Raw genomic sequence first — 72,089 nt, 5'->3', positions numbered from 1 at the left:
CAAAGCACTTAAATGTCTATTTCATGGCAGGGATCTGACCCTACTGATAACCTATTGTCTGGAGAATTAAGTGGATATTCCATATTGACTTTTCACAAAAAGATATCATCAGTTGCTCCCTTTCGAGAACCAAAGTAGAGTCAGTGCTAACCATAAGTTTTGGAGGGCACTGCAAGATAAACGCAAAGGACAGGGCTACTTTCTATGTAGGAAACTGAAAGAGAATGTTTGAGGAGAAACACCATATCACTGGTAAATGTCCCCCATATTCATCTTTACACTCTACAAAGAAAGGCTGTTTGTGGCAGGAGATAACACATCTAAATTGCTATATCCCGAAACACACAGAATAGAGGAAAAAGTGACTAGAAAGTATGAAGAAGCTGAGATTGACATTTGAGTGGACAATTATTTTGTTTCAGTTTTCCAATAGGTTATTTACCCAAACACTAAATGAACTCAAGCTGTGTGTGGCTGTATCAATAATAATCAAAGAAGAAGAGGTTATGAAAATTAAGACGGAGTGAGAAGGTATGGGAGGAGCTGAAGGAAAGAAAGAGGGGTGACAATAATGTAAATTTATTACTCATCTATAAAATTTTTCCACTCATTAACCACCTTGCCTTCTCAGCTGTTCTGTGATCTTCATATTGAAGAAAACAAATGCCTCTTATACCTCTTATCATCTAGTTGCAAGTGAACAATGAAGGCTGTGAGACACTGGGTTGCTTTCCTAAATTATTTAAAAGTATGTTTCTTAGTTTTACTCTTAAAAACAAAGTTCACATCCCCCTTCTTATTGCCAACTGAGATGCAGACACCAATGTGCTGTCCAGAATGAACTTTCTAATTGTTATACAGTTTAACAGCCTCCTGTGCTTCCTTTGTACAAAAAGTGACAAACACATAACCCCCAATAAGGCCAGTGAGGGGATCCACCATTAAAAGAAGATCTCATACAGGTTCATCTTTCTAAAACAATGGAACCGGTTCATCTTCAAGCAGATCTCTTGGAATCCTCTCCACAAATACCTCAGTGCCAACAGAAGGCTGCTGACTTGAATAAACTGAGTCTGAAGGTGGCCCCCCATGTTGGGAAAGAGATGATGTCCTGGGTTTTGGCAGCAATGTTAGGAAAGAGATGAACAGAGTGTGTGTGTGTGGATATGCTCCATGGAGACGCACCAAGGCTTGGGAGCAAGAGGAATGCCCCTGGGGGAACCCATGTTCGTAATTCCTTCCACATGAGGGACAAGCCACTTCATGGTATAGTACAGAATAGAGTTTAGTCAGGGCATGGGGAGGGGAGTTAAGGGTGTAGTAGAGGCAGAGAGAGAAAAGAAAAGAAGAGGGTAGAGAACCAGAGGTTGGCCATGAACACATGGGGAGAGAGGGGGAAGGGAATGGGAGAGGAGGGCCAAGGGAAGGAGAACAAGAGTGAGCAAGAGGCCAAGAGAGAGAGAGGAGGGAGCAAGTAGCCCCTTTTACAGTGTCAGGTAACTGGGGCTGAGCATACCTGGCTGTTGCCAGGTAACTGTGGGGGTGGGAATTTACAGAATCCCAACACCCCATACTTCCTTTTTCTTGTAGTCACATCAAGTGTGTAGTTTGTTCTTTACAAGAGTGACTTAATCTTTGCCTCATCTGGTCCTTTACTAGAGTCTACTACATTGACCTCTGTTTCTCTCTGTGCTTAAATATCTTCATGACTTCACATATGAAGGGTACCTCTGTTTGGAACATGAGAAAGAGCATTGTCATTAAAACGTTGAAGCACGGTCAATGAACTATCTTCACTGAACTCTTTTTAAACCTTTGGCAGCGCTTTCATCTAAATAGCTCTGTGCAACTAGCCCAGCAACATAAAATTCATCTAGTTTTCCAACAATTTTTCTTTTTTGTGATAAAGAACATCAAAAAGTGTCTGAAAATTTTATGGATAGATAAATGCAGAAGTTGTACCTATGGGCTCTTCAGTATCATTTTAATTAACATGTTTTGAAGCCTTGTTTTCAGGATTTCTGCAGCTCTTTGTCTAGTAGTCTTGTTGTTTGTGTTGGGTGGAAGGGAACGCATGCTCACTGCTCTCTGTGTTCAGGACAAATGGGAGTGTTGTAAAAGGGGAGCTGAAGTTCACACTGTTGGTAGCAAACTCCTCATGTAATCTCTTATCTGTAATCTCCCAAAAAATCAACGTTAAAAATCAGATCACATACTTCCCCCATATAATGGCACAGGATATACATTGCTATAGTGACAACTTTTGACATTTTGGCTTCTTTAAAATACCCAGATATATTATAAGGATATGTTTTCACTTTAATTTAAGGTGTGGAATATGGGGCTGCTTCAGACTGTCCACAAGAGCTAACTATATGTGACCTGTGCTCTAGCAGGTGTGTGATTTTGTCAGCAACATATAGTTTCTGTGACTGTGTGATGTTTGGATTTCTGGGGACACTTCAGAGGACATATAAATGCTAGGATCCTTAGAGTCAGGGTAGATTGTTGCTGCTGGTTACTGTTGGTCTTGGCATGTAGTCATGCTCAAAGAAAGAAGAGGAAATTAGATATCCTGATGGTGAAAGATCAAATGTGCCACCCAGGAACTTTGGTGCTCCTAGTGAGATATAAGTAGTCTCAGGATAACATTAGCCACTTTCTGACCTCAGATTTTATTCAGGGATCTTTTTTACTTCCTCTCTATTAGCTTTTACCTCTTACTTATGTTAGGGGCTTGTAAAGGTGGAGCATAGTGGAAGAAGGAAGTAGCAAAAGTCCAGCACAAGTGACACCAAAATTTGGGGTTAGCTAGGCAGGATGGGAGTTTAATTTCAAATGCCACAGAGAAAATAGCAAGGGACAACATGAGAGATACTGTTTTTCATGACACCTGCAAAAATTTATTGTGGCTGCTACTGCTGGGATATTCCCTGCTTTGCTCCCAGAAGGGATTTTTCTGGTTTTTTTTTCCTTCTTTTTATATTCTGTTTTTTGAAAAGGTTGGAAAAATGCTGCGCAATTAGAAAATTGTGGGTAGAAATGGAAGGATCTAAGAAAGAAATAAACAAACAAATGGCTGAAATGAGAAAACAAAAGGGTTTACTCTGCTCTCTGTTTTCTGAAAAGTTTGCAGAGTTGGCTGTGCAACTGGAAAACTTTCAGGTGGAAGTGGAAGTGTTGGGAAGATGAGGAGCACAGGGAAGGGGAGAACAAAAAGGTTCAGTCCTCCTGACTAGAGCAAGAGCAGGAGCTTCATGTAGGAGGAAATGGAGAAGCAAATAGTGCTGGAGGGAAGTTAGGTCAGAGGAGGGCTGAAAAGGTGGGAGGTGTTTTCAGGAAGAGGGTTAATCTCAAACCAACCATACTGCCAGAGTGGGAGGAGGGGTGGCCTAGGGTTATGACAGCACCACTATCAGATTTCCTAATATTTTCCTGCTAATTGTGGGGAACAAGGTTACGATGAGATAGGATGGTGTCCTATAGAAATGATAGATCTAAGATATTTTAAAGAGATCATATCATATGGGATGCACTCACCTTATGTGAAACAAATTCTAATTGGGCAACTACAAATAGACTTCTCCCCTAGGAATGGAAGGGATTGATGGCAGCTGTACTAGAGGTCAATCCACAGTGGCAGTGGTTAACATGGTAGAGGAAAGAAGCCATGAATATTGCACAGTGAAAGGGAGGGAGGGGAATGAACATAGTAAAAGATCAGTTGCTGGGTGAAGGGAGATATTCTGAAACACAAGAACAGGTCCAATTTGATGATGTTCCTGTAGAACCGTGTTTCTTCGTGGCTTTAAGAGCTTGGGACCAAGTTTAGGAGCCTGGAAAAAAGGTCTCCCTCATTTTCAAAGGTTATTCAAGGCTCTGGAGAAGTCTTCACAGATTTTTTTTCTACAAAGACTAGTCTCAGCTGTGAACAAAGCCATACCAGACCATTATATAAGACAGATATTGGTAGAGACCTCGGACATATGAAAATGTGAATACTAAATGTAAAATGGTTATTAGACCATTAAAAGCATGGTCAGGACCTATGGACGAATGACTGCAAGACACTTCTTTCCCTATGGTTGGTTCCACTCACTGTTAGTAGCTTTCCTCACAGGTATCCTGCTGAAATGGCTCTGGCATCACTGATATCTTAAGGTCTCCATGGAAACCCATGATTCACCCTCATAGATTCACACAGTGGCCTTTTAAGGCCTACAATTAGGAATACCCCTGCCACACACTTGCCTCAAAAGTTTTCCTTCCTTAATTTCAAAGGAAAATTCTATAATGCCTTTTTTTTCTCCCCTTAATTCTAAAGCCAGGACCACATGGCTGAAGCTGCCAAGTTCTGCTGCTTGCTGGGGCAGAGCATAGTCCCTCTTTTAATGACATCTTCATCACCTTTCTGCTTTTAATGGCTTCCTTCACTGCCTAAGCTTGGTTGTCTTAGAACTTGCTCTATAAACCGTGGTTATCTTCAACTCAGAGATCTGTCTCCTGAGGACTGAAATTAATGGTGTGTATCACCAGTCTGAACCTAAGCTTTTCTTTAATTCCTTTTTACAGATGGAAGCTCAGCTGCATGTGATCTTTTCTTTGAGGTCACCCCTCCCTTAATTCTGTTTAATATTGTTGATCTATTTATCTCTTTGAATACAACATTTAGCTTCCACTTCCCTGTGGCCCTTTACTCCTTGGACCATATATTTTTTATTTTACTTGCTCAGCCTGCTCTCACCACTGTTCTTCATAATGTGAACAATAGGAGAGAGTCTAGGCTGTTCTGAGATTTCTTTTGCTAATGCAATTAATCTAAATCTCTTCAAATTAGCCTCTTGCAGACCCTTTGGTCAAGAGCAAAAAGCAGCCACATTCTTCATGAAAATATCACAAGAATGATCTCTAGGCAACATACTAAAATTCTTCCCCTCTGAAACCCATTGAATGTACCTCTCTCTGCCCCATTAAAATCATTCTCAACACCACTGCTTTTCTTCTTTCTTTCTTTTATTCCTTTCTTTCTTTCTTTCTTCCTTTCTTCCTTCCTTTCTTTCTTTCTTATACTAGTATGGCTCATTAATCCCCTCTTAAAGCATTTTACTGCTTTCCTAACCTAAACTTGCCAAATCTATGTTCCTCAAACAAAAACATGGTTAGGCCTATCAGCAATATCCCAGTCTGCAGTACCAACTTCTGTCTCAGTACGGGTTTCCTTGCTGTGAAGAGTCACTATGACCATAACAACTCTTAAAAAATAATTAGTTGGGGCTGGGGCAATTTCTTAGCCGTAGGGAGTGGCAGTAGTAGCAGTTGTGGCCTAGTTGGTGGAAGTGTATCACTATGGATGCAGGCTTTAAAGTTATGAATGCTCAGGCTATACTTAGTGAGATATACACTTCTGATCTCTGTGGATCAAGATATAAAACTCTTGGCTCCTCCAGTACCACATCTGTCTACATGCTATGATAATTCCCACCATGATGATAATGGACTAAATATATGATGATAATGGATAAACCGTAAGGCAACCCAAATTAAAAGTTTTCTTTATAAGAGTTGCATTGGTCATGGTGTCTCTTCACAGCAATGAAGCCCTAAGTAAGACAGCAGCTGTGATTACTTGAACACCACCTACACAAGACTAGTAATATCAATACACTGTCTTTGAAGGATTAGGGGATCATAAGGTCCTATCTCTCTGTAAGGATATATAGGCAGCTAATGGCTGCTGTGGGGTGGGGCGCAATATTCTGTTTTTAAAAAGTCTGTTTATTTTTGGTATACATATTATATACATGTTATGTGTGACATGTATATTATGTCAATATGTATATATGTGTGAGGTGTATACATCTGTGTACAGTGCTCATGTGGAGCCCACTGGTCTACAGGTATCATCCTCAATTGCTCTTTACTCTCTTTGCTCTTTTATTTTTATTTTAAAGGTGGGGTGTCTTTCACTAAAACAAGAGTTTGATAGTTCCATGGGATTGACTGGCCAGGAACTCTGGGAATCTTCTTTTCTCTTCTCTCACCTCCACATCCCTGCTCCAGTGCCCAGCTGAGTTATCACAGTAGTGACATACAATGTGACATTGCAACAGGAGCAATACTGTGACCCTACTTTCTCCCTACGCACTGAATTACCTACATTTACTGTCAGTTGTCTGCTAGTGCTCCTAACAGATTCCACTCAGAGTCACAGAGAAAGCTGGGAAAAGCTGGGATCTAGACAGACAAATGAAATATTCCAGCAAAGACATACTTTATGAGAAATATCATGTCATGAGTAATTGGCAAAGTTTTTTTTTAAGTCAATTCCTTCTTTACAAAGCTAATACCCTGAACATCAACAATGTTGCTCAAGTCATAATTCAGGAAACAGCTATGGTAGAGGTTGAAGCCAGACTTCTTACTCCAGAATTAGGCCCTTTAATTGAGGTTCACTAATTTACCTTAGTTACTATTCATTAACTCCCTTTCTTTTTAAAAACTTAAGCTAGAAGCATTTTTCTGGTTTTGTTTATGACACCCCCTCAAAGTCACACCTTTCTCAGGGCTGGGCAGCCCTGCAGTATATGTGAAGAGCATATGCAAGCCAACTGTGCAGCTCTAGACCACAGGAGGAAATTGCAATACTGAGTAAAGTAACAAGATGTGACTGCCAGAGTGCACACAGCCGGACAGCTCTGCTCTGCTTGTCACTTGTTCGGAGCAGGAGTCTGATGACTGGTTAGTAGTCTGCCATTTATGGATCCAGTTATTAAAACTTTACGCACTAAATTAACTCTTCCAAAATCCACACTGACTTAGCTCAGTCTTTTGCTCTTCTTACCATTGATTTCATTCCCCTTTTCATGTCTTTCTTCTCCTGATGTTGCACCGAGACTGGCCTCAGATCAGTCCTTCTCCCACTTTCTCTCTTATTGGATTCCTAAATGGATTCATTAAAGAATCGGAATGTGGTGTATAGTGCAGTGAATGTCATCAGTTGACTTGTGCCTTTGGTAGGAATTAAATCATTCCCTTAGAAAAATGACAATTTTGTCCTCATATAGCTTTGCATTCATTTCTAAATACCTAGAGGTACACACAGTTATTTCTATTTAATGCTAATAATGGATTTCTTTTCTATTGTCTCCAGCCTGTTGTTATCACTGAGAGTTAACTTTCATGACTGTTTCTAAAAACAAAAAAGTTCTTTTATTGATTTTCTTTTAAATCATTATAATCATGTATTATTTGGCTTCTTGCCTCTTCTGTTATTTTTAATTACAGTTTTGGCATATCTCTTTTGACCCGATATAGTATATTTTTAGACTTATAGATGCAGTGCCTAATGTATGGTTGTGCATGTGTGTGTGTGTGTGTGTGTGTGTGTGTGTGTGTGTGTGTGTGTGTGTGCGTGTGTGCATGCATGCATGTGTGCATGTGTGTATGTGTGTTATGTGTATGTGGGGGATCTAGAGAGCTCCTTTGGAAGTCTGTTATGAATTTCAGGCTATAATTTTGTCTGATATGGTAACAAGAGAGCATTATAAATTATGGTGCTTACTTATGAAGAGGTATAGAGTTATGAGGTTTCTTGTGAGCTGCAGAAGAAATACAGTGGGAGTCATAGGTAAAGCAGAGGACTGAGGGGCTTTAGGAATAAATGCTCCCACAGATGACTTCACTGAGCCATTGTCTTTGATAAAGACACACTGCTACTTTTAGAATTAATTGAGTATTATGACTTTTCGACCTATTATACATACTATTTTGTCTTACAAAACTGAAATGTTTTCTGGGGTTTTTTCCTTGGGGTTTAAAGCTTCTCATAGATTTCATTTCTTCTTTTTGTAATTATTGATTTTCAAGATACTTTCAATTTCATCTTGGCTGGATTTAGTATTACCCAAGAGACTGAGGTTTCTGTGAGGGCTTTCCTATATTAATTGATAGGGAAGACTCATCCTGAATGATTACAGGTGCCCCCACAGCATGGGCTAAATAAAAGAGACATGCACAAGAAATTAACATAGGGGCATTTCCCTTCCTCTGCTTCCTGACCCACTGTGGCCTGTTACCCTTGGTGGTGGGATTGTGCCATGAAGAATCATCACATCATACAGAGCAGGAAGAAGCAGGAGGCAGAACATGGCTCTGCTTATACCTTCCAAAGGCCTGTACCTACTGGGCTGTTTCTTTTAAATAGGCTTTTGTGTCTAAAAGCCCTTAGATTCTAAAATAGTCCTACCAGCTGGGGAATAAAGCATCCAGAACCTGAGCTCATTGAGGACGTTTTAGATTTTGGACACAGCATTCCCTTATCCTGTCATGCATTACTTTGCAAATAGGACACAGCCAGATAGTTATGGTGAGCATCTGTTTTTACTGTAGAAATATTCACCAGTGGTCCTTTAGGCATTTGTGTTTCTTATATTTTAAATTAATTTTTTTACTTAGTCACTTTACATCTTGCTCACTGTCCCCCTCTTAGTCTCTCCCTCCTACAATTTTTCCCCTCTCCTCCCTTCTCTGAGCTTTGGGGGGGGGTGTTGGGTATTCCCCTACCCTGGCACTCCAAGTCTCTGCACAGCTAAATGCTTCCTCTTCCACTGAGGCCAGACAAGGCAGCTCAGCTAGAAGAACATATCCCAGGAACAGGCAGCAGCTTTTGGGACAGCCCCCATTCCAGTCATTCAGGAACTCACATGAAGACCAAGCTGCACATCTGCACATCTGCACATCTGCCCAACTGCACATCTGCACATCTGCACATCTGTACATCTTCACATCTGCCCAACTGCACATCTGTACATCTGCACATCTGCACATCTGCCCATCTGCACATCTGCACATCTGCACATCTCCACCCCATGTACATCCTTTGTTTGGTGGGTCAGACTCTGTAGTGTTCTTATTTTTAAATGACACCTATTTTTTTTTTGTGAAAATGAAGCATGTTTTTTACATGAACATCAAGCAATAGATAAAAAGTCAAGTGCCTTAATTTTTATTGGCCACATACATTGTTGGTATTTGCTGAATGCTTTTCCTTGAATAAACATGTAGATATAAATCATGCAGAGGAGAGGGGATGGGAGGAGGAACTGGGAAAGGGGGATCACATTTGAAATGTAAGTACATAAACTATCCAATAAATAACAAGGAAAAATGCTTTCACTGGACCTGGAGAGAGAGCTCAGTGGTTAAGAGAACTAGTTGCTTTTTCAGAGGACCAGAGATCTACTCACAGCACTTAATGTACATAATGGCCCACAACTGTTTGTAACTCCAGTTCCAGGGGATCTAACATCCTTTTCTGGTCTTTATAGGTACTGTCCATATGTGCAATGCAAAAACATACATGCAGGCAAAAAATAACCCACCAATACATATAAAGTAAAAGTGTTTCCTAAAAATTTGATTTTTAGATAAAAATATCACTTTTGCTATTTCTATGTTTTAAAGGAGAACAAGAAACTAAAGCCATTTCTGATTTTGAGATGAAAAGTCTTTTAATCACATGCAACGCTGAGTGGACAGCAGTAAGATTGAAGACTTTGAATTATAATTAACTATCGGGTAAGCTCGTCAGCTCTAACAAATGTTCCACAATAGTGGTTCTATTGGTCTCCTGGTTGTTTTCTCTGTGAAAGCAAGAATTCAATGAAGAGACACACATAGTTATACAGAAACGTATTTAGCAAAGCATAAGGAGCACTCCAAAGGAGGTTAGAATGAGCTAGCCCAAAAAAGGGGAGCCTAGAAGCGTCCTGAATTTCATGCTCCGAGTTTTAAAGAAGTGTCATTAATATTTATGACATGAGAGGCATATTCATTGGATGTGCTGTACCAGAACCATGATGTACTAGATGAATTGACCTTTCAGATATTTCTTACCATAGTCCTCTAGGAAAACTACAGAGGGTGAGGTGTCAAAACCACAATATACAAGACATAACAATGCAGCAGAAGTCTTTTGAATATTCAGATACTTTATTAGTGCACACATGTGGGAAAGTGTCCTTAGTTTATGAATCAATGGAAATAATCTGTCTGTATTTTCAAGGAAGTTTATTTTGGCTGCCAAGAGACACAGATAGCAAATATAGGTGTAATTTTTTTATTACCACTTATTTAGCTTCTTGAGACAGCTTAAGGTCTCATGACTGATCTTGTACCTCAGTGACTGTCAGATGAGGAATTTGCTACCTTGTGTTATGATATTCTGTCATTAAGCTGAGGCTGAGATTTTATCATAGGTTGCCAGGTTGTATATAAAGGACTGAGGCTTGAGATGTCTTATATGATCTGCTTCTCCTAGCTCCAGAAATCCCATCTGCCTTCCCATGAATAGTTGGAAATGTGGATGATGGGAGAATGGGATGATGTGTAGAGGGCAGAAGTGTTACAAATGCTTTGTGCTTTCCAGGTAATTTTACTATGAGCTTAAAACTGAAATATAATTTCTCTCTCTCCATATCTCTCTAGTGGACTTCATTTTAGAAGAAATTTTTTGGCATACCATAGTATGTAAGATATTCAACAAATATAAAACACCCATTTTAATGTGTCTGAAATACTTCCCTCCATATTCTCTTAAAATTTATTTTTAAAAATTAATTATATATATGCATGTGCACTTGTGTGGGTGTATGTGCACATGAATGTAATTACATACAAAGGCCAAAAGAGGGCTCCAGATCACCTGGAGCTGATGCTCCAGGTTATGGGATGTTGTGAGCTGCTGGATAGGTGCTGGGAACTGAACTCAGGTCTTCTGCATGAACAGTGCATGCTGATAACTGCTGACCCATCTCTCTAGCTCCTATAATTAAAAAAAAAAAAACACAGCTTTATTACATTGGAAAGTGCTAAAGGAATTCTTTAAAACACAAAAATAAGTTTGTGAACTGTATTCAAAAACTGTCATTTTTGTCATTACCAAGGTCCATTTGTAAAACTATGTTTTTACCTTCACATGTTAAAAGATAAGAAGCTATTTTATTACTTTATGTGTGTACATTTTGCCTGAATGTATGCATGGGCACCATATGTGTGTATCTGCAGAAACCAGAATAGGTTTTCCGATCCCTTGGTCCTGGAGTTGCAGAGGGCTGAAAGATGGGATGGATGCATGCTGGGAATCAAACTCAGGTCCTCTGTGAAAGAAATACATATTTATAAATGTAGAGCCACCATTTTTTATTTGTTAGTTAGTTTGTTTATTTTAGATCTGTATACTTTGTTATAGATCTTCAGATAGGATAAAGTAAATCTCACCACTGTTCACTTAGGTTCAAAGTGTCTGTTTCTTTTGAGATGTTATTTATTAAAATTAAGATCAGACAAAGCAGAGTCACCAGGACTAGTGCTCATTCTGAGTGACAGAAAGAAAATAGGCCCAACCCTCAAAAACAAACCAAATTCTGACTATTATCAAATCCATTTTGAGATGTTAATAGGTTAAAAATTATTTTTTGTCAAATGTCAGAAGGACATAGCATGTGCAAGCCTTAGAGCAAATTTGCATGTGGATCAGATGAGAAATGAAGAAAGAGCTCAAGAGATCTCAAAGTATGAAATGATCACATGCTTTTATGTGTGGTCTTTTTGCTCATGCAGTTAATGCTATTACACCAAATGGTTTATTTTGTGCTGAAAATATCTGTGATAATATCAGCCCAAACAGGAAATTCATGTGGGTAAGTATTTAAATGTTGAATGAGGCCCTATAGAGAAGCAGGTGAGGAAGGGCTAAAGGGTTGTCCAGAGCAGTGGGGGATGGTGATGCTGGTTGGCTGTGAAGGAGGGCAGAGACCAGAAAACGTGACATGTTCAGAAGAAGAAGAATAAGTAGAAGGAGGAGTAGGAGGAAGAGGAGAAGGAGAGGAAGAAAAGAAACAAGAGGAAGAAGGAGAGGGTAAAGGTACTTGTGAAAGGCTGTCGTCTTGAAAGTGTACAGGATTTCTGTGGAAGATAGTTTATCAATCTTCAATATAAATAGCAGAGTTTAGGTTTTGAGATCAACAGGACATCAAGGGTTGGGGGGTGGGGAATGCAAACCATTGTCAGAAACTGTGGTATAGAAATGGCCCCAAACCATTTCAAAGCAAATCCACGGAGTCATATCAGCAAAAATGGTAGAGTCATAAGCTCTGGAGCGCTGCTTTTCTACACAGGCAATAACTAAGTCACCCCTAGTGTACATTTTCAGTATGAACAATGAAAGAAGAGCTGCTGAACTTCGGGAAGAGAAGGGTTGGGAATCTTAACTCACTTGCCTGCCCCCTGCTTCCTAGCTGGTTAGTGACCACTGAACTGGAAGCAAGCTCAACAGCCCTCTCCTTGAAGAACTGTCTTTCATGCTTTAGCTTTCAGAGAAATGCAAATCCTAACCATTTAAAGGCTCCATCTCACCCCAGCCAGAATTGCTGTGACCAAGTAAACAAATTACAAACACTGAATGTGGGAACGAGGAAACTTCATTCCTGTCTGGTGAGAGTGTAAACTGATGTACTTACTATGGAAATTAATACGGAAGTAGAGCTGCCCTATGACTCAGCCATACCACTCCAAGGCACATGCCCAAAGGACTCAGTACCCTAACACAGATAAATTTGCACAGCCATGTTTATTGCTGCATTAGTCACAGTAGCAAGCAGTGCAAAGGGTCTAGATTCTATTAACAGATTAAGGTAATAATAATGTGGTGTTTGTTATACACAATGCAATTTTATTCAAGTACAAAGACAAAAGAAATTTGCTCAAGTATGGATGTGGAAAGTGGTATATTACATGACATAACTCAGACAAGTATCATGCTATACCTTATATACAGATCCTAACTTGTGCTGTGTATATGCATTTAAACAAGAGACTGTGCAGAGATAGAGAACCAACCTACTCCATCTTGAAACTGGCCTCCATCTTAAAAGAAAAAAACCTGATATCTTGTCCCCAAGCTACCCAAGCAGCAGGAAAAAAACCTACAAATTGTCCTTAGCCAGTTACTCCCTAGCTACTTCCTGACATTAGTTAGTGATAGATTAGTTGGATTGTTTCAGATGTACTTTTAGACCATTTACAGTTTTGCTTCAGAACACTAGATGCTTGCCAGGATGGAGTCCCTACCTCCTGCCCCTTACTTGCTTCCATTTTCTATAAAACCTTGTCCTGATGATAGTTTGGGACTACTTCACTAAACTATCCTGGGGGTCAGCAGTGAGTTAGCCTAAACTATTAAGTTTGTAATAGACCCTGGTGAGGTTACATTGAAACGGCTCCTTGGTGCTCTTTTTGGGTTCATGGTTGCTTCCTGGAATAAGGGGACACCAAGAGCAGGGAACAGGAAGTACTGAGAATGTCTGTAGGGTGTCACATGTGCCATGGGAGTGGAAAGAGGACTACATCCTGGGGATGGGAAGGGGAAAGGGAGGTTGAGCAAGAGGTATGTGGGGAGGAAAACAAGACACAGTTTTGTTTGAAAACTGCCATGAGTAAATATAATTCTTTGTATTCTAATACAAATAAATGATTGTATTTTTTAATTTGTCCAGTGGTTTTCAGAGACCTGGTTTTGTTACCTCTAAGACAGAACCACCTCAGGGCTGAAACAGCCTCCTGAGTAGACTTGTAGAAAGTCACTTACAGTAAAACCCAATAAAGAAAAAGCTAACTTTCATCTTCCTGGGTCTGGGAGGTTTAACCATGGTGACCAGTGTGAAGACAAAAGAAAATGCCGAGAATGGAGCAAAGCTTTCAACATCCTAAGAGTCCCGTGCTCACTGCTCCAGGCCTTAACAGACCAGCATAAACTTAAGGAAAGTGAATTGAACTCAAGACCTTTATCTCTTTATCAGGAGAGCCAGCAAATAGATGCACCATTAAGAAGGTAAAGGAAGCAGCAGGAAGTGTATGTTAAACTGGTGCACATGTAAATCGGTTATTAGTGACAATGACAACATGAGGAGAAAAGATGAACTCATGCAGGAGCTGAAGCTTTCAAGAATATCAAAAACAATATGACATTAACTCAAACTAGCTGGTTATAAATTCATACTATTAAAATTTATTTTCTAATTAAAATACACATATGTATGTTTCCTGCATATAAATTATGTATATATCATGTACTTACTGGGGCCCGCAGAGGCCAGGAGAAAGCGTCAGATTCCCTGTAAGTGGAGTTACAGGTGACTGTGATCAGCTGTGTGGGTGCTGTGAACTGGAACTGGGCCCTCTACAACCATAGCAAGTGTTCTTAACAGCAGAGTCATTTCTCTAGCCCTCTAAATTTAGTTATAACTACAATCTTCAGCATAGCCAAAAACCTCAAAAGTGAAAAGAGAGAGGGAAAGGTATAGGGAGAGGGAGAGAGAGAGGGAGAGGGAGAGGGAGAGGGAGAGGGAGAGGGAGAGAGTGAGGGAGAGGGAGAGGGAGAGGGAGAGGGAGAGAGTGAGGGAGAGGGAGAGGGATAGGGAGAGGGATAGGGAGAGGGAGAGGGAGAGGGAGAGGGAGAGGGAGAGGGAGAGGGAGAGGGAGAGGGAGAGGGAGAGGGAGAGAGAGAGGGAGAGGGAGAGGGAGAGGGAGAGGGAGAGGGAGAGAGAGAATTGCAGTAAAAAATTTCAAATGAAAACTAATTAAAAGGAGTTGAGATGTATGTAACTGATGCATAAAACAGAGAGAACACAAATGGAAAACCTCTAAGAATTAGTTTATCCTCCCCTAAAGTTATGCTATTAGTGCAAGTCAGAGGTTAACAGAATTTGGGGGTGGGGCACTAAATGGGATCTAATTATGTGCTGTGTATAAAAGAATAACTGTAGATCAAACACATTGCTTGCAAATGAAAGAATGGGAATATATATTTATGCAAATAATAACCTTCTCAAAAGAAATAAGTAACCATGGTCTGTACCAGACAAAATAAAGTTTAGGTTAAAAAAAGTTATGAAGAGACAAAAAAGGATGTTTCATAGTGATAAAAGGTGAATATCTAAGCAACAAGTTATGATCTTATAACTATGAACATATATACATACATATATGTGTTATCCAGTTATTTTAGCCATTACTAAAAATATAGTCTCAAAACATCCAACTAGTATTATTTCCTTTCAGTCCTACTGACGTTCTCTTCATGCACTGGAGTTCTGTTGTTATGTACATATATATCAACTAAGCAAAGGTTATGATCTCACAGAGACTGAAGCAGCAAGCATAAAACCCTCATAGATCGGCAACAGGTCGTTTGTGCAGAGCTTGGAGTTTAGTATTTTACGGGACTCCGGAGTACGTGAGCGGTGGTGGTCTCTCATTACTGTGCCTTCTGTTAGGACTCTCTTTTTCTTCTGTTGATTTGTCCTGTCCAGCCTCAGGGTGATGGTTTTCGTCTCATCTTGTTATATTTTATGTTTTGTTATCGCCTGAGAAGCCTGTTGTTTTCTAAGTTGAGGCAAAAAATGAGTGGATCCGGATGAGAGCGGAGGTGGGGAAGAACTTGGGGGGATAGAGCGAAGAGAAACTATAATCAGAATATATCTTATGTGGAGATATGGAGGTTTGGCCTATTGTTACGTGTTGAAATGCTAAATACTGTCTCTGGTTGCCTCGTGTCAGGGAAGTGATGCTATATAATCTTGCCCCTTCCAAATTATCCCTAATTGGTCAATGAAGATACCTACAGCCTATAGCTGGGCAGAGGAGAGGTAGGCGGGGCTTCAGTTCGCTGGGGTTGGTTTCTGAGCAAAGATTATGAGGGGGAGAGAAGGGAGGTGAAAGAGAGAAGTCAGCACTGGGTAAGTGAATCACAGAACAAGGCCTCGAGGGCTGGCCAAGTGGATAAGAGTGATCCAGGCAGAACATGGCCAGTTATATCTCGGGGTTATAAACAGGGAAGTAGACAAGATAGCATAGAGGGTTGGTATCTGCCCAGGGCTTGAACGCTATTATAAATATAAAGGTTTTAGTGTCTTTTAGGTGGGAACTGAATGCTTTAAGGTGGGGTAGAAACCCCCGGATAATTTTACTACAACAGGAAAAGAATATCTCAAGAACCTCTCTTCCTCTTTTACTGCCTTCCTCCCTTCCTCCCTCCCTCCCTCCCTCCTTCCCTCCCTCCCTCCCTCCCTCCTCCCCTCTCTCCCTCCATCCTTACCTCACTCCTTCCCTCTCCCCGTCCCTCCCTTTCTCTCTCCCTTCCTCTCTTCCTCTCTCATCTATATATCATCTATCATCTGTTTATTTATTTATTTATGTATTATTTATCTTTAGTTCTTCAAAACAGGGTTTCTCTGTGTAGCTCTAGTTATCATGGAACTCCCTCTGTAGCCTGGGCTTAAGAGATTCATCTGATTCTTTCTCCTGAGTCCTGGAATCCAAGGCATATGCCACCACCACCCTGCAAAGAGTCTATTTTTAATGAAAATGGGGAAAAAAGAACATCCTACAGATAACCATGCCTTGTGAGCCACGCCATGTGGGGTTATTTAAACTATACAGTCTCCGTGCCTGTCTGGCTTCGATCACACCAGCTGTTCTCCACAGTTCTGGCTTGCTGTTCCCTGTTGGTGGGTGCAAGGCTGTGTGCTCCTGCGATGCAGGTTTCACTTTCTCTGAGCTGCAAGGGAAGTTTTGCCTTTCGGCTCTCCCACTGTTTCTCTGCTGTGGTTTGTCATTGCTAGAGTCTCTATAGCTTTTAAATACAGGAACAAAGAAGCTGGTCCTTGACGATTTTCTAGTTTCTGGACACTGTTGTTTCTTAACGTGCAGAAGCCCACGGCTGTCTTAGCTTTTGCCTTCCCATGCACAGTTTTCTATATGCACGGAAGAAAATGCCCATTCTTATTATCATATGGTACCTGTGACACTGGACAAAAGCCCAACGTGTCCCAACACTGTATAGTTTCATTTCAACTAACTTCAGAGGAAATGGCTTTATTTTTAAAAAGGCCACATTCTCCGGTATTGGGACAGTATTTTAAAATAAAAGGAGATGGCAGGCAAGTTAACCCACGACAGGAAGTATTTATTTAAAGCCTCACACTATCCTTTCATTTCTAGATATGTATCCAAGAAAATGGGTGCACGTAGATACCAAGATGTATGTGAAAATCAGTAATTATCATAGAAGCTTATATATGTTAGTCACCAAATAGAGTAAGTAATTCAAATTAACAGAGAAACTGATGAATAAGTTACCATATATTTTTTGGTCAGTCCAAACCAGCATACAGGGACGAACTCAGTAAAGCATTTCATTTATGTGAAGCTCATTAACTAAGAAAATGAACAAATGTTGAGAGATGTTAGGGCCATGATTGCTTCTTGAGAATCAACACCAGGGAAGGCATGTGTGGGGCTCTGAGTCACAAATGTCAGCACCTTGGCTTGGAAATTTTGGAAAAGCTTGTCCAAGTTCATGTAGCTGTGCAGATTCATCAGCTGCACACACAAGGTTTGCTCATTTTCTAGTACATAATTTATCCTTTAAAAAGTTCTGCTTTAAAAGGGAAATACTTCCATAAACCACTACATCTTAATGTTTTAACCCCGAGAGAACGAATGAGTTCTGTGTTGGCTTCTTTATCGTTCAGCAAACGTCTGTTTTCTCCCGTGCAGGCTTAGTCATCCAACTGGAGGCAAACTGAAGATGAAGATAAAGATATAGAAATGAGGAAGAAAAGTCATAATTAAATCGGTGAACTGAGAGGAAACAAAGTTGACCACGCTGGGATCACTGAGTCCACCCGGGGGTTAGTTACGATTTGAGTTTAACTAGAGTCCACTCCAGATGCGTGCTTTGGGGAAGACTCCGGCTTTGATCTTGTTGATCTTCATCACTATTTTGAAGCCTGGTAAGTCTGACATTCTGAGGCTCTGAGGAAATACAGTTTTCTTTGGGGTTAACTTTGGACTAGGATAATCCTCCTGCCTCAGCCTCTCTTGATTTTGCAGTTCCAGGCATACACCTTTGTTGCAGGATAATAGGACCACTTTAACACTCTACCATTTACTTTTATGTTGCTTATTTTTGATAAACAGATGTTCTTTTTCATTTTTAAAATTTTATTTACTTAGAAGCATTCAGAATGTCAACAAAACAGCCACTTTTTTTTTTTTGCAATTACAGAATTGGTATTCAGTTATAGAACAATTATCTTTGTATAAGCTGCATCAGAAACATCGGAAGATGAAAAAAAAAAAAAACCCAAAATAAAACCAAAGGAAAAAAGAAAACAAAAAACAAGACAAAACCTAACCAAACTCCTGTCCCTATATATAACTAATTTGTTTTGTGCACCAACAAGAACCTGCTTTGAATTTCCATGCCAATTTACAACCCCACACTGTCCCAGGCAAGGTTTGTGGCTATTGAAAATACCACCAGGACAGGGCTATCTAAGGACACATTCGGTAGTGTGCCAACTATACAAAAAGACACAGTACAGGGTAAAAACAAATCATACACAGCCTTAGCTCTGGCCCACCAGAGTCATAGTTCCTAAGCAGACTGATCAACGTGAAAGCAAACTGACTTTTCCTCCAATACAAATATACCAGCTATGTCCTTCTACTTCAAGAGGTGTAAAGTATGTCTGACTTCAAGTGCACCATTAACAACCATTTTCAGCAATTAAGAAAGCTCGAGAGACCTTTACATGAAATTAATTTAACCTCCTCCCTCTCTTTTGTTATAGAAACTATATATGTATAGTGTGTGTACCTATGTGTGCGCGCGCGTGTGTGTGTGTGTGTGTGTGTGTATGTGTGTGTGTGTGTGCACCCCTGAAACAGCATTTGTATGTGGGGTCAGAAGATGTTTTTCTATGTGGCTCCCACAGTTCAATATCTGTCCCTCCAGCTTGACCACATATGCCTAGGCTGCATGTCCTGTTGAGCCATCTCACTGGCCTGCTAACCTTCTTAAATGTAGAGATTTTTTTTTTGTGATTTAGCACATGAGCTTTGATAAATGCACCTAGGATACTTTAACAAAATACTTATTATGTACATTGAAACTGTTTGGTCATTATAATTAATACCAGTATTAATATATTCTGTCTGTACTGCTTTTTAAAAAGTTTTAAATTGAATATATTTTATTTACATTTCAAATGGTATCCTCTTTCTTGGTTTTCCCTCCATAAACCACCAAATACCATCCCCTTCCCTGGCTTCTATGAGGGTGCTCCCCCACCCACCCACTCTTCTACCCACCCTGACACTCCCTTACACTGGGGCATAAGCCTTGGCAGGACCAAGAGCTTTTCCTCCAATTGATGCCAAACAAGGCCATTCTCTGCTACATATGCAGCTGGAGCCATGGGTCTGCCCGGCCATACTCTTTAGTGGTTTAGTCCCTGGGAGCTCTGGTTGATATTGTTATTATGGGATTACAAACCCCTTCAGCTCCTTCAATCCTTTCTCTGACTCCTCTACTGGGGACCCTGTTCTCAGTTCAATGGTTGTTGTGAGCATCTGCCTCTGTATTTGCCATGTTCTGCCAGAGCCTATCAGAAGACAGCTATATCAGGCTCTTGTCAGGATGCACTTCACAACATCAGCAATATTATCTGGGTTTGGTAGCTGTATATGCGATGAATCCCCAGATAATGGAGACTCTAGATGGACTTTGTCTCAGTCTCTGATTCAAACTTTGTCTCTGTATTTCCTCCTGTGGATATTTTTGTTCCTCTTTTTTAAGATGGACTGAAGCATCTGCACTTTGGTCTTCCATCTTGAGCTTCATGTGGTCTGTGAATTGTATTTTGGGTAACCCGAACTTTTGGGCTAATATCCATTCATCAGTGAATGCATACCAGTTGTGTATTTTTTGTTATTGGGTTTCTTCACTCAGGATGATATTTTCAAGATCCAGCCATTTGCCTAAGTATATCATGAAGTCATTGTTGGTAATGGCTGAGTAGTACTCCATTTTGTATTTGTACCACACTTTCGGTATCCATTCCTCTGTTGAAGGGCATCTGGGTTCTCTCCAGCTTCTGGCTATTATAAATAAGACTGCTATGAAGATAGTGAAACATGTGTCTTTCTTATATGTTGGATCATATGTTGGGTATATGCCCAGGAGTGGTATAGTTGGTCCTCACGTATGATTTTCTGAGAAACCTCAAGACTGATTTCCAGAGTGTTTGTACAGTTTGCAATCCCACCAACAATGGAGGAATGTTTCTCTTTCTCCACATCCTCGCCAGCATCTTCTGACACCTAAGTTTTTTTTCTTTAACAACTTTATTTTACAAAACAAAGATAAATGTACAGATTTTAAGCATTTTTTGCATAAAATTATACAATACATCTTTGTCAGTACTTTTTTCAGATTTTAAATAATTTCCAGAGTTTTTATATTAGTTTGAAACCCCACAAACAGTGGAGAAGTGTTCCTCTTTCTCTGCAACCTCCCCAGCATCTGCTGTCATCTGAGTTTTGGATCTTGGCCAATCTGACTGGTGTGAAGTGGAATCTCAGGGTTGTTTTGATTTGCATTTCCCTGATGGCTAAGGATGTTGAGCACTTCCTCAGATATTTCTCAGCCATTTAATATTCCTCATCTGAGACCATTTTGTTTAGCTCTGTACCCCATTTTTAATAGGGTTATTTGATTCTCTGGCATTTAGCTTTTTGAGTTCTTTGTATACCTTAGATATTAGGCCTCAATCTGATGTGGAGTTGGTAAAAATCTTTCCCCATTCTGTTGGCTGCTGTTTTGTTTTCTTGACAATGTCCTTAGCCTTACAGAAACTTTGCAATCTCATTAAGTCCCATTTGTTAATCTTTGACCTTAGAGCTTGAGCCAGTGGTGTTTTGTTCAGGAAATTTTCTCCTGTGCCTATATGTTCTAAAGTTTTCCCTACTTTCTCATCTAATAGTTTCAGTGTATCTGGTTTAATGTGGAGATCTTTAATCCACTTACACTTGAGCTTTGCACAAGGAGATAAGAAAGGGTCTATTTTCATTCTTTTGCATGTTGAGTGCCAGTTGGACCAGCACCATTTGTTGAATAGGCTGTCCTTTTTCCATTGAATGTTTATGGCTCCTTTGTCAAAAATCAGGTGACCATATATGTGAGGGCTCATTTCTGGATCTTCTATTCTATTCCATTGATCCACATGCCTATTTCTGTACCAGTACCATGCAGTTTTCAGCACAACTGCCTTGTAATATAGCTTGAGGTCAGGGATAGTGATTCCTGCAGACATTTTCTTGTTGTTGAGGATGAATTTCGCTATTCTAGGTCTTTTGTTGTTCCATATGAAATTGCACATTGATCTTTCCAATTCCATGAAGAACTGTGTTGGAATTTTGATGGGGATTGCATTGAATCTGTAGATTGCTTTTGGTAGGATGGCCATTTTTAAAATGTTGATCTTTCCAATCCATGAGCGTGGGAGATCTTTCCATTTTCTGAGATCCTCCTCAATTTCCTTCTTTAAAGGTTTGAAGTTCTTGTCGTACAGGTACTTCACTTGCTTAGTTAGAGTCACACCAAGGTATTTCATAGTTTTTGTGACAATTGTGAAGGGTACCTTTTCCCTAATTTCTTTCTCCACATGTTTGTCCTTTGAGTATAGGAAGGCTACTGATTTGTTTGAGTTGATTTTGTATCCAGCCACTTTTCTGAACTTGTTTATCAGCTGTAGGAGTTCTCTGGTGGAGTTTTTGGGGTCACTTAAGTACACTATCATGTCATTGGCAAAGAGTGATGTTTTTATCTCTTCCTTTCCAATTTGTATCCCCTTGATCTCCTTTTGCTGTCTAATTGCTCCAGCCAGGACTTCCAGTACTATGTTGAATAGGTAGGGGGAGAGTGGGCAGCCTTGTCGAGTCCCTGATTTTAGTGGGATTGCTTCAAGTTTCCCACCATTAAGTTTGATGTTGGCTGTTGGTTTGCTGTATATTGCTTTTATTATGTTTAAGTATGGGCCTTGGATTCCTGTTCTTTCCAGGACTTTTAACATGAAGGGGTGTTGAATTTTGTCAAATGCTTTCTCAGCATCTAGTGAGATGACCATGTGATTTTATTCTTTGAGTTTGTTTATATGGTTGATTACGTTGATGGATTTCTTTATATTAAACCATCCCTGCATCCCAGGGATGAAGCCTACTTGGTCATGATGAATGATGGTTTTGATGTGTTCTTGGATTCGGTTTGCAAGGATTTTGTTGAGTATTTTTGCATCAATGTTCATAAGTGAGTTTGGTCTGAAGTTCTTTTTCCTTGTAGGGTCTTTGTGTGGTTTAGGTATGAGGGTTACTGTAGCCTCAAAAAATGAGTTGGGTAGTATTCCATCTGATTCTATCTTTTGGAATAGTTTGGAGAGTATTGGTGTTATATCCCCAATAAATGTCTGATAAAATTCTGCACTGAACCCATCTGGACCTGGGCTTTTTTTGTTTGGAGGCTTTTGATGACTTCTTTGATTTCTTTAGGTGTTATAGGGTTATTTAGATGGTTTACTTGGTCCTGGTTTAACTTTGGGATCTTGTATCTGTCTAGGAATTCGTCCATTTCCTCCAGATTTTCCAATTTTGTAGAGTATAAGTCTTTGTAGTAGGATCAGATGATTTCTTGAATTTCCTCAGTTTCAGTTTTTATGTCTCCACTTTCCTTTCTGATTTTGTTAATTTGGATACTCTCTCTTTGCCCTCTAGTTAGTCTGGCTAGGGATTTATCAATCTTGTTGATTTTCTCAAAGAACCAACTCTTGGTTTTGTTGATTCTTTCAATGGTTCTTTTTGTTTCTATTTGGTCTATTTCTGCCCTAATTTTGATTACTTCTTGGCGTCTACTCTTCTTGGGTATATCTGCTTCCTTTTGTTCTAGGGCTTTTAGCTGTGCTGTCAGGTTGCTGATGTAAGCTCTCTCCATTTTCTTTTTGGAAGCACTTAGGTCTATGAGTTTTCCACTCAGTACTGCCTTCATTGCATCCCATAGGTTTGGTTATGTTGTGTTTGCGTTTTCATTGAATTCTAGAAAGTCCTTAATTTCTTTCTTTATTTCTTCTTTGGCCCTGCTATCATTTAACAGAGCATTGCTTAGTTTCCATATGTATGTAGGCTTTTTGTTGTCTTTGTTGTTGTTAAAGAGCAGCTGTAGACCATGGTGATCTGAGAGGATGCATGGGAGTATTTCCATCTTCTTATCTCGATTGAGGCTCGTTCTGTGTCCAATTATGTGGTCAATTTTCGAGAAGGTGCCATGGGGTGGTGAGAAGAAGGTGTATTCTTTTACTTTAGGATGATATGTTCTGTATATACCTATTAATTCTAGTTGGTTCAAAGTCTCTGCTAGTTTTGCAGTGTCCTTGTTCAGTTTCTGTTTCCATGATCTGTCCATTGGTGAGAGTGGGGTATTAAAGTCTCCCACTATTATTGTGTGGGGTGAAATGTATTTTTTGAGCTTTAGTTGGGTTTCTTTTATGAATGTGGGTGCTTTTTTATTTGGAGCATATATGTTAAGGATTGAGAGTTCCTCCTGACAGATTTCCCCGGTAATGAGTTAAAAGTGGCCTTCATTATCTTTTTTGATAACTTTTGGTTGGAAATTTACTTTATTCGATATTAGAATAGCCACTCCAGCTTGCTTCTTGGGGCTGTTTGCTTGGAAGTTTTTTTCCCACCCTTTTACTCTGAGATAGTGTTTGTCTTTGTCTCTGAGATGAGTTTCCTGTATGCAGCAAAAGGCTGGATTTTGTTTATGTATCCAGTCTGAAAGCCTATGTCTCTTTATTTGGGAGTTGAGTCCATTTATGTTAATAGATATCAAGGAATAGTTGTTTCTGTTTTTTGCCATCATTGCTTTTGTGGGTTGAGTTGTGTCTGTGTCTTTTTCTTCTTTTAGTTTTCTTGTTTAGGAGTTTTCTTGTTTTCACTAGGCTGTATTATCCCTCATTGTATTGGGTTTTCCACCTAAATTCTTTGTAGTGCTGGGTTTGTGGTCAGATATTGTGTAAATTTTGATTTGTCTTGAAATATCTTCATCTCTCCATCTATGGTGATTGATAGTTTTACTGGGTATAGCAGCTTGGGCTGGCACGTGTGCTCTCTTAAGGAGTGCATGATGTCTGTCCAGGCTCTTCTAGCTTTCATAGTCTCTGTTGAGAAATCGGGTGTGATTCTGATTGGCCTGCCTTTATATGTTACCTGACCTTTTTCCCTTACTGCTTTTAGTATTCTTTCTTTGTTTGTGCACTTGGTGTTTTGACTATTATGTGTCGGGAGGTATTTCTTTTCTGGTCCAACCTATTTGGGGTTCTGAAGGCTTCTTTTATGCTCGTGGTCATTTCATTCTTGAGGGTAGGGAAGTTTTCTTCTACGATTTTGTTGAAGATATTTACTGTGCCTCTTAGTTGATACTCTTCTCCCTTTTCTATTCCTATTATCCTTAGGTTAGGTCTTCTCATTGTGTCCTGGATTTCCTGGACATTTTGGGTTAGGATCTTTTTGTTTTTTGCATCTTCTCTGGCTGTTTTGTCTATGTTTACAATGTTGTCTTCTGCCCCCGAGATTCTCTCTTCCATCTATTGTAGTCTATTGGAAATGCTTGCTTCTGTGACTCCTGATTTCTTTTTTAGGTGTTCTACCTCTAGGGGTATCTCTTTTAGTGTTTTCTTTATTGTGTCAATTTCTGTTTTAAATTCCCTCATGTCTTTGGTTCTGTTTTCCTCTAGTTCTTTGAGTTCTTTGAGTGTTTTTGTTTTTTTTTGTTTTTTTTTTTTTTTTTTTTTTTGTTTCCTCTTTGAAAGCATCTGAACCTTTTTGCTTTTCCTCCCGTTCTTGTTTAAGTATCTCTATCAGCATCTTGAGGTATGACTTCAGGTCTGCGTCTTCTTTTTCTGGAGTGTTTGGCATTCTAATGTTTGCTGTTATGGGAGAGCTGGGTTCTGGTATTTCCAGGGTGTCTTGGTTTCCTTGGGATATACTCTTTCGCTTTCCTCTCGCCATCTTGTTGTCAGTGATATGTTCTTGCCTTTCCCTTGTATCTGGTCTGTGTCCCTGGATCTTCACTGCTCCAGGTGTCAGATTGGCCAAGCCCTGTTCTGTGCCCTGAAGTCATGGCAGGGTGGAAACAGAAGTTTCAAAGTTGTGTTCCTGGTCCCTGGATCAAGCAGCGCTGGGGGTGCGCTTACTGTGCGCACTCTGCAGTGATCTCTCTGCTCCCTGGCTGCCCAGATCTCCTACTCACCACTCTTTAAAGCTTTAGGAGCTGCTGATCCGAGTGGCAGATGGGCCAATTGAACATTTCCTTAGGTGATTCTCAGCCATTTGATATTTTTCAGTTGAGGATTATTTGTTTAGCTCTGTCCCCCCTTTTTAATAGGGTTATTTGATTCTCTGAAGTCTAACTTTTTGAGTTCTTTGTATGTATTAGATTTTAGCCCTCTATCAGCTGTAGGATTGGTAAAGATCTTTTTCCAATCTGTTGCTTGCCATTTTGACCTAATTACAGTGTCTTTACCTTACAGAAGCCTTGCAATTTTATGAGGCCCCATTTGTGGATTCTTGATATTAGAGCATAAGCCATTGTTGCTCTGTTCAGGAAATTTTCCCCAGTGCTCATGTGTTTGTGGCTTTCCTCCACTTTTTCTTCTATTACTTTGAAAGTACTTAGTTTTATGTGGAGGTCCTTGATCCACTTGGATGTAAGCTTTGTACAGAGCAATAAGAATGGGATCGATTTACATTCATCTATATTCTGACCTCCAGTTGGACCAGCACCATTTGTTGAAAATGCTATCTTTTACCACTGGATGGTTTTATTTCCTTTGTCAAAGATCAAGAGACCATAGTAGTGTGGGTTCATTTCTGGGTCTTCAGTTCTATTCCATTGATCTACCTGTCTTTCTCTGTACCAATACCATGCAGTTTTTTTTAAAATCAAAATTCATAAAATTGTGATCACTATTGACCACAAGCTCTAATGCAGTTTGAGGTCAGGGATGATGATTACTCCAGAAGTTCTTTTATTGTTGAGAATAGTTTTTGCTATCATAGATTTTTTTGTTTTTTTCAAATGAATTTGCAAATTGTTCTTTTTAACTCTATGAAGAATTGAGTTGGAATTTTGATGGGGATTACATTGGATATGTAGATTGTTTTTGGAAAGATGGCCATTTTTACTATATTAATTCTGATAATCCATGAGCATGGAAGGTGGTTCCATCTTCTAAGATCTTCAATTTCTTTCAACAGAGACTTGAAGTTCTTGTCATACAGATCTTTCCCTTGTTGGTTAGAGTCACACCAAGATATTTTATATCATTTGTGACTATTGTGAAGGGTGTTATTTCCTTAATTTCTTTCTCAGCCTGTTTATTTTTGAGGAGAGGAAGGTTACTGATTTATTTGAGTTAATTTTATATCCTGTCACATTGCTGAACTTGTTTATCAGCTGTCGAAATTCTCTGGTGGGATTTTGGGGTCATGTATATATACTATAATATCATCTGCAAATAGTGATATTTTGACTTTTTCCTTTCCAGTTTGTATCCTCTTGACCTTCTTTTGTTGTCTCCTTCCTCTGGCTAGAACTTCAAGCACTATATTGCATAGGTAGGGAGAGAGTGGCCAGCCTTGTCTACTCACAGACTTTAGTGGGATTCCTTCAAGTTTGATGTTGGCTACTTTTTTGCTGTATATTTCTTTTATTATGTTTAGGTATGGGCTTTGAATTCCTCATCTTTTTAAGACATTTAACATGAAGGGGTGTTGAATTTTTCAAATGCTTTCTCAGCATCTAATGAGATGATCATGTGTTTTTTTTGTCCTATGAATTTGTTTATATAGTGGATTACATTGATGAATTTTTGTATATTGAACCATCCCTGCATCCCTGGAATAAAGCCTACTTGATGATGGTGAATGATTGCTTTGATTTGTTCTTGGTTTTGGTTTGCAAGAATTTTGTTGAGTATTTTTGTATCAATGTTTATGAGGGAATAGGTCAGAAGTTTTCTTTCTTTGTTTGGTCTTTGTGTGATTTAGGTATAAGTGTAATCGTGGCCTCATAGATGCAATTGCGTAGTGTTCCTTCTGTTTATATTTTGGGGAATAGTTTGAAGAGTATTGGTATTAGCTCTTTTTTAAAAGTCTGGTAACTTTTCCAGTAAAACCATGTGTCCCGGGGCTTTTATTTTCCTTCAAGACTTTTAATTACTGCTTCATTTTTCTATGGTTCTTGAGGCTGTTTAAATAGTTTATGTGTACTCAATTTAACTCTGGTAAGTCATATTTGTTTGGAAAAATTATCTATTTCATTAAGATTTTTCAACTTTGAGGAATACTGGGTTTTGAATAAGTCCTAATGATTCTTTGAACTTACTCAGTGTCAGTTGTTATGTCTTTCTTTTAATTACTGATTTCATTTGAACCTCTCTGTCTCTTGGTTAGGTTGGCTAAGGGTTCTATCTTGTTGATTTTCTCAAAGTTTCAGCTCTTAGTTTTGTTGATTCTTTGTATGTTTTGTTTGTTTGTTTCTAACAGACTGATTTCAGCCCCAATTTTAATTATTTCCTGCTTTCTACTCCTCTTTGTTGTGTTTGCTTATTTTTTTCTAGTGCTTTTGGGTACACTTTTAAATTACAGATATGAGAATTTTTTATTATTTTTTTATGGTAGCACTTTGTGCTATGAATTTTCCACTTAGCACTGCTTTCATTGTATTCCATAAGTTTCCATGTTACCCTTAACTTTCATTTAATTCTAATAAAATTATTATTTCTTTATTTTTTCCTAACCCAGATATCATTGGGTAGAGAGTTGTTCAATTTCCATAAGTGTGTAGGATTTTCAGTGTTTCTGCTATGGAAGTTTAGCTTTAATTCATGGTTGTCTAATAAGATGCAAGGAGTTATTTTAATTTTCTTCTTCTATCTGTTGAGGCTTGCTTTCATGAGGTTCTAGGAAGAAGGCATATTCTTTTGTTTTTGGGTGAATATTATAAAGATATTTGTTATGTGTAATTAAAAAAACATGCTAGTTCCTTATTTTAAAAACATGCTACGTTCTTCCTGGGGTGGGAAGCTAGGCTTCACTCCTGGCCTAGCTCCGTGATCAGCTTCCACAGGTCTAACTCCCTACACAGCTCTGCCAGCAGCCATTGGTCATTTTTTTCCACAGGCACTCTGTACTAGCTTTGCCAAGCTGCCAACAATTGCCCTTTTTCTCCTTCTGCCCAACTTAGCTCCATGGATGGAAAGCACTAGACAGTTTTATTATTTCGAAACTAGCCAGATAACACAATGGCTGGTTGAAGAATTTCCTGCTCTAATCTCATCAGCTAGTTTCCTCCAACCTTGACCCCTGCTTGCAGTGGAGGCTAAAAACTCTAGGTGCTCCAAGACCTTGTACAACTTCATTCCAAAGCCTGATCTAATCCTCTATTTCCCTGCTTCTCTTTCTTTCCCCTGGGACCTGGAAGTCCCACCTTTTTTTCCCCCTCTTGCCCAGTAATTGGCTTCCATCTTTGTAATTGACACAATCAAGAATCAATTAGGGGATTGACACCTCTCTTTACAGATATCTGTTAAGTCCTTTTGAGTCATAATCTCTGCTAGTTTCGTTATTTCTCTGTTTAGTTTTTGTCTGGCTGTCCTGTCAGTTGGTGAGATTTGGGTGTTGAAGTCTTTCACTATTAATGTATGGAGTTTGATGTGCTGTTTAAGCTTTAGAAATGTTTCTTTTACAAATGTTTGTGTTTATTCAAAATTGAGATTATCATCTTGGTAGAATTTTTTCTTTGATGAATATAAAGTGGCCATTCCTTTCTCTTCTGATTAGTTTTGGTTGAAAGTCTTTTTTTTTTTTTTATTAGATATTATGGTGGCTACTCCAGCTTCTTGGGTCCATTTGCTTAGAAAACTTTTTCCCAACCTTTTACTCTGAGGTAATATATATCTTTATGGCAGAGGTGTGTATCTTATATAATTATGGATCCTATTTTTGAATCCATTCTGTTAGCTTGTGTCTTTTCACTGGGGAAGGACTTTTTATTGAGTCCATTGATGTTGAGAGATACCTGTTCCCTCAGATTTGCCCTTAGCCCTGGCATCCTTCCCCTTCAAAATAACACACACACACACACACACACACACACACACACATCACCACCACCACCACCATCAGTAGAAGCAGCCAAACAAAGCTCATCTTTGGATGAGCAAACAAAAACAAAGACAAAAATAAAAAACAAAACCAAATAAATAAAAATCTCATTTTAGAAGCTCTTGTGTGTCAAAGTGTGTTCCACAGTAGATCTGTGTGTTCACACATCTTCACCTGCAAATATTAATAGCATTGAGCCTTTGGTTTGGTTTGAGATCTCTGGCTTCTGTGACACCATCAATATTGGACCTTTTTCAGAACTCCTCCTGGTTATGGTGTTGTTGCCCTGTGTCATGGAGATCCTTCAGCTTTAGAACAGCAGAACTGGCCTTATCACAAATTCCACCCATTTGTAGATCATATAGATTTGGAGTGGGCCAATTTAGAGTCCTGGATCTGGGCCTAGGTGGTAGCTGAGCTGGTCAGCCCACTGGTTCTCCCTTATCTAAACACAAGGGCACTCTCTCCAGCACTGCTCAGGCTAGGCCACCCAATGCTGCCATCAACAGGAGGCAGGGTCAGCCCTCCTGCTCTTATGCCCTCAGGGTCAGCTTACTTCCTCCATGCCTCCAGAGCCAGCTCCCCTGTGCTGCCTAGTCAAGGTGCAGGGAACTAAGTGCTGTAGATGGTGAGGGGCTGGGCCAGCTCTCCTGCTTTCACTCCCTTGGGGCTGGTTCACCTGTGCCTTCACCATCAAGGCCAGCTCTACTTTATTGCCCTGATGAGTTACAGGGTCCACTCTCCTGAGTGCTGCAGCTAGCAAGGGGCAGGGACAGCTCACCTGCTCTCTTGACCCAGTATTAATTCTTTTGACCATTCCAGGTTTACAGGAATAAGAGGGCAGAAGATGTGACCCCCGAACCCCCTGACCACCTCATGTTAGACTAGTAGTGGGCCATCTCTTCTGCTCTCTTACCTTCAGAGCTGGTTCTACCGCATATCTACCACCAAAACAAGCTCAGTTGTGCTGCCTAGACAAGGTGCAAGGCTTGCACTCCCAAGCACTGCATGTAGCTGGTAAGGTCAGGGCTACCCCTCCTGAGCTCATGGCCCTGTGGGCATCTTTCCTGACTGCTGGAGAGGGCAAGGAGGCAAAGGTGGAGAGCACCACCTGTGTACCCAAGCTGATCCACAACAAACAAGTGGCAGGGTAAACCTCTTACAACCTTGCCACCAAGGCCAGGTCCACTGGGCTGCTTGGATGAGATGCAGGGCCTTATCTCTTCCAAGTGCTGCTGGGGCCAGCTCTTCAGAGAAAATTCAGGCAATGAGGGGTGGGTCAGTTATGCAAAGCCCCTAGATATGCATATGGTCCCTGGTGGCTGCCTAGACCAGGGACATCCCAATGTTCTATAATAGTAACATGAGCCATGTATAGTGACATGTACTCCTGCTTCAGCCCTGCTACATAGCCACATACTGAGACATGGCCCTTAGTGGCAGATTGAGCTGAGACCGCACCATGGTCCCAAGTGGCAGAGCCGGCCACTCACAACAGTCTCCATTCTCAAGTTTAAGTGGCCTCTTTCTTCTTACTCTCCCATCTGACTACCACATCATGATGCTTGCACATTGCGATGGCTCCTGCTGAAGGCTGGCAGGTCCCTGGTGACATTCTCTCCCCATGCTGCCTGGCAAGGCAGCAAACAGTTGGGTGTCTATGGTCTGCCTGTGTTGTGCACTGGAAGGCAGGTCTGTGGGTGGCATGGTGGTCCACAGGCCTCTGTCTTTTTCCTCCTGCTCTGTGCTGCTTGGGTTTGATTTTATTTGATTTCATGAGTTGTAGGCATAAGACAGCATTAGCCAACAAGCCAGGATGAACAAAGGACTGCCATCTGCTCTGCCCCTGACTGATTTAAGAACAACACCACCAAGAAGGTGTCTCTTTCCCCATTGCAGGAGGGGAAGGGTAATTTACATTCTTCTCAGCAGCATGTAAGGGCATCCTTTTCTGTATCATCATTTACATGTATTGTGATTGTTAGACTTTTCTTTTTGTTTAATTAAATTTTTTCTTTGATTCAAATATTATTACATTATTGATCCCTACCTCTTTTACCTCTTACTTCATTTATTTTTTACTTTGCATCCCAATTATTATTCACTTTACATCCCAACATCAGCGCCCGCATCCCAGTCCCCCCTGGCAGTTCCTCCAAACCCCCTTCGCTTTTCTGAGAAAAAGAAGCCTCCTGGGTATCACCAGCCCCTCCCAATTCCCTGCACATCAGTCTAGGTGCCTCCTCTCTCATGAAGGCTAGAAAAGGGGACCCAGCTAGGGGACCTGGATCCACAGGCAGGCAACAAATTCAGGGACAGCTCCTGCTGTAGTTGTTGAGGGACTGGCATGAATCCAAGCTGCAAATCTATTACATACATGAGGGAGGCCTAGGACCATGTGGCTTTAATTAGGGGATGACATCTGATAAAAGAGTTTAATGAAATCAGCTTAGGAGGTATGTCTACACTGAACCTGGCAAGGAGCTGGAAGAAAGACAGGTCTACTATACAAAACTATTTGGCAAAATAAGGTCACGCATAAATGGGAAATGATTGTTTAATAATAAATGTAATTTTTGTGATGTTGACATATCAGTGATGATAAAACTTTAAATTCCTTCTTACTTATTTAAATATTTAGGCACTTCTATTTCAATATTTTCTAGCATCAAGTTGTACTGATAAGAACCAAGCAACACAGAACAGTTCAACACCTGTGATGGAAGGTAATATTCTTGCTTATCTTGTGGGAATGGAGAGGTGACCTTCCTTGCTTAGGGACAGTAACTGATGCCCTGGCTGCTGGACAGACTCAGGATGAGCAGCAGAACCTGGTGATGTGAGTGTGATGGTGTGAGGGACCCTGAGGATTTGACTTTCAACCTTTGCCATCTTAGTGTGAGTGATAGGACTGTGGCATTGGCACCCTCCCAGGTGTGTGCTGAAGAATGTATTTCTTCATCTGATTAGGTGACCTTCATTTGGATGTGACTTGAGTTCCCCAAAGGGGCAATTGATATCAAAATAGGACAGGGGCGATGTTAATGCAACGCTTTATCATAAGCAAGCCTTATTTGCAGTAAGTTATGCTCCTGTTAAAGCAATGACATTGCTGACTGTTGTCACAAGTGATTGTGACAGATAGTTTTGTTGAGTAATCACCACTCAGCAAACTTGTATCCATTATAGATGATTTATGTCAATGTATGAGCAAAGGGAAGATTCATGGTGCAACTTGGGCATAGCCCACATGCCTGAAACTTTACTTTAGAAGATAAATAATGTATTCAATTTTGATAAATTAAACATTGGAAAGTATGAAAAAAATACTATCATTGGAGTACCTTCATTAATCAAGCAGTGTTCTAGTGTAACTTCATATACTTTATTGTGAAGAGACCTAACTCACAAGGTTTCCCTTTCTCATTCTCTCTCTCTGTACCCAGTTAACACTACAGTGTCTGTGAAGATGGGTACAAAGACTCAGCTCTGCTGCCCTTCTCTTCCACTGACAAGTGCATTATTACTAACATGGATAATGATCCCCAGAGGACAGCCTTCCTGCATAATAGCCTACAAACTATTAACAGGGGAGACCATCAGAACCAACTGCTTGGTCAGAAACATCACCTTCACACTTGACCCCAGTTCTGACCTTCAGATCAGTGCAGTGACCTTCCAGCATGAAGGGCATTACTTGTGTGATATAGTAACATTTGATGGGAATTTCCGTACAGCCTATGACCTCCAAGTGCTGGGTAAGTGACATTGTCATGTAGTCTGCTCTTTCAGTATTGCAGGTCTCCAGAGTTTAGATAGAAACAGTTTGTAATTGTAATTTATGACAAGACTGAATCTTTATTTCCTTTCCCTCTCTACAGTGCCCCCTGAAGTAACCCTCTTTCCAGGAAAATATAGAACCGCAGTTTGTGAGGCAGTTGCTGGCAAGCCTGCTGCGCAGATCTCTTGGACCCCAGATGGGGATTGTGTCACTAAGAATGAATCACACAGCAATGGCACTGTGACTGTCAGGAGCACATGCCACTGGGAGCAGAACAATGTGTCTACTGTTTTCTGTTTTGTCTCTCATGCAGCAATCGGTAACCAGTCTAAGTCTCAGTTCACAGAACTGAGTAGAAGTAGTGAAATTAGTGAGTACCCTTTTTTAAAGAAAAAAATTTGCTATTTAACTTATTCTTTGACGAAAGAGAAATGTTCTAATTTTATTCTGTTTGTGACAAATAACGTATCCAAAAACTGCTTAGAGGAAGAAAAAGGAAAGTCAAGACAACTGAGGCATAAACCATAAAGCTACTTGCTAGCTCCTAAGACTGGCATTAACTTGTCTCACCTGTACAGAGATTGGTGCTGCCCACAGTGAGCTGACCTCTAAGGTGGCTCCGGGCTGTGTCTAGTTGACAGAGTTAAATCGGACAACAAGCCCATCACAGACACTAGTAATACATTTTTGCTATCACCCGCACTTCTTATCAACTAGCTCCAAATTCTGGATGTTTCCATAATTCATGCCTCAGGTTCAGGGATTTACTATTATGGTTCACAGAAGTAAGGAAGGAAGATTGTTTACTGTACTGGTTCAATATAAAGACTCCAACACAGAGACAGACAGATTGAAGAGATTCTTTGGACCCATTATGGAGGAAGGACTATAGAGCTTCTGCCTTCTCAGAAATTTCTGTGCTTCCAGTTCCTCGATGCTATCCCCATAGCTCCTCAATCTGTACTATTTAGAATTTATATTAATACATAGTTATGAGGGTTAATCATTGATCATTGGCAATGAACTCAATCTCCAGCCATTCTTTTCTCACAAGATTTAAGTGGTAATGATTGTGCTAGTGTAGGCTCAAAGTCCTAACTCTCTAATTACAGTTTAGTCTTTCAGATGATAGCCCCAACCATGAAGCTCTCTAAGAGGTTCTAGACACCGGTCATTTTATTGGCATACTAAAGATATTTTTATTCTGTTGGTAATTCTTTTAGGAGCTATGTTTCAGTAGATGAATAACAAAGACCGTATATGAATTTCTTTTTCCAATTTTTAATATTTTTGATATATGGTCTCTATGCATAGTCCTGGCTGTCTTACAACCTGTAAATAGGTTCTGATAATCATAGATATGATCTCAGTATTTCCCTTTTAGTGTGTCAAACAGCATGCAGATTAATTCATATTTATCAAGTTGCTCCTGTCCCCCTAAAAGTCCACTTCTCCTAACTTCTTCCATCTAGTAGGCCACCAAGGCGCTATCCTAAACCCACTTCTCCCTGACTTGCAGCTAGATCTGAACAACCATTCTGATTCTCCAGATGTTTTACAGAATTTCATCTTCAAGTAACTCCATTTGGTGGCTTATAAGTCATGTACAACTCTGACAACAAAACACCCCTGGAAGTGTCATCAGACCCAATTTCAAGTTGTACTATACAGGCAAAGCAACAAAATCAGAATGGTACCAGTGCAGATACGAACATACTGATCAATGCTATAGAATTGAGGACCCGCATATGAGTCCATGCATCTGTAGCCACCTGAGGTTTCACAAAGATTCTAAAAATCTTCACTGAAAAAAAGATAACACCTGAAAAAGATAGGGTTGGCAAATTCGATATTAACACGTAGAAGAATGAAACTTGATTCTTCTCTTTGCATGTAAATAAATTCTAAATGGATTAAAGATCTCAATGTTAGATCTGCAACTCTAAAGCTTCCACAAGAAGGAGTCCTAAGTATACTGAGGATGCTGTAGAGAATAGGCTCAGGTAAGAACTTCCTGAATAGGACTGTGGTTGCTCAGGAAATAAGATAAAGACTCAGCAAGTGGGACTTCATGGGATTGCAATGTTTTAAGTATAAAAACTGCAAAGGGAGACTGTTAACTCACTGCAGAGGCAGCCTATAAATTGGGAAAAAACATCTTTACTATCTACAAATCTGACAGCGGATTAATATTTGGAATATGAATGGCATTACAAGAGCCTAAACAACCAAATTGAAAAGTGAGCAATGAAACTGAATAGAGGGTGCTCAGAAAAAATGCAAATGGATAAGAAATCTTTTAAAAATTGTCTGCCATCCTTAACCATCAGAGTTGTGCAAATTAAAACTGCTTTGATATTTTTAACCTTAATGCAGAATGGTTACTATTAAAAAATAAAAGCCAATGGATGTGGGGAGTGGGGAATTGTCATGTAATATTTGTGGAAGAAAAATTATTTCAGATGCTATGGAGACCAATGTAGCTGGTCCTCAGAAAACAAGAAATAGATGCCCTATATGACCACATAGATAATGTGCCCATGTTTAGTCATAGATGATCTAGTCTTAATAACCAGAACAAGGACACAGCTAAGATGTCCACCAACTGATGAATGAGTAATGCCAATGGGTCCACTAATGGCCTGAAAGTTGTAAAGGCTGATAATTTCTTCTGGTTGGATTTAAAGCCACCTGGTAGACTAAGTGTATCCAGGATGGGAGCTCATATTATTTTACAAAATTGACGTAAAATAAAATTACCCTCTCAGTTTGTATTACTCTACCCATATTAGTGCAGCTCTCACATTGCTTTAGAGAAAATTTCTTTTTTCAATGGTTAAAGCAGAAACTCTCAGCTGGTCAAGGAAGAAAAAAGCAGAAAGATTGTGAAAGTCACTAGTCATCGAATATCAGAGAAAAAAAGCATTTGGATACAACAAGATCTCTGAACTCACAAGCTCATAGTAATGGTGTTTTCTGTACATGATCCTCACAAGACCAAGCCAGGCAATATTTTAACAATTATTTATATCTATAAATATTACATATTTTATAAATATTCTTATATATTTTATAAATTTTTATACGTTTTATAAGTATTATAAATTTATAAATATTTTAATAAATTTTTATTATAAAGAAAAGGGACTAATGAATCCCTGCTCTGCCAACTGACACGAGTCCAACATGGATACATTCACACCACAATTTCTACATTTGATGCTCAGGGAATATTGTAGAAAAGGGGACAGAAACAGTATAAGAACTAGAGAACCAGGAAATCTGCGGGAAGATTGTGTCTCCTAGAAATGTCAGGGAAGCTTCACACATAAAACCTCAATAACATGGCTGCCTAAACAAGATCTAACCATTAGATACACAAACATGGAAGAGGGAAATCTCTCTGGGCCTCAGTCTTAGACAAAGAACTACAGTTAACTAAAAATACTGAGAGCATTCTTCCCTCAGGAATGGCCCCATAATTGGTATTTTCATATCATGTCTAAATATGCAACAATAACAATTTAAAAGGGCAAGGCTAGGAATTTGAGAGAGAGAGAGCATTGGTAGGTGATGGGACATGGGGAAGGGAAAGGAAGGAAGAGGAATGGATGGAATGATGTAATTATATTTTCATAAAAATAAAATAAAATTTGCATGGGAAATTTTGCCTGTTTTTCTTTACTTAACTATATGTTTTAACAATACTTAGTACACATTTCTTCACTTTGAAATATTTGCCAATGCTTATCAAACCCCAAAGCTATTCTTGATTCCTAAACTTGATCCAGAAATAATGGTATGAGATGTATCTGAATTATCTTCATAAGGTTTTCTGATTTTAATAGTTTCTAAAACTTTAGGATCACTTTAAAGTATTTTAAAGCTGCTTGCCTCTAGTTTTTGCTTAGACCTTTTATTGAACTGACCTGACACTTTACCCTTGCCTGTATTTAAAGGTATCACCCCACCTTCCTTGCTGATCATTCTCTACGTGAAAATGGCCTTTTTGGGGATTATTCTTCTTATAGGATTTGCTTTCTTCCAGAAGAGAAATCATACCAGGTAGGAACTGAAAACTAAAACATTAAGACTCATTAGAAAGAAAATATTGCTACAAGTTGTAGTTCACAGTGGGCTGGGAAAATATGTTATGTGTCCCTGCCATGGATGGTCCCTCAGCCCTTCTGCATCAAGCCTTTGTGAACCACAGACCCCAGGCACAGATGCTCACAGCTCTGGTGAGAGACTCTGCCTTGCTACAGTTCTGACCTAGGAGGGACCTATTGTTGAGAATTCCATAGCAGAAATGAAGTTGCTGAAACATTACAAGTGTTTGTTTATAAGTTTCTTAATTTCTGCATGCTTCTATTTATTCTGGCTTAACTGTGACATACATAATTTGGGTTTATTTTTGTTTTGTTTTGTATATTTCTAGAACATGAATATCCAGATCTTTAGAAGCCCATTAGTCTGATGACACAGTACCAGAAAACATCCATTTGTGATCAACTTTCTCATTGAAATCCAGATTACCTGGCCCTGCTGTCTTCATGTTTGTTAGAATTCATTCTACATTTGGCAGTCATGCAGTATGACCATATAGACAAAAGCTTGGTACCTACCATCAGATATGCCGTGAATTCTTCATCTACTCTCTCCTTTCCCCCCTTCTCAGGCCAAAGGAGAAAATGGCTTAGCAAAAGATGAACGAGAGTGCTGGGTGGTTTTTCCTTCACCTCAGTCCCTCAGGTATAGCTTTCACCAACTTCTTGTTCCCAGGTTCATTTACATGATCACAAATGTTGCATTGTCAGGTACCATGACAAGCAACACCTTCAAGTGTGCCACTACCTGGCCTTCTTTCCTTACTTGGTAGCAAGTAACATGACAGTTGCCTTTTGCATCAACCATTGAATACATTGTTAAGATTTATTTTTTTTTCTTTAGCAGTATCTGTACTTTAGGAGAAGTTAAAAGTTGATCCCAGAGAAGGTACTGCCCATGTTATGGGGGTATTACTGAGACTCTCCTTACTGTGTAAAGCCATAGAGTCTAAATTCCCTGTGGTGTCTGCATTTTGCCTTATAGAAGGTGGGATGAATCAGGCAGGGTAAATGTAAGATACGGCTGAACTGTAACAGCTGTAAACAGAGACCTTGCCTTCACTGGATACACATAGTATTCCTATAATAAGAATATGTTTTTAGTTAAAAGAATTATATCTTAGGTAAAGTGGCAAATGATTTGGACTATTTTATTTTTTAAGAGTCTATGGAGAAAATGAATTTGTAATACTAGATGATACCAGGGTGGTAGCAGCTGATAGTAATTAAAAGGTTAATTCAGCTTATGCCATATTCTAATTTAGTAGATAGTGCCAGAAAAGTCAATAAAAGTGTGTTGCTCTAAGATAACTGTTTTATTTTATGACCCTGTTCTCAGAGCAGTTTCTAGTCAGCAGGTGACTATGGAAAGTAGAGGACTGTATGGGGTGAACAGGGAGAAAGAGGAATGATCCTAAGTGGGACAAGAAAAAATTCACACACCTATCTTTGTCCTCAGCACTTATACATCTTCCAGAATATATGATCACATGGTAAAAAGTTTATTGCAAGTTTACACATAAATTAAAATCTTAAATAAGTTTACAGCAGAGGATGTTTGCATGTGTATCCAGTAGGAATAATTATCTGCCTAAACAACCATCACCTCTCACAGTTCCACAGGTTTATGGAGAGGTAAAAACCAAGTTACTAGTGAAGTTCTATATAGATAAGCCAGCCAACATTTTATCTTCTGCTCTAGAACCTATAATAAATCAATACTTCCCTTTTTATGATCTTTGGTTAATGGTTTTAACAACCTCTTGGAATGTGCTCTGAGTAGCAGAAAGCCCGATTACTATTAGAAGCAATTAACTGGTGACACGTGGGAGACTGGTAGAGTTCTCATTGCAGTTTCCTATCAGAAAGAACCTAATACCAGTTCCTCTATAAAAGAGCATAATAAATACTAATACAATTTTAGGAATTCTTATCGGATCATCATTAAGAATTAAGAAGTCATCTATTTGTCTATACAGCATCACTGCAAGACAGTATATCTTTGTTGTTCAGCAGAGATCTGCTCAAAAGGGTGGGTTGATACTTACTGAATGTTATATATGCTTACTTATAAGAGGAAAAGCATATTAATAGCAGGAATCTTTCCTAGACTGATTTTGTCCCAGGCCTTGCATATAGAAGCAAATCTATAGTATATTACTTATTAATCCAATGCAGACTCATCTCAGGAAGATCACCTGCTAGTTATTAGCTTGTTCTATGATGGTCGCTGACAGATTAGACATTGCCATGCATTTTCTCTGATTGCTTATCATATGGCACATTTGTGGCAGTAAGTAATTAACACATTGCTCAATAACATATCTCAAAATTTGTAAAGATAGATGTAGATATTAGCCTATTTCAACTTATCTTGCATCTGGCCCTGATAATTTACCTTGGCAAATGAGATGTGTAATATTTTTAGGACAACACCCTAAAGAAAAGGAAGGGGTTTCTTTATCTATCTAAGTTATCCATGGAACTGCAGCAATGGTATGGTGCTTGGAGGTCCAGGAGCTAACCTGAACCATGGATGGCACTGAATATGGTGGTTCGTAATTGAAGTGGGAAAAAGGAACTAAGAAGGATTTGAGCCAGATAACCATAGAATTTGCCCCAGTAGCTGTAGACCATCTATTATCTGTTGTTTCAATATGATAAATAATAAACTATGTTTTTCATACCTCTGCTGCTTTGGGTTTTACTTTCCACATAGTCGAGCTTAATTCTAATGGAAACCAATAGTTAGTTGGTCAATTAGAAGGTTTACTATCATAAAATTTGTTTGGGTTCAACTCGTGCAAATGTTATTGTTTATTCTTATTCTTCCCTTAAAGATATTCAGGAGATCTCAATAAAGAATGAGAGAATCATCTTTCATACTCTCAGGTGTATCTTCACACATGTTCCTTATGTAACTCCATGTAATTTTACTGAGACTCTATGAATTCTATTGCTGTCATAACATCAGTGGAGAATAAAGATAATATGTGTGAATTTTTCTTAATCTACTGGGACTGTTTTCATAGAATATCCCTAGTTATTACAAATGAAAAACAGTTTATTATGATTCTGGTGGCGAAGGATGTCTCAAGAGTCTGTCTCTGTCTCTCTCTCCAAGAGGGTCCACCGTTATGATATAATCAATTTTCTAATGCTTTCTTCCTAATACTATTAATTTTTTGAGAGTGAAGATTTTAACATATGGCTGTGGCAGTGTGGCTCATGCCTTTTATCCTATAACTTTGGAGGCAAAGGTAGTTGGATCTTACTAGCTTGGTCTAGAGAGCTAGAGTTCCAGGACAATCAGAGCTAACTCTGTCTTGAAAAAAAATCAATATATGAATTCAGGAACAACATAGATTACAGTACACATCTATTTGGGTTTAAATAAGCAGTGTTGCATCTGATATGGGATGAAAGAAAGAATGAAGGAAAGAAAGAAAATGCTTCCCAATCTTTAGCCTCTCATGAGAATAGACAATGGATATCAGCTGCAATGGCAGGCAGACTTGTTTTCTAGTCCAACAAGGTTAGGAGAATTTATTGATATTGAAGGTATGCAAAATAACTCAGTACTTTAAATCAACCATCAAACTAGGGGTATCCATAATGTTAAAATGGCTTATACTAGTGGTCTGAGAAATCACATGGTCATTATAAAGTACAAGTAGACCCCTTTAAAAAAGGGAAGGATGGCTTAGCTGGAACATGCATCAGCCACATACTATAAGTATTTTTACTAGCTCATGGAGTTTATTATTAAGTATTTAGACAAGTCTGTTTTTGCCTTATTATTAAATCATTGATAGTAGGAAGTAGGGCATGTTGGCAGTAATTACATTATCTTGATAGCAGAGTTCTTTATCTCAATAAAAGAGGCAGATAATCAACATATCATTGTAACTAGTAAGATTTCAATGCATGCTAGCAAACCTTAAAAAAATCAAGTACTGGCAAAAATATATTCATATAGTTTTATGCAAAAAAGAAGTAGATACACCCTAGAAGAGTAGATGGCAGGAAATAAACTCAGAGCTGAAATTAAATTAAACTTAATAAATTAAATTAAATTAAAATTAAATAAACCAAATAGAAACAAAAGGAACAATACAAAGAATCAATAAAACCAGGAGCTGGTTCTTTGAAAAAAATCAACAAGATCGATAAACCCTTAGCCAGACTAACTAGAGGGCACAGAGAGAATATCCAAATTAACAAAATCAGAAATGAAAGGGGAAACATAACAACAGAAACTGAGGAAAGTCAAGAAATCATCAGATTTTACTACAAAAAGCCTATAATCTTCAAAACTAGAAAATCTAGAGGAAATGAACAATTTTCTAGACCCAGGCTCAGACGTTTAGTGTAGAATTCTATCAGACCTTCATAGAAGACCTAATACAAATACTCTCCAAACTCTTCCATAAAATAGAAGCGGAAGGAACACTATCCAACTCATACATTGAAGCTACAATTACGCTCATACTTAAGCCTAACGACAACTAAAGAGAACTTCAGACTAATTTCTCTCATGAACATTTATGCAAAAATAATCAATAAAATTCTTGCAAACCAAATTCAAGAACACATCAAATCTATCATTCACCATGATCAAGTAGACTTCATCTCTGGGATGCAGGGATGGTTTAATATATAGAAATCCATTAACGTAATCGACCATATAAACAAACTCAAAAAAAAAAAAAAAAAAAAAACCACATAGTCATCTCACTAGATGCTGAGAAAGCATTTGACAAAATTCAACACCCCTATATGTTAAAAGTCATGGAAAGATCATGTGTTCAAGGGCCATGTCTAGACATAGTAGCCACCATTAAACTAAATGGTTAGAAAGAACTTGAAGCAATTCCACTAAAATCAGGGACTAGAGAAGGCTGCCCACTCTCCCATTACCTATTCAATATAGTACAGGAAGTCCTGGCCAGAGCAATCAGACAGCAAAAGGAAGTCAAAGGGATACAAATTGGAAAGCAAAAAGTCAAAATATCACTATTTGTAGATGATATGATCGTATATTTAAGTGGTTCGAAAAATCCCATCAGAGAACTACAGCTAATAAACACCTTCAGCAAAGTGGCTAGATATAAAATTATCTCAAACGAATCAGTAGCCTTCCTCTACTCAAAGGATAAACAGGCTGAGAAAAAATTAGAGAAACAACACCCTTTACAGTTGTCACAAACAATATGAAATACCTTGGTGTAACCCTAACCAAGCAAGTGGAAGATCTGTATGACAAAAACTTCAGGTTTCTAAAAAAGGAAATTGAAGAAGTTTTTAGAAGATAGAAAGATCTCCCATGCTCATGGATTGGAAAGATCAACATAGTAAAAATGACCATCTTTCCGAAAGCAATCTACAGATTTAATGTAATGTCCATCAAAAGTCAAATTCAATTCTTCATAGAGTTGGAAAAAGCAATTTGCAAATTCATTTGGAATAACAAAAAACCCAGGACACTGAAAACTATTCTCAACAATAAAATAACTCCTGGAGTAATCTCTGTCCCTAACCTCAAGCTGTATTACAGATCAATTGTTCATCAGGGAAATTCACATAAAAAAAAAAAAAAATCCTGAGAATCCACCTCACACCAGTCATAATGTCTAAGATAAGAAACTCAGGTTACAGCAGATGCTGGTTAGGATGAGGAGAAAGAGCAACACTTCTTCATTGTTGGTGGGGTTGCAAGCTGGTACAACCACTCTGGAAAGCAGTCTGGAGATTCCTCAGAAAATTGGACATAGTTACCTGAAGACCCAGGTCTTCCAATCTTGGCCATATACCTAAAAAATGATCCAGCATATAACAAGGGCACATGATCCACCATCTTTATAGCAGCCTTATTTATAATAGCCAGAAGCTGGAAAGAATCGAAATGTTTTTCAACAGAGGAATTGATACAGAAATTGTGGCACATTTACACAATGGATTACTACTCAGTTATTACAAACAATGACTATAAAATTCTCAGGCAAATGGATGGGACTAGAGACTCTCATCCTGAGTGAGGTATCTCAGTCACAAAATAACACACATGAAATGCACTCATTGATAAGGGGATATTAGCCCCCCAAAGCTCTGAATACCCAAGAAACAATTAAAAGACCTTTTGAAGCTTAAAAAGAAGAAGGTCAGAATGTGGATGCCCCAGTCTTCTTAGAAGGGAGAACAAAACACTCAAAGGCACTTTAGAAATTGATTCTTGCCAATGAGATGAGTCTCAAGTTGGGCCAGTCATTGTTTGACTATTTCCCCAGTCTCTGCTTCATCTTTGTCTCTGCACATCTTGCAGGCAGGACACATTTTTGGTTGAAGATTTTGTGGGTGGGTTGCTGTCCTTTCCTCCAGTTGAAGTCCTGAGTGGCTACAGGGGGTGGTTACTTAAGGGTCCATATCTTCCACTACTAGAAGTCTCAGCTAGAGTCACCTCTATAGATTCCCTGAGGTCTCCTCTGTCCTGGGTCTCTGACATCACCTAGAGGTGGCTCCCTCCCCCTGCCAGCTGCCTATTTCATTCTCTTTCCCCTGCTTTCCCTATACCTTATCCCCCACCCTGTTTCCATCTACATCCTCTCTCCCATCAAGTTCCCTCCCTCCACCCACCTCAAATATATGTTTTATCTCACCCTTTTGAGTGAGATTCAAGCATCCTCTCTAGAGGTCTCCTTGTGTTTTGGCTTCTTTGGTTCTGTGGATTGTAACATGTTACCCTGTACTTCACAGCTAATATCCACTTATAAGTGAGCACATACCAGGCATGTCCTTTGGGTCTGGATTACCTCATTCAGGATATTTTCAGTTCCATCCATTAGCCTGGTAATTTCATGATGCCCTTGTTTTTAATAGCTGAGTAGTACGCCATTGTGTAAATAAACCACATTTTTCTTCATCCATTTTTTCAGTTGAAAGGCATCAGTGTTGATTCCAGTTTCTGAATATTATGAATAAAGCTGGTATGTACATATTTGAGCAAGTGTCTTTAAGGGATGGTGGAGCATCTTTTGGGTATATGCCCAGGAGGGGTATAGCTGGGTCTTGGTGTGGAGCTATTCACAATTCTCAAGAACCTGCCAAATTGATTTTGAGAGTGGTTGTACAAGTTTTCATTCCTATCAGCAATGGAGGAACACGTTCCCATTGCTCTACATCTTCACCAGAATGTGCTATACTTTGAGTATTTTTGTTTTATCTTAGTCATTTTGATGTGTATAAGGTGGAATCTCAGAATCATTTTGATTTGCTCTTTCAGGATGACAAAGATGTTGAACATTTATTTAACTGGTTCTCAGCAACCAGAGACTCCTTTGTTGAGAATTCTGTTTACCTCTGTATCCCATTTTTAAATTGGGTTATTTTATTTACTTGTGTCTAACTTCTTGAGTTCTTCATGTAGTTTGGATATTAGCCCTCTGAGGAATTTAGAATTGTTGAAGACCTTATCCCAATCTGTGCACTGCTATTTTGTCTTATTAACGGTATAACCTTTGCCGTACAGAAGATTTTTAGTTTTATGAGGTAACATATATTAGTTGTGATATTATTGCCTGAGCTATTTGGGGTTCTGTTCAGGACATTGTCTCCTGTACAGATTTGTTAAAGACTACTCCCCACTTTCTCTCCTATTAGAAATAGTATATCCAATTTTATGTTAAGGTCTTTGATGCACTTGGACTTGAGTTTTGTGCAGGATGATAAATATGAATCAATTTGCATTCTTTTATATGTACATATCCAGTTAGGCCAGCACCATTGTTAACAATGCTTTCTTCTTTTTTACTGTATGCTTCTGGATTCTTTGTCACAAATCAAGTGTCCATAGGTGTATGGATTTATGTCTGGGTTTCTAATTCGATTCCATTGATCAACCTGTCTTTTTCTATACCAACATCATGCAATTTTTTTTACTGCTATTGCTCTATAGTATAACTTGAAGTCAGGGAGGGTGAAACTTCCAGATTTTCTTATATTGTACAGAATTGCTTTAGCTACTCTGGGTTTTTTTGTTTTTCCATATTGCAGAGCAATATAAATGTAAGCAGAATGGAGATTTTGTTCAATGCTGAAATATTTATTATTAAATGTTTGTGAAGGAATAGGGGAATGAGTGCCCTGGTGAAAGTACAAGCTGGTACCCGAATCTTGAAAGCTAATCTGATGATGCTGTAGGTTTAAACATATATCCTGTATGTATATATCTAATTAATGGGTATATCTGTAATTAAGTTTAAAATACCTATACACACAGTTATGGGATACATACATACATACATACATACATACATACATACATATATATATATATATATATATATATATATATAGTATTCACACATAAGAGTAAAATATTTTAAATGAGCTTCTTTTAGTCAGTAATGAAGGTCTTACAATTGAGGGTCTTAATTACCCCCAAAGGCATCATGTTTAAGAAGCAGGAGGGGGAACACTAACAGAGGGAATTTAAGTCATCAGCATATTTCCCGGAAGTGATATCGGGACCCCAGCCTTCCCTGCATTCTTTGTCCCCCAGCTCTCATAAGGTACATCATGCTGCTCTGTCTTATAAACTGCCCACTACAGGTCCAACATGAACAGAAGCTTCTGTGACCACAGACCTTTTCAGATGGTTTTCTTAGGTATTTTCTCATAGCAATAGAAAATTGATGAATGAAAACCTGACTTAAAAAGACACAGTTCATGCATATTACAGGGCAGTAAGCAGCAGTTAAAAGGAGTGGTAGGTATCTGTAAAGTGATGTGTAACTGTCTCTAAAACATGACAGAAGGAAATGCTAGTTATAGAATCACTTAAGCATTTATCTATCTCTTTTGATTCTTGCATTTCCAGGCATACACCTTTTTGCAGGTTAATAGGACCACTTTAGCACTCTACCATTTACTTTAAAGCTAATTATTCTTGATAAACACATTTTCAAAAATATTTCATTAAAGAGATTATTCTATTGGTCATTATCATGAATTTGAAGATTAGAGACTGTTTAGTAATCATACTGAAAAGAAATGCATTCCTAGATTTCTTGCTTGCTTCATCTTTACAGTTGATTTGTATTAGAGAGAGAAAGAGAGGGAGGGAGGGAGAGAGAGAGATAGAGAGGGAGGGAGGGGAGAGAGAGATAGAGAGGGAGGGAGAGAGAGAGAGAGAAAGAGAGCACTGAGAAGGGAAGCATCTGGATCCAGTGTAAAACAGAGGCCCTGAGAGGGCAGTCCTCCTCCACTACAAGGGAAAGGGGACACCGTGGTCTGGATGCAGGCCAGTTTGTGCCATGGTGCCATAGATGATGGAGTTTTTCTTAAAGCATTTGAAGTAAAAGTGTAGGAAATTACAGGTGGGGGGAGGAAAAAGCAGAATCTGAAATAATCCTTATAAGGACAGGATGGCGGAGCCCACCAGCTAAGGTGTGAGAGTTCTCTGCCTTAGCTCTGGCCCACCAGAACCGTAGCTCCTAAGCAGACTAATCAGTGTAAAAGCAAACCGACTTTTCCTCAAATACAAAAATAACAGCTATGTCCTTCTACTTCAAGATGTATAAGATAAAGAGTGTGAGATCAAATGCACCATTAACAGCCCATTTTCATCAATTAAGAAAGCAGAGAAGTGTTACATGAAATTAATCTGACTTTAAAATTGTTTAATATATGTATGTATGCATTTACTGATCTCTGTAAGGCATTGGCTTTAGCTTTATTTATTTTCTATATTCTCTCGTATTCACTGATTTTGCTGTAAATTTCTTCTTTTTCTTCTTCTCATCCCCACCTTCTCCCACCCCCTCCCTCTCCCTCTCCCTCCTCCTCCCACCTCTTCCTTCCTCCTCTTCTTTTCTTCTTCTTTTGCTCTTTTTCCCTAATGTCCTGATATTGGAATTTAAATGATTGATTTTAGATAAATTTTCTTCCCTCATACAAGCAACCAATTCTAAAACTTTTTCTCTAAGTACTGCTTTTCGTATTCTATATGGTTCGATAACTTTCTATTTTTAATTAGTTTAAGATATTTTAAATTTTTTCTTAAAACTTTATTTTTCACTAAATTGTTATTTTAAAAAATATGGCATCATCTCTAGATACTTGTGGGGTCCATTTATTACTACTGATTTCTAGTTTAACTTCTGTATAGCCGAGAAGCAGGCATGTTATGATTCTATCCTTTAAAATTTGTTACTATGTTGGGTCAGAGAGATAGATATGTGGTTAACAGTGGTTAAGAGCATTGGCTGTTCTTTCAGAGGATTTGGGTTGAATCCCAGAACCCACTTGGTGGCTCACAATTATTTGTAACTCCAGTTCCAGGAGATCTAATGTCCTATTGGGGCTTATGAGGGCAGCAGGCACATAAGTGATGGACATAGATACATATAGGTGATATACCCATATACATAAAATAAAATTATAAAAAATGTAATGTGTCTTATGCCTTAGGATATAGTCTATCTTCATGAAAGCTCCATTTGAGCTTAGAAAAAAATGTACTCTTCTACTATTAGACGTCAATTAGTGGAGGTATAAATTACACTGAGTTTGTAACAGTCATTATGTTCAACTATGCCTTGCATGATTTTGTAAATATTGTTGGTTTCTTCCTTTCTGATGGAGGGATCCTGAAATCTCTGAATATAGAGTATATTTATTTGCCTATATCTTCCAGCAATTTCCAACAAGTTTTTGCTTTTTCATCTAGATTCTCTTCTGTAAGGTACCTACAAGCTAAGAATTGGGGTTTGTTTTTCAAGGAGAATTGATGGTACAACTTTATACAGTGCCCATTTTTACCCTTAATATCTTTACTTGATCTCAAATTTTCTCCATCTACAGTTGGTACAAGTATCCACCTTTTGTTCATTGTTAGCATAGATTTTGAAATTTGTCTTCCTTCACACTCACACTTCTGAAAATGGAAGAGGAGTGGTTTCCCAATTTTTCAAGGAAAAAAAAAAGTGAACTCCTGTGGCAGAATCATGTCCCCTAAAATAACAGAGGCCATGACTTCACTGTTTTCCTAGGATAAAGATTAAATAGGTTGTAACTGGAAAGATCATAAAAAACAAAAATAATGCCAGAATGCATAGATTAAGGCAATTCACTTTTTAAGTATTTCAAAGAAGTCAAGATGTAGTTGCCAGCAGAAATCTGGAGCTATGGAACTAGAAAATCAAGTAGACATAAAGTATAATTTTAGGTTTTCCTTTGATTGCTTTATTTTTTGTTCCTTTGTTACAAAGTAGGAAAAATAAAGGAGGAAGAGAGATAGTAGTTGAACCATTTTTAATTGTGAGTCTAAATTTATTGAAAAGCCTCCACATTGTCTACATAAGATGCCAACCACATGATCAAACAAAATTATTAGAGTGTGGTATTTGGAGAAATTTTATAAGATCAGCTTACACAAAGATGCTCACACTGACTAAGAGCATGCCTGTGGAAGTGGTTAGGATAAGGTGAAAGGGAAGGGGTCCCTTGTAAAATACTATTTATTAGATGTCATAATATCACATGTCTTACAATAATTTTTGGTGACTAGTTTTAGTCTTGGTTAACTTATTATTTATTGTGTTGAATAAGACTGTTGAGAAAGAAGGTTTTTACTCTGTATAAAAATAGATCTTCTCCTTTTAAAATATTTTCTAGATTCAAGTTGTTCAATTAATGGACAGAAGCAGATGACACAGGATGATGGTTCATTTCCTTGGTCAGATGATAACATCTTCCTCGAGTTAAAGGACATTACCATGGAGGTGGAGAGTGAGTCTTGGATAGAAAAGTAGCTAATGTACTGGCTGCAGCATTCCAGCCTTTTGCTTAGTAGAAGCATTCAGTGGTCCAAGTACTTTGTTGTGATAGGTCCTGAATAATAAGTCTGTTAACTGTTTCCCAGACAAGGCACATCCTTGTTTGCCTCTAAGCCTGTGACAACCTGAAGTGATGGAAAGATCATGGCTATCTTAGTTACTGTTCTATTATTGTGAAGGGACACTGGGACCAAGCTAACTTTTATAAAAGAAAGCATTTAACTGAGGGCTGGCTTACAGTTTCAGAAGTGTAGTCCATTACATCAGGGTGGGGAAATGGTGACACTTATATGAATTTTGGAAACCTCAAAGTCCACCCCTAGTGACATACTTCCTCTTACAAGGCCACATTCAGTACAAGAAATTTACACTGTCTTATTCTTCTAATCTGTTCAAACAGTTTTACTCCCTTGTGATTAAGCATTCAAATATAGGAGCCTATGAAACCATTCCCATTATAACCACTAAACTGAATTTAATTTTCTCTTTGGTCTGTGATAAAGTTCCAACTTATTTTTTATCTGTTTACATGGTCTTTATTTGGCCATAAAATGTGTGGCCAGAGGAGGTAAGCAATACAACAAAGGAAGAGAGAGATTATGGGAAAGCCAAGACTTATTCTTGCAATATGTTTCTATGTTCCTTTATATATATATATATATATAATTGTTTATGATTATGTTACAGTGAGGTCATTCTGATACCTATATTTGTCACAGATTAGTAGAAAGAGATGCTTGGTAGAATAAACAGCAAACACTTGTCAGTCAGTACCTTTTGCCAATGTACAGGAGGCATGAGGTTCTAAGGTGGAAAATAATGTAGATTCTGTAGTTTAACTTAAACTGTTAATGGAGACCACAGTGGTTAACCTGTGTAATTAATTCTGATAAATATAGAAACAAAGTGTATGGGCAAAACTTATAGCTTATGAGTTTACATTTATCTAATAGGAAAGAAGAAAGGAAGGGAGAAAAGAAGGAAGGAAACGTTATGAAATTTTCATGTTTTTGCAAATATTCATACTTTTCACAGGAACTAAGCATTTCTAAGCATCTTCTATTTCTATTGATTATTATTAGTTTTGAAAGTAAATATTTCTAACTATCTTTTATTTCTACTGATTTTTTCCTGAGATGATGTAGCTGGGGAAGCTATAATATTTAAATTCAATTGATCCTACTAACTTAGTAATCCATAAATAAAAAAATAAACATATACATTTTTAACTAGCTTAATGTAAGAGCCATGAATTACTTTTAATGACTAAATGATAACTTGGTCAAAGAAAAAATAAAGATAGAAATTAATGACTTTTTAGAATTTAATAAAAATGAAAGCACAAGATATTCAAACTTATGGAATGTAATGAAAGCAGTACTAAGAGGAAAATTTATAGCTCTGAGTGACTCCAAAAAGGAACTGGAGAGAGCATACACTAGCAGCTTGACAGCACAGCTGAAAACTCTAGAACAAAAAGAAGCAGATATACCTAAGAGGAGTAGAAATAATCAAACTCAGAGCTGAAATTAACCAAAAAGAAACAAAAAGAACTATACAAAGAATCAACAAAACCAGGAGCTGGTTCTTTGAGAAAATCATCGAGATTGATACACCCTTAGCCAGACTAACTAGAGGGCACAGAGAGAGTATCCAAATCAACAAAATCAGAAATGAAAAGGGAGACATAACAACAGAAACTGAGAAAATTCAAGAAGTCATCACATCCTACTACTAAAGCCTATATTCAACAAAACTGGATAACCTAGAGGAAATGGACAATTTTCTAGACAGATACCAGATACCAAAGTTAAATCAGGATCAGATAAACCATCTAAACTGTCCCATAACTGCTAAAGAAATAGAAGCAGTCATCAAAAGCCTTCTAACCAAAAACAATCACTATTTGCAGATGATATGATAGTATACTTAAGTGGCCTCAAAAATTTCACCAGAGAACTTTTATAGCTGATAAACAACTTCAGCAAAGTGACTGGATATAAAATTAAGTCAAATAAATCAACAGCCTTCCTCTACTCAAAGGATAAACAGTCTTTGTCTAATTCTGAGAAAGAAATTAGAGAAATGACACCCTTCACAATAGTCACAAAGAATATAAAATACTTTGGGGTGACCCTAACCAAGCAAATGAATGATCTGTATGATGAGAACTTCAAGTCTCTGAAGAAGAAAATTGAAGAAGACCTCAGAATATGGAAAGATCTCTCATGCTCATAGATTGGAAGGATCAACATAGTAAAAATGGCCATCTTGCCTAAGGCAATCTACAGATTCAATGCAATCCCCATTAAAATTCCAACTCAATTCTTCATAGAGTTAGAAAGAGCAATTTTCAAATTCATCTGAAATAACAAAAACCTAGAATAGCAAAATGTATTTTCAACAATAAAAATCTTCAGGGGGACTCACCATCTCTGACCTCAAGCTATATCACAAAGCAATTGTGATTAAAAACTGTATAGTATTGGTACAGAGATAGGCAGGTAGATCAATGGAACAGAATGGAAGACACAGAAACAAATCCACAAACCTATGGTCACTTGATCTTTGACAAAGGAGCTAAAAACAGTCAATGGATAAAGGACAGCCTCTTCAACAAATGATGTTGGTTCAACTGACAGCATGCAGAAGAATGCAAATCAATCCTTTCTTATCTCCTTGTACAAAACTCAAGTGCAAGTGGATCAAAGATATCCACATAAAACTAGGTACACTGAAACTCTTAGAAGAGAAAGTGGAAAAGAGCTTAGAACACATAGGCATGGGGAGAATTTCTTGAACAGAACACCAATAGCTTATGCTCCAAGATTAAGTATTGACAATTGGGACTTCATAAAATTGCAAAGCTTCTGTAAGTCTAAGGACAGTTTCAAGAAGACAAAACTATAGTCAACAGATTGGGAAAGAATCTTTACCAATCCTACATCTGATAGAGGTCTAGTATCCAATATATACAAAGAACTCAAGAAGCTAGACCCTAGAGAATCAAATAATACTGTTAAAAATGGAGTACAGAGTTAAACTAAGAATTCTCAACTGAGGATTATCAAATGGCTTAACATCCCTAGTCATCAGGGAAATCCAAATCAAAACAAATAAGAATTTCACCTCACATCAGTTAGAATGGCTAAGATCAAAACTCAGGTGACAGCAGATGCTTGCAAGGATATGGAGAAAGAGGAACACTCCTCCACTCTTGCTGGGGTTGTAAGATGGTACAACCACTCTAGAAATCAATCTCATGGTTCCTTGTCACGCGCCCACGCTTCCCGCCGCTAGGACCAGGCATGCAACAAACAAACAGATTCTTCTGCGGATAACCTTTATTGTACAGCACTTTGAGCAGGGGACTTCTTGAGCAGGAAACTTCTCTCTGAGCTGGGGACTCCCTACCGGGTTCTACTATCTGGGCGACCTCTCACGCGCAGTCCCCCACATGCAAACTTTCTGTCCAGTCTCTGTCCACTCGGGATCTCCCGCAATCTCTCCTACCGGGTTTCTCTCCATGTGGTATCTCTCCGCCATCCCTCCACGTGGGGTCTCCCGCAATCTCTCCACTATCTTCCTCTCCTCCACTGTCTTCCTCTCCTCCTCACGTGGGGGAGAAATGCACTGCTATATATGCCTAGGAGACTCGTGTCGCTACCTGATTGGTGCGCCCTCCAGTAACTCAATAGTATGCCCCGAGAGCGGGCTATGACGTATGTGGCACATGCACATTAAGTCTCTTGGCTGGGCAACAGCTCTGTTTGCTGAGTTCTCGGCGGGAAGCCGGCGCCATGTTTGGGTGTGGCACAAACCTTACAGTTCCTCAGAAAATTAGACCTAGTACTACCTGAAAACCCAGCTATTCAACTTCTGTACCTATACCCCAAAGATGCTTCGACATATACCAAGGACACATGCTCCATCATGTTTATAGCAGGCTTTTTTATAATGGCCAGAAACTGGAAAGAACCCAGATGTCCTCCAACAGAGGAATGAATACAGAAATTGTGGTACATTTACACAATGGAGTACTACTCAGCTATAAGAATCAACAACTTCATGAAATTTATAGGCAAATGGATAAAACTAGAGACTATCATCTTGAGTGAGGTAACCCAGTCACAAAAGAACACAAATGGTATGCACTCACTGATAAGTGGATACTAGCCCCAGAATGCTCTGAATACCCAAGAAACAATTCGCAGACATTATGAAGCTCAAAAAGAAGGAAGGCCAAAATGGGGGATACCTCAGTCCTTCTTAGAAGGGAGAACAAAACTCTCATGGGAGGATATGCAAGGTCAAATAGAGGAACAGGAAAAAGAAAAGATCATTCAAAAGCTGCCTCACCCGGGGATCCACCACATAAGTAGCCACCAAATCTGAGTACTATAGCTGATGCCAAGAAGTACTTAATGACAGGAACTAGATAGAGATGCCTCCTCAGGGACTATGTCAGAGTCATATAGATGCACCTGAACATGCTTGCAGCTAACCATGGGACAGAACATGGGGACCCCAATGAAGGTGCTAAAGAAAGGAATGAAGGAGCTGAAAGGGGTTGCAACCTCATGGGAAGAACTACATTATCAACCAACCTAAGCCTCCAAAACTTCCATTGACTAAAACACCAACCTTTGTGCAAACATTGAGAGACCTATTGATCCAGTTGCATATGTAGCTGAAGATAGCAGTGTCTGGCATCTATGTAAGAAGAGGCTTTTGGTCCAGGGAAGGCATGTTTTCCCAATGTAGGGGAATGCCAAGGTGCTGAGGTTGGAGAGGCAGCACCTTCATGAAGGCAATGGGAGTGGAAGGGAGGATGGAATTGTGGGAAAGGGATAACATCTGAAATGATTATTTTTAAAAAGTATATGAATTTGCTAAAAAACAATGCATATTTTGTGATTGTAATTTATTAATTGTACTGGTTTTGGAATGCAATTATCAGCATGAAAGATACTTTGTACAGCTTTATGTAATCTACTATAGGTAAGTTGAACATACCAAATCCTTTATTAAGCTCTCTCTCCCCCGCCTGTCTGTCTGTCTCTCTGTGTGTGCCCAGTTAACACTACAGTGTTTGTACAGATAGGCACAAATGCTCAGCTCTTCTGCCCTTCTATTCCATCGAAAAGAGCAACAGTTATATTATGGGAAATACCTCCCAGAGGCCAGCCTTCCTGCAAAGTACCCTACAGGGCAGAATTGCAGCAGATCTGTGAAAACATCTGTGATGACAGAAGCAGCACCTGGGCCTCCACACTTGACCAGAGTCCTGACCTCCAGGTCAGTGCGGTGGCCCTTGAGCATGGTGGACATTACTCATGTCAGATAGTAACACCCGATGGGATTTCCAAACAGAGAAATGACCTCCAAGTGCTGGGTAAGCAACAATGCCACATTCTGTGCTATTTCAGGTCACCAAAGTTTAGATAAAAACAAATGCCTTTGTAATTTGTGAGAAGACTGAATCCTTATTTCCTTTCACTCTCTGCAGTGCCCCCTGAAGTAACCCTCTCTCCAGGGAAAAATAGAACCGCAGTTTGTGAGGCAGTTGCCAGCAAGCCTGCTGCACAGATCTCTTGGACTCCAGATGGAGATTGTGTCACTAAGAATGAATCACACAGTAGTAGCACTGTGACTGTCAGAAGCACGTGCCACTGGGAACAAAACAATGGGCACGCTATGTTCTGCTTTGTCTCCCATTTGACTGGCAACCAGATTCTGTCTGCATGTCTATGTATGTATCTATGTATCTATCCATCCATTCATCCATCCATCCATCCATCCATCCATCCATCCATCTATCTATCTATCTATCTATCTATCTATCTATCTATCTATCTATCTATCTATTTATCTATTATATATCTTAGCTGCCCAAGGAATAGTGCCAACCACAGTGTACTCACCTTTCAGTTGGTTCTAGGCTGTATTGAGTTCACAGTGAAAACTAACTAGGACAACAAACTCACTTCAGACACTACTAACAGGTTTTCATTAATCATATGCACTTCTTATCCATACATACACAGCTCTATGTAGTGATGTGTTTAGTTTTATATTTACTTATATATAGTTATAAATAAATGTTTCATAATTCATATTTCCATAATCCAGGATTTTTCCCATATCCATGTATCAGGTCCAGTGATTTGTTAGGATGGTTCATGGAACTGAGGAAGGCACCTTGCTTACTCTTACTATACTGGCTTATTATGAAGACTGCAACACAGAGACGGACAAATTGAAGAGACTCATAGGGCCCTATATGCAAGGAGCATAGAGCTTCATGACATCTCAAGGATTTCTGTGCTCCTCGTTCCTTGATGTTATCCCCACACAGAAGCTCCTCAAAATATACTATTTAGCATTTATATTAATACATAGTCATGGGGGCTAATCATTGATCATCGGTAATTAATTCAGTCTCCAGCCATTCTTCCTTCACAAGAGGTTTAGTAGTAGTGATGGTGGTAGTATTGATGATTGCAACTCTCTAATCACAATTTAGTCTTTCTAGTGGTAGCCCCAACTAAGAAGCTCTCTAAGAGGTTCTGGACAGCAGTCATTTTATAAGCATATCAAAAATATTTTTATTATGGTGGTGATTATTTTAGGAGCTATGTTTTAGGAGATGGAAAATAAAGATTATATATGTATATTTTTATTTTTAATTTTTTTGAGATAGGGTCTCTCTAAAATCTGTATTTAATTTATTCTTAGTTGTTTTTTTCCAGTTGCTAACTTCTTCCATCTATTAGGCCACCAAGGCGCTATTCTAAACCCACTTCTCCCTGACTCGCAGCTAGCGCTGAATGACCATTCTGATTCTCCATATGTTTTAGAGCATCTCATCCTCACTTAGCACCATTTGGTGGCTTGTAAGTCATACACAACAACCCTGACAACAAAACATCCCTGGAAGTGTCATCTGACCCAATTTCAAGTTGTACTATGCAGGCAAAGCAGCAAAATCAGAATGGTACCAGTGCAGATACGGACATACTGATCAATGCTATAGAATTGAGGACCCGCATATGAGTACATGCATCTGTAGCCACCTGAGGTTTCACAAAGGTTCTAAAAAATATTCAGTGAAGAAAAGATAGCATCTGTATATATGGTGTTGGCAAATTAGATACCTACATGTAGAAACCTGATTCTTTTCTTTGCATGGACAAAAATTGCAAATGGATCAAAGATCTCGATGTTAGATCTGTAATACTTAAAATTCCATAAGAAAAAGCAGCAAGTATACCGAATACAGAGGCTCAGGAAGGACTTACTGAATAGGACTCTGGTTGCTCAGGAAATAAGATAAAAACTCAGAAAGCGGGACTATAGTGTGATTACTTTTGTGTGACTGGCCCTTTAAAGGATGCCCAGTTGCTAGCCAACTGGCCATTTGAGAATGCCTAGCCCTTAGAACTGCTTGATTCTATGACTTTAATGTTACCTCTTGGACTTCAGGGAACAGAAGCAGATTTAAAAGGCCAACTTGATCCTATGACCTTCAGTGTGACCTCTTGGACTTCAGGGAACAGAAGCAGATTTAAAAGGCCAGCAGAGGCTGATAGAGGGGAGTAAGACTAGAGTAGGATAAAGGCAGGGCCCCAGTGGTAGAAGTGTAGGGTCAGAAAGCAGGGTTATAGAAGACAGTCGGTGCAGAAAAGAGATTGAGTAAAGACCGAAGAGAGTTGGGCCAACAAAAGCTGGACTGAGCCATAGGAGATACTTTTGGGAGGCAGATAGAGACCCAAGAAGTAGAGTGGAAAATAAAAAGAAGCAGCTACATGGGACTTCATGTGATCAACAGGTTTCTGTATTGGGAAGGACAACTGCTAAATAACTAAAGAGGCAGCTCACAGACTGGGAAATTTTTTGCCATGTACAGATCTGACAGAGGATTAATATCTATAATATGCAAGGGATCAAGAAACCATAAGCACTAGGAAAACAGACAACCAAATTGATAAAGGACCTATGGAACTGAATAGAGAGTTCTCTAAGAAAGAAAGGCAATTGGCTCAGAAATATTTTAAAACTGTTCACCATCCTTAGCCATCAGGGTAGTGCAAATTTGAACAGCTTTGAGATTTTTAATCTTAATCCCATCAGAATGGCTAATATTAAGAAAATAAAGGTTAATGGATGTAGGGAGCGGGGAACCTTTGCTTTTGGTAGGGTTACAGTTGGTTTCTCTGAAAACTTGAAATAGTGCCCAAGCTCTTCCATTTTCAGGTATATACCAAAGTACTCTGACTACAGAGATAATATACTCATATATATTCATAAATGCTCTAGTCTTAATAGATCATGGACACAGCCTAGACATCCATCAGCTGATGAATGAACAATGCCCATGGGTGCGCTAATGGTCTGGATAACATAAAGGCTACTAATTGCTTCTGATTAGATTTAAAGCCACAGGAGACAATAAGTGCTTGGTATTTTAAATATGTCCTAGGGCCCATGAATGGAGATATCATAGCCTATTGTTCTTCATAAAGGATGTAGAATAGAGCCACCCTCTCAATTTTTATTACTCTACATCAGTTTGCAATTCTCTTATCTCTTTAGAGAACTTTATTTTTTCAGTGAAGAATGGTTAAAGCAGAAACTCTCAGCTGGTCAAGGAAGAAAAAGCAGAAAGATTGTAAAATTCAGTGATCAGGGACGATCAGAGAAAAATGGCTTCTGGACATGACAGGGTCTCTGAGCTCATAAGCTGTATAGTATTTTGTACAAGACCCTCACAAGACCCTACCAGTCAATCTTCTAACACAGAACAGAAAGGGACTCATGAGTTCCCATCCTGCCATTGAGGAACTATGGGCAGTTAATGGTTTCTTGAACAGAGAGAGAGAGAGAGAGAGAGAGAGAGAGAGAGAGAGAGAGAGAGAGTTATCTCTAAGGGTATTGCTCCTGGTAGACTCCAACCTAGGAGGATATGGGCAACAGAAACTGAAGCCAGTGGGCTAGTAAGAGAAAAGACACAGAGTGTGTGGGGTAACAAAGTGGGGTATGGATCTGGCAGGAGTTAGAGGAAGAGTTAGATCTGAATATGATTACAATAGTTTGTGTAAAATTCTCAATTGTTATAAGAAATATAGTGCAATAATCTATTTCAAAAGACTAAAATTTTCATGAGATGCACTTCAGATAGATGACTCAGAGGATCTAAGCTGGATCTGACCTGAAGGACCTCCTCCCTGAGGAGTAACTTCCATTGTCACTGAAACAACTGTACAAGCTGCCTAAAGGGGGAAGCAACAAGTAGTACTACCTAGCTGTGAAGCTTATGAACCACAGCAATGACAAGCAAGGCTGGTCCATAGGTATAATAGTGGCAATCATATCTTGGCAGCAACCAATAGCTGCTCAATTATACTTAAGGCACATTTAAGAAGAGAAAAATCATGGCTGGTACTAGAGACCTAGCTAACTTCTCAGCGTTGGTGAGGTCATTGATGTTAACCTATTCACTTAATCAGCATAATGCCTATCTAACTTCTAAATACCCCTTTACCCACCAATAAGTGTGGCTCTTCACCCTTACCAAAGAAACTTCTATTTGTGACAGAAATTATCACAAAAAGCCACAAACAGTCAAAATGAAGCGAACACTGATTATAGGATGTTTAGCTCCCATGGATCCATTTGCAACACAATTGCCTACATGTAATGAATGCTCAGGGAACATTGTCAAAGAGGAGGCAGAAACATTATAAAAGCCAGAGAACCAAGAAAATCTGTGGGAAGATTGTGTCTTCTAGAAATGGAGGTGAAACTTCACCCATGAAACTTCAATAATATGGCCGCATAAACAAGAGCTGAACAATAGATGTGCAAATATGGAAGGGGAAACCTCACTGGGTCTGAGCCTTAGACAGAGAACTACAGTTACTTAAGGGGGCTGAGAGTGGGAGAAACAGTCTTCTCCCAGGGATTGCCCCTAATTGGCTATCTAATATCAAGGGGTCATCCAATATCAGGCCTGAAATCATGTACCTGCAAGCAAATCTGAATAAGCACAGAAGATTTTATTTACATATTATGTATAAACAGTAACAATTTCAAGAAAAACGGCTCGGACTTTGGAAAGGAGCATTCGGAGGCAGGGTACTTTGGGGACCTTGAAGCAAGAAAAAGGAATAGATCGAAATGATGCAATTTATATTTTCATAAGAACAAAAATTTGCATGTGAAGTTTTCCCTTATATAACTGGGAAGTATTAACAGTACTTAGTGTACATTTCTTCATGTTAAAATGTTTGCTAATGCCTATCAAGCCCATAGCTAGACTTGATTCCTAAACTGATTCTGAAATAATATGAGTTATGTCTGAACTATAACTGATATAATTGACATTCTGTAAACCTTTGGAACTATTTTATATAATTTTAAAGTCATTTGCCTTTAATTTCTTGTTAAGAACCATAACCGAACTGACCAGACATTTACCCTGCCTGTGTTCAAAGGTACCACCAGCACCCTGCCTTCCTTGCTGACCGTTCTTTATGTGAAACTGGCAATAATTCTTCTCATTGTAGGATTTGCTTTCTTCCAGAAGAGAAATTATTTCAGGTAGGAACTGAAAAATAGAATGTTATGACTCATTAGAAGAAAAGATTGTCACAACCTGGAGTTTACAGTGGACTGGGAAAGTATGTTATGTAGTCCAATCATGGGTGCTCCCTCAGCCTTTCTACTGCTTTGTGAACAATGGAGCCCAGGCACAGGTGCCCACAGACTCTGGCAAGAGCTTCTGTCTCACTACAGTTCTGATCCAGGAGGAACTTATCCTGATCCCGTCTCTGAAGATTCATTGGTAGAAATGAAGTTGCAGGAACTTTATAAGTGTGTGTTTCCCAGTTTTTTGACTTCTGTTCATTTCTGCTTAATTGTGATTTATGAATATTTTTGTTTTTGTGTATTTCTAGAACATGAATATCCAGATCTCTGGAAGCACATTAGTCCTATGACACAGTACCAGAAAACAGTCATTTGTGATCGACATTCTCATTGAAATCCAGATTACCTGGCCCTGCAGTCTTCATGTTTGTTAGAATTCATTCTACATTTGGCAGTCATGCAGTATGACCATATAGGCAAAAGCTTGGTACCTACCATCAGATATGCTGTGAATTCTTCATCTACTCTCTTCCTTACCTCCTTCTCAGGCAAAAGGAGAAAATCGCTTAGCAAAAGATGAACAAGAGTGCTGGGTGGTTTTTCCTTCACCTCAGTCCCTCAGGTATAGCTTTCACCAACTTCTTGTTTCCAGGTTCATTTTACATGATCATAAATGTTGCATTGTCAGGTACCATGACAAGGAACACCTTCAAGTCTGCCACTACCTGGCCTTCTTTCCTTGCTTGCTTACTTGCTAGCAAGCAACATGACAGTTGCCTTTTGCATTAATTATTGAATACTTGGTTAGGATCCATTCTTCTTTAGCAATATCTGCACTTTAGGAGAAGTTAAAAGTTGATGCCAGAGAAGGCACTGTCCATGTCATAGGGATATCACTGAGACTCCCCTTACTGTGTAAATCCCTAGTGTCTAAATTCCCTGTGCTGTCTGAATTCTGCCTTATAGAGGGTGGGATGAATCAGTGAGAATAAGGATAAGACACTGCTGAACTGTAAACCAAGACCTCGTCTTCACTGGATACACACAGTATTCCTATAAGCGTATGTTCTTAAACAGATTATGTCTTAGGTAAAGTGGCAAGTTACTGGGTTATTTTATTTTTGATAAACATCCAGGATGAAAATTAGTGCCTGATACTAGAGGGCACCTGGATGGTAGCCTCAGATGGTAATTAAAATTCAGTCCATGTCATACTATTTTGTAGTGTATGGTGTCAGGGAAGTTAATAAAAATGTGTTTCTCTAAGCTTCTCTTTTATTTTATGGCTTTGATCTCAGAACAGTTTCTATTTAGTGGGTAACTAGGGAGAGTAGAGGATTGTATATGGGATCTATATGGACCAGGTCTGGAGTAGTAAACATATCTGCTTAGATTCAACTGACTAAATACTTAGTTGTATGACCACACTAACTGGTAGGAAGCCTGAATAATGTGGGCTGGTTGACTAATAGAAAAAGAATGAGGGTTGGTGCACACTTAGAAAATCTCTGCTCGTAATAAAAGCATGAGCAGTACTAATACCAAGATTCTTGCCCACTTCAGAAGCAAAAAAAGCACTAGAAGAAGTAGATAAATTAGTAATTGCCACTCAAACACAAATAAGGTATGATTTCTTTTTGCCTTCTCTTTTTTTGAATTGTCTGATGTTTACGTCTGAACATAAAAGGGGAAGAAATCTAGTAGTATAATTCTGTATCAGACTTGAAAAAACTAAGGCAGAGATTTCAAGCTGTTGGTTTATTGTCTCTCTTCCCAGTTCTACTTGTGAAAGACAATTCTCTTTATCCCACCTCTCTAGTCACCTTTTAAAATGTAAGCCTCAAAGTTCTTTCCATATGGACCCTGTGTATCTGCTTCAAACAGTTTTCTTTGGCCAATAAGAAGCTACGTAAATAGCAGTGTGACAATTTTATACTTGTTTCTCAAGAGGTCCTGAGTACTTCTACTTTTCCTCCTAGAGGAATATGGAAGGCCAAGATCATTATATATGCTGGAGATCATTATAGAACATAGATGATCCATGACAGTCTAGACCTTCATCTCTCTGTTGAGGACAGCTGAAGGATTCAGGAGTCAGCTTTCTCTTAGACACTTAAGCAAGCGCGACCAAAGATGATCAGTCATGAGCCGGTGCTGATTGTAGACAAATGAACAGTCATTGCAATGCACTTCCTTGATTGCTTAGAGTGTAGCACATTTGTGGTATTAAGTAACTTATACATTTCTCAATAACTTAGCCCTGAATTTGTAAGGATAGACATAGAGACCACCCTATTTAAGTTTACCTTGCATCTGACCCTGATCATTTGCTCTGCAGATGAGAGGTGTGAGATTTTTAGGACAACCCTTTAAAGAAAAGGGTTTTCTTTTGCTTTCTAACTTATCTGTGGAACAGCAATACTTATGTAGTGCCTGGAGGTCCCAGAGCTAACCTGAGCCATGGAAGACAGTAAAGATGGCAGCTACTAACTGATGTGGAAAAAGAAACAAGAACAGACTTTGTCCTGATGACCAAAGAGTTGCTCCACCAGCCCTAAATTATCTAGTTGTTGTCTTATTGTGATAGATAACAAACTATTATTTTCACAACACTGCTATTTTGGATTTTACTTTGCACTTGGCTGAGTTTAATTCTAGTTGAAACCAATGCTTAGCTGGTCAATTGAAAACTTTACTATCATAAAACTTGATTGTGTTCTACTCATGTACATGATATCAATTATTACTGATATTCTCTTAAAGGCAATGAAAAAACTTCAGGAGATAGGAATGACTGATTAGAGGGGGATCTCCAGGACACTTTTGGGAGAATTGTTACTTACATAGGTTTAAGGAAGGCTTTCAGTGTGAAACCACTGAAATATCCGGATGTGAAAAGATAATCCAGTAGTTAAATGACCCCTAGACATTTTGAGACATGTATGTGTTGCAGGATTGAGGATAATAAACGGCGCCACAGGCTCCCAGGAAGGATGTGAGTAGGAGGGACAAAGGAATTGAAACCAGCTAGACGCCATCACTTGTCACAATGACATATGTTACTTCTCTACTCATCTCCCACTGACATAGTTTTCTACATGGTGTTAGACCGAAAGAGTAACAGCTATACAGCTGCCTTGTCCAAACCCCCACCTTCCTATCTGTACACAGGTGTAAAATACAGCTTTCTCTTTTGAACACACATGCATAGATCCACACATATGTCTATATGTCTTCACACTTGTGCATAAAAATTTATATATTGTAATGCCTCCATGCCAGAATCTACATGAACATGTTCATGTCTTTCCACGATACCAGATTTTACTGAATAACAATAAATTTATAAAGTACACCATTCCATGGTAGCGATTTGCCAGGAAGTACCAATTCCCTTCATAACTGGCTGAGGCAATCCAGCTTATTTTGTTCCAATCTTAACTACGAATATTGACTCCCAAATCATACTTTGCATATCATACAGAAGATATGTCTATTATCTACATATTTATGTATCTATATGTATGTATCTGTTTTTATCATCCAACTACTCATCATCTATTATCTACCTATGTAGGTTACAGAAATGTGTTTAAAAGGAATCAAAATCTCCAGCAGACTTTAAGACGCTGCAAGGAAGTCAAGTTGACAAGCACAAACATAAATAGGGATGTCAGAAGATTCTTTGGGGGAGAGGAAGGGTCCAATAACTAACTATTGAAAGCCTGTTGGAGATGCTGCTGTGGCTGCTGCAAGATTAAGTAGTAGGGACAGAGTTCAGCTTCCTGAATCAAGCTTATAAGCCTCGTGCAGGTGCAGAGCCGGGAGGCAGTAGAGGCCTGTGGTCTAGACAGATAAATAGATGAACTGGTGGTAATTAGAGTGGACCACATCAGCACCGAGGAGCAAGCCAAGCTGACGTCCTTGGCACAGTCAGAAATTGTGTACTTGTTGGTCCCTTGACTCACACCCAGGGTGGTCAGATGACAGGTTGGTGAGGCTGCTGCCATCACAGTCTTAAATGTTCTCCTTTTTCTGTGGTCCACATGAGGGTGTTTTAACCTTCCCTCAGTCTGGTCTATTCAACAAAGCCTTGGGCCTGGCTTTTCTGATATGACTTTAATATGCTCAAATAGTCCAAATTTGCTTTGATAAATGCATAGGTGGCTCTGCTCTTACTTTTGGGAATAAGTAGGGTAGTCTGATCATAACAAAATAATTACACACAAAAATTAATATGCTCTCCAATTGAGGGATATTGGGAGCAAAACACAGTTGAGAACCACTAGATGGTGCTTTGACTTAAAACTTTTGAACATTTTGAAGCAAACTAAAACCAGCATAGCCTCAGACAAAGTAATCTTGCTTTTCTTTAGTTTTTCCTATACAGTAAACCTACGTCTTGTTAACTTTAGCTTTTTTCGAGAGGTGTTTGGAATAGCTAAAAAAAAAAAAAAAAAAAAAAAAAAAAAAAAAAAAAAAAAAAAAAAGAAAAGAAAAAGGCACAGCTAAACTGCTTAAAGGAGAAGAACATCTTTTAAGTTCCTAATTATGTACTGCTATTTTCACTTAACTTGAGTAGAAACATTTTGCTTACCAAATGAGCTGGGAGGGAATACTCCCATGTGAGGGAAGGCAGATGGCTAAACTATCTTCATGGTGAAGCCACGTGTGGTACTCATTTCTTCAGATAGAGAAAATTCCCTGTCAGATAAATTAGGTTTTCCTTTCTCCACCTCCTAGGCCCTCCCCCATTATATCTAGAGGCACACGTGGTATTCTAAGGCTGGAAGGAAGCTACAGATAAATTAGGTCAACTTCCCCTTTTTCTAAAAGAGGAAATTGAGACTCTCAGATTTGATGGTCATGGGTGTTAAAAGAAGTCAGATGCCCTGCTTTACTTCTCACCGAGAGAAGGCAGCTACTTTCTAAGGCCAAGCCGGACAAGAGGAAGAAGATTGGCCAGCTCTAATTTGGATCATATCTTACTCATGTGGCCCCAAAGCCCCCACCTTCCTCACCTCTCTTGACTAATTGGTCAAGCTCAAGTGATAGCTCTTTATCTAGTTCATGGAAAAGAAGAGGGTAAGACACTTCTACTGATTAGATCTTTTGTAGAGCTGGGCAGAGCTGGGCTTAGGATCGATCTTTTACCAGGCATAGGTCCTTATAAGAGAGAAGCCCGTGGAGACCTGGTACTGTGAAAAAGACAGAAGTAGAGGATATGCGTGAAGCCTTGCTGATGAAGGGCAAGACAGAGAAACCGAGTTAAAAGATGCATAAAAATCAGACAGTGGGCAAGGTCATGGACCAAAGGCTTAGCAAGAAGAGGGGATGGGTTGAGGAGGTCAGGGTAGGTCTCCATCATGGTGACTGAAGCTGTGTTATTTTCTCTCACACATCTTGTATTTCGTGAGGGGACAGAAGACAACTATTAAGAATGCCAGTAAGGTCGAGCAAATCAAGCTAAGATTGATTGATGAATTTATAAAGTTCTCTGAACAGAATGTCCAAACGTTCTGACTGACTTATTCAATGTTGATTTGCAGATCAAGTGAGGAACCAACAACACTGGCTCCTATGTAGTGAAGAACCACAACAGGTTTGGGAAAGGGAGTGGGTCTGATGGTTGAGGCTGATAGGGAGGGAGGGACTTCCTCTCTCAGCGGATGACGTCAGTGTTGATCAAGCATTTCTCCCTGCTCTGGTTTTCCACTATGAAATAGGAATATAAGTCTTACTATTAGGCCAGCTGAAGACAGTCTTTATCTGATTATTAATATCCCTCCAAAGAATGCTACAGAAGCAGAAAACCTTATTTTTCAGCCCAGTCTATCAGCTTCAAAAGGGTTCTCATGTCTCCACAAGCACACAGGAAAACACTCAAGTGTTTCCTTCCTCCTCTCCGGTCTTTCTTTTCCTCTTCTTCCTCCTCCCCTTCCTCCTGTATTAAGGCTCAGAGAGCCCACACACAGATAGACACAGACAAGATCCCATTCTTAGTATATCTGTCCACTCCAAAGCTCCAGAGATTTAGTCATCATGAAAGAGAGAAGAAGCAAGCATCCAGCATTGCAGAGGGAATGTCTGGGGTGAATGGAGAATATCTACAACTCTGATCAAGTGAAGAGAGAAAGCATCCACAAGCTCACACACATACACAGTCAACAGAACACAATGTGTCAAAACAGGATGGATCATGAAGTCAACTAAATACTAGGGCTTTCAGTGAAAAATAAGACAAATCACATTTTAAATTGCTGGAACAATTTGCCTCTCCATAAGAACTTGATCCTGAATGGGAGACAAAGTTGAATAAGAGAGACTGGTCTTATAACGTTGCCTGTGAAATTGTGTTAACATGATGTAAAAGCCTGAGTCATCACACTTTCTAGTTTCTCTTCTGAAAACAGTGCCAGAGGGCTCCCGAGGAGACTGGTCTGTGGTTAAGATGAGATTTGCCACCATCGGGTCTACTATGCAGCCTCCTGAGGTTCTGTGAAGGAGGCAGAGAACCTGTTAAGAAGACAAGTTTAACATGGTTGTTAATCCTTCCAATGGATGTGTCTCTATGGACCCAAGTGAAGTTGTGCTGGACCTAGGAGCCAGGCTAGGTTATATATTTTGATTTTTTTTTTTTTTTTTTTTTTTTTTTTTTTTTTTTTTTTTTTTTTTTTGCTGCAAGACCACATGGTTTATTTACAAATCCTCAATTTCTTTACTTCCAGTTTTAAAACTTTTGGCCTGAGGATATAATCCACAGCATAACACCTTAAAAATCTTCCCCAGAGATCTGCTGGTTCCATGGAATGGAAAATTGCAACATCATTTACAAGACAGTGAAAACCAAGCAGCAGCCCACAATATCGGCTCCAGAAAGCTACAGTAAATGTCTTGGGACTAGAAAGAATGATTAAACAGTTCCCAGTCCAGCAAGAAGCATCTGTCTTTTGTCATTTTCTCCACGCATCATAAAAGTGTAGAAGAAGGCAGCCATGCCAGCAGGGGTGAGGGAGGTCAGTTGTTGGTAACATTTTCCAGTCTTCTCTTACAACTAAAACCTCAAATTCCATTACTGTCCAACTGCCTGTCAGCTATGGTACTGACTGGTGCAGGCCAAAGTGGCCCATCCCTTTCTGTTAAAAAATAAGGCAAAAGCTTTAAAGGCACAGTTTTACAAGATAGGGACTATAAGCACATGTGAAATAATATTCAGCCTACACATTAACAATCAAGGTGGTGACAAGTTTAAGGATATAATTTTTATAAATCAAATTATACCATTAATAATTTTGATGAAATCCATAGTTGAGAGAAGAAAATGAGCACTCAGCAGCTGATGAAAATACAAGAGAAGAGAGAACAGTCTAGGTTATCAGTCCCATCTCTAGTATGCACTGAATGAAATCATTCAAATGCATTAGAGGTAAGTGCTACAGCATCATGTATAACAGCAAAAGACAGAGCAGCGGGGTTTGATCTCAGTATCACCCATATCATTATTTTAAGAAGGATATAATGTTACAAAGTATATATGAAGTTATTTTCATTGTGACTTTGTAACCAATTTAGCTACTGCTATGAAGTCAACTGTAAATATCTGTGATTTAGGTGATCCCTGTAGATCCTTCAACCTCTAGGTTGATAGCCAATGGGATGAAGGCTACCAAGAAAAGACTTTGAATATAGCTGATGTTGCTGACTGTTATGACCCGGAAGAAGCTATCTTCTTGCTTCATTTTTTTCTCAACATAGGTTGTTCTCTGGCTCACCTTCACGTTGATGTATCAGCCTAACAGTATCAGAACTTATGGAAGTTTCTAATTAATATTTAATTAAAGGCATATGAGAAAAATAATGAAGCATCCAAGTTCTGCCCTGGATATGTTTCCTTAATTATTTTAGAAAAGAATATAAAGTCTGATATTTATAACTAGCTCATAAGCTTTTATATCTAGTTTCAATTCCAAGCACATTATAGTGTATGCAGAATTAATTCTATGTTCTTTGTTTTCCTTCTTAAACTGGGAAGGCTTTAAAATTAATGTTTCTTTTTTTTTCTAGATGCTTCTGTTTCTTGAAGTTCAGGAAAGATTTTAAGATTATTTTTTAGCATGGTAACAAACATTTAGGTATAAAGCTACAGAAAGAGAGACATGTAGACTGAGGGCCATTTAGTTTGTAAATCACTAACAATTGAGAACCCCAAGTTTCCAGTACCCACTGATGCTCCTGCCTATAATGGGCTAGAGTCTGTGCCCTTTAACTGTAATTTTTCCATATCAAAACTCATCTCTTTCTTTCCCATTAAGTTGTGGCTTAGAAGACAGATCTGGTCAGCCAGAATGAGACACTTCTTGTTAACATCAGATGTTTTGATGTTTCTAACTCTTCTCATGGGACGTTTGTTCCACCTCTTATGACGCAGTATGCATGTAGTGATTGTTGAAGCAACAAGAATGTTTTCTTGAGGAATATTGTTAGCTCATAGGATGTCAGTCGCAGGAAATGAAGAGGAAAAAATAATTTATTGAGGAAAGGCACTAATGCCATAACTCCTGAGGCACAGGTAAAGTCATAAATTACAATGATGCCACAGTTCCATTGGGTACTGGACAAGTCCCCTCCTCTTATCATTTGTATCCTTAGCTCTTGTCTCAGGGTCCTAGACAGGCAAGATCCTGGGGCACGTGTTCATACCCCAGCTCTGTGAGAAACGTGCTAAGTCATTGTCTTTCCTGTCCTGGATACACCTCTTATCAAAATCAACCAGCTTCCCCTCCTCATAACAGAGAAGGAACATTCAAAGGTATTCTTAAAGTTTCAATTATGCTTGTTGCAAGAATTAAATGACAGTGTCTTTGAGCACATAATTCTGAGAGACTTGTAAACAACAGCTCTTTAAGCACTGATTTTAGTTTTTTTTAACCTGAACATATTAGTTTTTAATTGTTGAATAACCAAGTAGCCCTGAATTTAGTAATTCAAGACAAGAAAAAAAATCTATTACGTCACACAAGTTATATTATATGAATTATATGAAGGCATAAAGTAGGCTCCAGGACCAGCTCTGAAGATGGCTCACTCACATGCTGTGCAGCAGTGACCTGTGTTCCCTCCCATATATTGCTCATTCCAAGCCCAAATGCTTCTCTGGAAGCATTTAGTGACCCAGCAGTGAGCAGGGCAGCCGCTGAAATGTCTTCAGTGACATTTCAGCAGCGTTCTGTTAGTGATACAGCTTTGCAATGGTCAGTACTTGATGGAACCATACTGCTACATCAACACTAAAATTCAAGCTGGGCAGAAACATGGGTATGATTTCACAATCACAGTGAGAGGTCAGATTGATCCACCATCCATATGTCTCTGAGATATGTATTGTGCTGAGATACAGATTGTGCTGTGGTAAACATTTTAAACCAAAAAGGCTTCTTGAATAAGTTAAGTTTGAGGGATTAAACAAAGCCCAGAAATTCAAAGTATATCAAGTAGATTCAGGGATCTTTTTTAGCTGAAGTCAACTTGGAATCACTTCACTAAAAGATCGTTTTTATGACTCTGCCAGACTTGTCAGAATGAAATGAAAAATTAGAAAGTTAAGGAGATTTACAGCACTATTTGGCAAATTCATAAACTTAAAAAAAAAGAACAAACAAAAATCATTTTGGTTAGAATTAAAAGGAGTCATGCGATCTCGGCCCAGAGCCATAGGAAGATCAGGCACACTGTCAACAGGACTCAGCCTGCCGGCAGAGAACTGAGCACCCAGGGGAGACAAAGGAGAGCTCTCCCCAACTGAGCCCACGGGTGAGTCTAAGCTCTCTTTCCACTAATTGTCCGGGGAGGACCTCTGGGAACTCTCAGGGTACAGGGATCTCGGTGCAGTCTGGGACTGGACTGGTCTAGCCTCATCTCAGCCCAGAGCCACAGACAGATCAGGCACACCGACATCAGGACTCATTAACTGCCCATAGAGAACTGAGCGCCCAGGGAAGACACAGGAGCGCTCTCTTTATAGATAGAGTCCGTGGGCCGCCATCTGCACCCAGAGCTAGAGCTGGCCCATTGCCATCGGAAATCACAGCCAGCCCATAGAGAGCAGAACACCAATCAGCACTGGCAGCCTGTTGGCAGGTTGCTGGGCACCTGAAAAATCCACAGGAGGGCTCCCACTTCTGAGAGGGCAGGTCCACATTTCCCTCTCCAATGTCTATCCTGGGAGAGGCCACCAGGAACTCTCAGAATTCAGGGGGCAGTGCTTAAAACAGACACTTCCTGCTCAAGGTCTCAGCCAACCCAGTTGCATCAGGACTGGGCACTGCCTTTGGAACTCACAGCCTACACAGAGAGCCAAACACCCAGGAACAATCTCCTTCTAGACACTACAGGCCCACAGACCCACAGGAGAGACAAGGTCCAGTAAGAGACAAGCTCACATAGCATCACCGATAACAAGTACAAGAAAACAAGACAACCTGGCAACATCAGAACCTGTTCTCCCAACATGGCAAATGGTGGATATCCCAACTCACCAGAAAAGCAAGATTTAGACTTAAAAATCATACTTAATGGTGACGATGAAACAAGCGTATAAGTAACACACTTAAAGAAGTACAGGAAACCAGCGCACACAAAAACAAGTTGGAGCCCTTAAAGGGGAAACACAAAAATCACTGAAAGAGTTAAAGGAAAGCACAAACAAACAGGTGAAGGAACTGAAAACAGAAATGAAAACAATGAAGAAATCACAAAAGGAGACAATCCTGGAGAAAGAAAACCTAAGAAAGGCATCAGGAGTCATAGATGCAGCATCACCAACAGAATACAAGGGATGGAAGAGAGAATCTCAAGAGCAGAAGATACCATAGAAATTATTAACACAACAGTCAGAGAAAATGCAAAAATCAAAAAGATTCTAACCCGAAACACCCAAGAAATACGGGACATAATAAGAAGACCAAACCTAAGGATAATAGGTAGAGGAGTGAGTAAAGACTTCCAAACTAAAAGGCCCAGTAAATATCTTCAACAAAATTAAAAAAGAAAACTTCCCTAACCTAAAGAAAGAGATGACCATGGACATGTAAGAAGCCTAAAGATCCCCAAATAGATTGGACCATAAAAGAAATTCTTCCTGACACATAATAGTCAAAACAACAAATGTTTAAAACAAAGAAAGAATACACTAAGAAAGAAAGCACTAAGGGAAAAAGGACAGGTAGCATATAAAGGCAAACCAATTAGAATTACACCTGACTTCTCAACAGAGACTTTGAAAGCTAGAAGATCCTGGACTGACATCATGGAGACCATATGACAACACAAATGCCAATCCAGGTTACTATATCCAGCAAAACTCTCAATTACCATAGATAGAGAAATCAAGATATTCCAGAATAAGACCAAATTTAAACAATATCTGTCCACAAATCCTACACTACAAATAATAATAGATGGAAAACTCATTCACAAAGAGGGAAACTTAACCCTAGGAAGATCAAGAAACTAATTTTCTTACAACAAACACCAAAGAAGAAAACCACACAAATATAATTCTACCTCTAACAACAAAAATAGCAGAAAGTAACATTCACTATTCCTTTTTTTTTAAACGACTTTATTTTGCAAAACAAAGATAAATGTAAAGATTTTAAACATTTTTTGCTTAAAATTATACATTTTTGTCAGTACTGTTTTTTCAGACATTAAAATAAATTTTACATAAAACCATGTGAATATGTTTTTTAGTCAGTACTTGATTTTTTTCAAGGGCTTGACAGTATGCATTGAAAACGTACTAGTTGCAATAAGCGTAAAGTACATGCAAAACAAAACGCAACATGGTAATAGTCAAAGTCTTCTTGTTTTGTGAATATATGTATATTTTTTGTTTTCTTTATTTCTTGGACTTCATACAGTTTGTGAGTTGTTTCTGGGGGAGTGCAAGCCTCTGGGGTTAGCATCCCACTATCAGTGACTGCATATTATGTCTGTTCTTTTGTGACTGGGTTATCTCACTCAGGATGATCTTCTCTAGATGCAGCCATTTTCTTAAGAATTTGGTTAAGTCATTGTTTCTGGTGGCTGAGTAGTATTCCATTGTGTATATGTACCACAATTTTTGTATCCATTCGTCTTCTGAAGGACATCTGGGTTCCTTCCAGCTTCTGGCTATTATAAATAGAGCCGCTATGAACATTGTGGTGCATATATCTTTGTTGTGTATTAAAGTGTCTCTGGGGTATATGCCCAGAAGTGGAATAGCTGGGTCTTCAGGTAGTACTATATCCAATTTTCTGAGGTATCGCCAGACAAATTTCCAGAGTGGTTGTATTAGCTTGCAACCCCACCAACAGTGGAGAAGTGTTCCTATTTCTCCGCAGCCTTGCCAGCATCTGCTGTCATCTGAGTTTTGGATCTTGGCCAATCTGACTGGTGTGAGGTGGAATCTTAGGGTTGTTTTGATTTGCATTTCCCTGATGGCTAAGGATGTCGAGCACTTCCTCAGATGTTTTTTGGCCATTCGGTGTTCCTCAACTGAAAATGATTTGTTTAGCTCTGTACCCCATTTTTTAATAGGGTTATTTGATTCTC

At 39.0% G+C, this 72,089-nt stretch overlaps 2 protein-coding genes across 2 annotated transcripts; both read left to right on the top strand.

Annotated features, from left to right (window-relative positions):
- Positions 1-17,788: 17,788 nt before the first annotated feature.
- LOC308422862 (cell surface glycoprotein CD200 receptor 2-like) lies at positions 17,789-36,971 on the top strand (the record flags this gene model as incomplete). Its single annotated transcript, XM_080919505.1, has 4 exons — positions 17,789-17,852; positions 32,568-32,879; positions 33,003-33,272; positions 36,862-36,971. 4 exons carry the CDS (start codon positions 17,789-17,791, stop codon positions 36,969-36,971), a joined length of 756 nt encoding a protein of 251 aa, XP_080775631.1.
- Positions 36,972-37,068: 97 nt separating this feature from the next.
- LOC308422861 (cell surface glycoprotein CD200 receptor 2-like) lies at positions 37,069-59,807 on the top strand (the record flags this gene model as incomplete). The annotated part of the gene is made up of 7 exons (XM_080919504.1): positions 37,069-37,143; positions 37,581-37,719; positions 48,682-48,795; positions 53,920-54,237; positions 54,352-54,594; positions 59,339-59,444; positions 59,801-59,807. The coding sequence occupies 7 exons, from the start codon at positions 37,069-37,071 to the stop codon at positions 59,805-59,807; spliced, it is 1,002 nt and encodes a 333-aa protein (XP_080775630.1).
- Between the last annotated feature and the right edge of the window lie 12,282 nt (positions 59,808-72,089).

This window comes from Micromys minutus, assembly GCF_963924665.1.
Source record: "Micromys minutus genome assembly, chromosome: 7".
Classification (NCBI taxonomy): Eukaryota; Metazoa; Chordata; class Mammalia; order Rodentia; family Muridae; genus Micromys; species Micromys minutus.
Note: the sequence above shows the minus strand (reverse complement) of the source record. Positions and strands in the feature narration are given on the sequence as shown.